Source organism: Thunnus thynnus, chromosome 3 (genome assembly GCF_963924715.1).
Source record: "Thunnus thynnus chromosome 3, fThuThy2.1, whole genome shotgun sequence".
NCBI classification, from domain to species: Eukaryota; Metazoa; Chordata; class Actinopteri; order Scombriformes; family Scombridae; genus Thunnus; species Thunnus thynnus.
Window position 1 is genome coordinate 31,794,301 of NC_089519.1, and position 71,816 is coordinate 31,866,116.

Consider the following 71,816-nt stretch of genomic DNA (forward strand, 5'->3'; position numbering starts at 1 on the left):
CACTGATATTCCCGTCAGCTTCAGCTGTTCTTTTAGTGCAGTAGTTTTGGTTTCTTGTTTAGTAAGTAGCAATTAGCATGCTAACATGCTAAACTAAAATGGTTAACATGGTACACCTGCTTAACAAGAGCATGTTAGCATTGTCATTGTGAGTATGTTAGCATGCTGACATTAACATTTAGCTCAAAGCATCGTCGCTGTGCCTAAGTACAGCCTCACAGATCTGCTGGCATGGCTGTAGACCCTTAAATCTCATTTATCTTGTTTAAACTTGATGTCAGAACTAAAGAATTAATTCCCATGAAAACTCCTCAACCATTTAGTGCCAGTTCAGTGGATTGATTTAAACTTTGTTGGGCAACTCCTCTAGCTTAATTTAAGGCTATACATCACAGAATAGACTGAGTCCGGACTCAAAGGCAGGGCCACAGACAGGGCTGGGCTCTTCTGATATGTCAGATGAGCCCAGCAAGACATATACTAATGGCCTGGACTCGCTGCCATTTTGTCGCTGTCATACCCAGCGAGCTTCAAAATGCCACCAACTGCGTGCATATAAATCATCAGAGAGAGAGAGAGACAGAGAAGAGATACAGTGTGCATTTTTCAGCTCAAATTATGCTGTTACAAATACAAGGAAATAAACAAAAGCATATTACACTGTCAGTTTTCTGTGATTTGATTTTAACTGTGCTATAAAGAGTGCAATTAATTCCGTCACCTTCATCTTCAGGGATAAGCAGACTTCAGGGTCAATAAAACATTGAACTGATAGAAGAGATTAAAATAAAGAAAGGAGGCAAGAGAGGTTAAGAGTGAGTCAACTGACAGGAAGATGAGAAAAAACAAGAGAGTGAGGAAAAGAGGAAACAGAGGAGCCACACTACCGCAACTTTAAATTCATGAGATTATTTGTGTCCCTACTCCTTTCTGTCTGTAAAAAACACTTGACTGATGCTCTTACATTACACATGCAGAGTGAGAGATGCTCTCTCATCCTCTCTGTCCTTTTGAAAACACACACACACACACACAGATAGACTTTAACCTCAATCAATTAGGTGTTGCCATACATGGCGTAACAGTTGTTATTAATAATAACTTTATTTATATATCACTTTTCAAAAACAGAGTTACAAAGTGCTGTACAGACATAAAATCAAGTAAAGTAATGAAAGTCATGGGCAAAAAAGTGTCAGTTAACAAAGCAAGGGGCAATATCAAATATGAATATAAAAACCAAAAAATGAATTAAGCAAACAGACAAAAAGTAAATAAATAAGTAAAAAATAAAAACAGAAATAAAAAATTCGGAATCAAGAATAAAAATCAGCTTTATACGAGTGCCCGGAGGCTCTAAGTGCAAATGCAGTCATCTTTAGTTCTTAGCTGTGACTTTGGAACGGATAACAGAGTTTTGCCTGAGGATCTTAGGCAGCGCGTTTGGTCATAAGGGGAGATGAGCTCAAAGATATAAGGAGGTGCCAAACCACAAAAGGCCTTAAAAGGGATTTAAAGTATTTTAAAATCAATTCTAAAAGACATTGGTAGCCAATGTAAAGACAGGTGTAACATGGTCACATTTTTTGGAACCAGTTAAGAGCAGAGATCCAGCATTTTATATGAGTTGGAAGCAATGGAGAGACTTTTTGGTAGAGACATGTGTACAGGGAGTTGCGGTAGTCGAGACGTGACGAGATAAACGCGTGAACGACCTTAATGTCGGCATCCAACTACAAAATTGGCATAGAGAAAAAGAAGATTTAGGGACCAGGGTGGGAGAGAATAGACAGCCGCTGTCTGCTGGATTGGTGTTGACAAATGAGCTCGGTAACGGGGCATTAGCCTTTTGCTGTCACAAGGGAAATCCGGTGCTGCAAAATTACATCAAACCCTGGTTGCTCGCCGACTGTCACATCGGCCTAACTGCTATCTGTCTCACTTAGGTTACCAAATTGGGTAGTGAATGTTTAGGCGTGAGGGAAGTCACTTCAAAGAGTTTTTGTTTTACAGTATTTCCACAAACTGACATTTTCTTTGTGATGGGAAGACTGTTGTGCTGCTGATTAAATATTAGTAGCGTAAGGCTCACTTCCCTCCAACCAGCTTGTGTATTTTTCAGGCTTTCAGCAACATGAAGAGCAAGAGAGGAATGATATTTGGTTAAAAGAAAAAATATACTTAGGCTATAAAAGTACAGCACTGATATCCACACCTGGAACACTTAGAACTAAACCCAGTAGTCATAATGGGCAGAAAAGTGGTGAACTGTTGCCACCTACTGGTCAAACATGCAACGACAAGCTGCAGACTGACAGGGATGCAGTGTTAAAATATTCCATTTTATTCTACTCCATTACATTTCAGTAGCAAAATGAACTTTTTACTCCCCTATATTCATTTAACAGCTACTTTTCAGGAAAGAAAACATACAATATGGCCAAAACTATGTGGACAACCAAACAGTACACCCATATGCAATAACTGAGTATCTAAAACCATTGCTGTTACAACAGCCGGCACTGTTTTGGAAAGGTTGTCAAGAGGATTTTGGAACCTGGCTGCAATGAGGTCAACCACTGATGTTGTGCAATAAGGCCAGGATTACAACCTATGTTCCAGTTCATCCCACAGGTGTTGGGTGGTGTTCAGGTCAGGGCTCTGTGCAGGCAAGTTATATTCTTCCACACCAAACTGGGGGAAAAAAAACCCACATTGTTTTATGGACCTTGAGCAAAGGGGCTGTCATGTTCAAACAGGAAAGGTCCATCCCCAAACTGTTGGGGACAGCTCTTCCTGTTTGAACATGACATTAAAAAGTTGTAAGCACATTATTGTCTGAAATGTAATTGTATCATGTGGTATCAAGATTCCCCTTAACTGGATCAAAGGGACCGAACCAAGTCCACGTATGAGGTATTTACAGAAGTGTCCCGGACTTTGAACCATAATGATTAATCAAACAAATATATTGCATCATTATAGATAACACTACCTGATAATAAAGTAATATGAAATATAATATCACTATCAAGGGACATTTTTCTTTTAAATTCGGGACTTTTACTTGTAATTGAGTATTTTTTTTACATACCTACATTTTTAGATTGCTACTTTAAGTAAAGGGTCTAAATACACACTTCTTACACCAAATCAGTTAACCCCTGTTACCAACTTAACAGGAGCTCATTTATCTTTTTCAGTTTGATATTAATCTAAAACTCATTGTCTCATGGGATAGTTCACATTGAATTGACCTGATCTGGGTTTAGTTACCCACATTTTCATTTGACACGCATGACATGCTACCTAAAGTCATGCGTTTTTATTGCTGATTGTTTCCTTTGTCCTCACAGGTATTTAGGCCTACACAACATGACTCATAAAATGAGGAATGACGCCGTCATGCAATGTGTGTATATTTACACCCACACCACATCCTGCCATTATGACTTCCTCTATAGTATCCTTATCTTAAAAAATAAAATAAAAATAAAATCTGAAACATCTCAACAGTAAATGTATAGTGTTAATTAATTAATCTAATTAATCTTTTTAAAAGGTCAGTCAATGATCAGACGGGCCTATTTTATTATTTGGCTCTCCAACATGCCCCTTGTTGTCCATCTGCATGCTGCACAGTTGGCGCCGGAACGACATGCATGTATCCTAACCTCGAATTATGCGGAAAAACAAGTCTGGACAACCCCTGCATTTCACTTCCTAGTGTAGGGTTTCATTCTCGTTCACGCTCACCCTCCGTACAGACAGACCCGAGACTGGTACGGTGTTCTGGCTCCAGACTTTGGCAGGACGCGCCTCACGGGCTACCTGAAGGGTGGCTTGCGCTTCTCCTTGACCGCAGCAAAACGGGAAAGATAATGGACGTTTCAGTGAAAACTTTATGAGAAGAACTTGATTTCCTTTTCACTCGTTGGCACACCTCGCCTCTACTGAGGGCGCATACCTGTGCGGACTTGCCTGCAGTCCGTTAGATAGATAGGACCCAAGTGGGGGAGCTTAAGGAGACACACCTTGTTGGCCTGCTGTGGCTCTACAGGGCTCTACAGGGACCCCACCCCACCCCTCTCTCTCTCTCTATCTGTGTGTGTTTGAAAGGAAGGAATAATCGATTTGCACACTGAAATGTCGGCAAATGAGAGAACAACTCGAGCTCTGAGGGAGATCCAACAAAAACCTGGAAATGACACCTGCGCAGATTGTGGCGCACCAGGTAAGATGAAAAATAAAAAAGTTTTAAGTACGTGTATAATTTCACGGAAGGGTCAAACCCAACTGCCCTGAGCGTATCTTGAGTTGCTGGGATGTGACGTGTAAGGGGCGCGGAACATTTACCTGTGTCAGCATAGTAAAGGTAATCATTAAGATATCTTACCCAACTCTTTTTATATCATTCAACCACTGCAGCCCAAAGTACGTTTTGATTTATAGCCTAAAACAAAATGTCCCAATCATTACTTTTTTAATGCATTTTCTTAGTCTGAGTTTAAGTATGTCACAAGGTGAGTTTTAGGACCTCAGAGGGAGGAGCTCTACTTCAGCTTTAACAGCTCTGTGATGTGGGGGGCTCAAGAGAGAAAACTTTCAGAGTTCAACAAGTCTTGACATGTAGAGTATAAGGCTTGCACACACCCTCATCCACTGCTTAAAGTCTAGCAGTCAGTTTGGAGGTCCTTTATACGCCCTCTTGTAGAAATTGAAGGTACATTCAGGAACTATAGGACCGCATTGTATTTCAGTGCATCACAATCACATCAAGGAATCAGTAAACGCAGCCCCCAGGACAACATATTGCTGTAGTTGAGCAATGCAACAAAGATAATATCAATACCAGGCCTTATCTCTTCATCTTTTAAATCTTTATTTATCCAAGGAAGCTTGACTGACTGCTCAGTACATACACTTTCTTCTGCTCCTGTTTAGAGTTGTACTGTCAAGGTTCAAGATTCAACCCCTCTGATCACATTGTGACATATATTCCTGTAATTTCTTTTGTTCCTCATGAGTGAAGACTAAAGAGAGACACTTTGGTGCCTTGGCATATGCGTGTGTGGGCTGGTTGCTTTTTAATTCAGCTCTCTACCCTGGCATTGTGAAATATTGACGGAGCAAAAATTAGGCATGAGAGTAAAGCAGCCAAACACATTGTATTCTAATCTACCGTATGGTTGGAAAATTAAAGGATGTCCTGTTCTCCCTGCTCAGACATCTGTGATCTGTAGTGATAACAGGAGGGCGGTAGTGTAAGTCGATCGACAGAAAATTAATCTGCAACTATTTTGATGATCAAATCATTTAATTTCTATGCAAATATGCTCAAATTTGCTGGATTTAGCTTCTCAAATGTGATGATTTTGTTGGTCATACACTATTGTAAACTGAGCATCTTTGGGTTTTGGACTGTTGTTCAGACAAAATAAGACGTGGGCGTCACCTTTGACTGTTGAAAATTAAAACAGGCATTATTACTAGTTTCTGACATGACAATATAATTGGAAGATTAATTGATAATTAAAATAATCATTACTTGGAGCCTTAGTTTTCGCAGTATAGGAATAAATGAATAACTGTGCAGTGGTTGACAGCTGTCTCACCATTCATTGTAAAGGTTTTGGGCAAAAATGCTTTGTTAGTTGTTCAATATGAGTTTTATTATCATTAGAATCCTTTGTGAATATGTATCAAATGGTTTGCTCTTTACCTAAAACATAATCAATATAAAAAAGCAAAACCATCCTCTGGATCCAGCTGAAATGTGAGGATTTGCTGCCTGATCTCTGATATCATTGATTACATATTTTGTGTTTTTGACTGTTGGTTGGACAAAACTAGCCAATCGAAGACTTCAGCCTTTTCCCCAGGAAACTGATTAGTGGAGGTAGTAAGTACACTTTTGCTGTGTGATGTGATGTGTGATGATGTTTTTCCTGAAGCATAAATATATTTTTGAAATATTTTTTTTGTAGAAATGAATGGAGGGGCTCTTCATGCAGCCTTAGTTCTTAACCGTACAAAGCGTGCATGTCTTGTCTCTCTGGACTTTATAGCTTATATTCATGCTTGTATGCATGTAAACATTAAGCATCCCTCACACTCAGTCTCTCCGTCTTTCAGTCCATCTCTCTTTGTCTCTCTGTCTTTCTTCTCTGTCATTTTTTCTCTCCATCTTCCTCTCTGCAGATCCCGTTTGGGGCTCCTGCTCCCTGGGGGTGTTCATCTGTCTGGCCTGCTCTGGGATCCACCGCAACATCCCTGACATCAGCAAGGTCAAGTCCCTGAGCCTCTCTCGCTGGGAGGACCACGAGGTGCAGGTGAGACCACAGAGCCTGCAGCAACCCCCTCACTGACCCCTCACTGTCCCATAAACTTACACAGAACACTGCGCTGTCATTTTTAAGTGATGTTGGCATGTTTTATATATAGGTTTGAGTTTAACATGATGTCTTTTTTAGCAACATTTCACTGTGTTGGAAGGGTCCCTACACTTTATGAAGCTTTGGTGGTAATTTGAAGAAGTTGTTTGCTTGATGAACAGTTTGTTTGCTGCCACTCATCAAAAGTAATGATGTGTACGTCACAAACTAAAAACTCTACACTGATTCATGATGATCACAGTAACCAACTTGTTTGCTGCTTTGTTGTCTTTGAAAAAATAAGGAGACAGTGTGAGTATGTCTTTATGATGTATGAAATTAGAAAGACATAATGGAAGAGGGAGACTTTGACAGTTATTTGTGTGGACATTGAGCCACTTTTGTCTTATGACAGTATGAAATATGGCCTAATTAATCCTGACACATAATAAGAAGAAGAAGTCGTCCAATACTAAACAATTCTAAACTGATTTTTCTCTTATTCTCTTGCCTTATGCATTTATGCTCTAGGTTCAAGGAAAAGTTTTATTCTCTTTAACGAAGCTGAGAGAAAACACATTTTTTTCCTAACAGTTTCTTGTCAGTTGGATCATTGATTAATCATTGATTAATCGCTATTTCTTTCTATTACTTGACAACATTTTACAGCTTAAAGACACATACTATAGATATGGTTGTAAGATCATTTCATGAACAGACCAAATCATCTTTAAATAGCTGGTTAATTTATTTCACTAGTATTTAGTTTATATGCAACATTTGAACATACCAGAGGTGATTTATAGAACATAGAACAAGAGTCACTGAAAAACCTGAAAAAGTTCAAATGTTTTCCAAATGTTTTAGATACTCTATCATATGACTCACCTCATAAAAGTGATTTATTTGCTACAGTGTATGATATTATTGGTCTGATGGCTGAGAGAGAGAGATTCCAGTTTTCATGTTTAAGCCTTTATGGGGACATAAATCAAGTGCAGATAAATTCCCTCAAATGTTTGAAAAATCATATTTTCCAGTAATTTTCCAGTCTTCCTGTGCAGAGGTTTCCCAGAAACCAGATGATAAATGATGATGTTTACCTTACACATATTTATTTTAAAAAGATTCCTGGTTATCATCATAAAGATTTATTCCACAAACTTTATTCCCCTGTTGAGCAGATGAAAAACTGTAACTGTAAAATTGTACAATGCTGTGCCAAAGAGTCATTCATCCTTAAAGGTGCAGTGTGTAGAATTTAGTGGCATCTAGCAGTTTTCATTACCTTAGAATGAGCACTTTATATCTACATAGAGAGCGGGTCCCCTTCCACGGAGGCCGCCATGTTGCACCGCCATGTTTCTACAGCAGCACAGAACGGACAAACCAAACACTGGCTTCTATTGAGGGCCTTTCACATCCTACACGCTTGGAAGGGGAGGGTGATGAGAGGGATATTCGTTTAGTTGCAATCTGCAACCTCACCGCCTGATGCCACTGAATTCTACACACTGACTGGATCTTTAAAAGACCTTTTCTCATTTCATATGTGTGTGTTTTGATAGTTCATGGCTGAGAACGGTAATGAGATGATGAAGAGTAAATATGAGGCTGCTGTTCCAGTGTACTACTACAAACCAACCCACAGAGACTGCCAGTGAGTAACCATGGCAACACACACACACACACACACACACAGACACACACACAGAAATCATACAAATATAAATCATGTGTGTTTCTGTTACAATATGTGTGTATTTTGTACAAGTGGCAATCTCCGGGGCTGAAAAATGAAGCCAACAAGGAAGTGCCAAAAACTGCAGTTCCTCGAATGGCCACTTGAGGGTGGCTCCAAAAGCGAGTCAATCCCCATAGACCCCCATGTTAAAATGCCTAACTTTACAGCAGAAATAAACATGTTTACAAAAATAGTTTTGGCCTCTATAGCTAATGTCCCCGTTCATGACAACTGTACAGGGGATGACTTTTTATACAACTCACTCATTTAAACTTTATTAAAGCTTAAATTTATGCATAATTAAGGGCGTGGACACTTTGAGTGACAGGTGGGTGCTGTCGCGGGCAAGTCGCTACCACAATGACAGCGTTGGTTAGGTAATGTAACTATGGTGCAACCCCAGATTTACAGAGTGTAGGTGAAGCTGTAGCCATCGCTATTTCAGTGTGTTTTCTATTCATGAGAGTTAATTGTAACATTTTAGTTGCCTTAAATAGTCTTGTTCAGTGTTTGGTTGTTCTAAAAGACCCTCTAAGGAGTCAAATGTTTTTGTTTTAATGGTTTTAAGCCTGTTCCTCACTAGCTAAAATTCACATTATCACAGTTAACCGTAGATTGTAAATGTCACAGTTGCTACACCTGTTATTTTTTTGTCTATGCTTTTGTCCTACATTTGCATGTACTGTTTATTCCGTTGGGTGGTGCTCAGTGTGTGATCATGTGTATCCATGCATGTGGTTTCATGTTTGTGTTAATACATGTGCATGCACGTGTGTGTTTGCATGCATGACAAAAATAAATCCTTCAGTTTTTTATTATTCCTTTGACATTATTACCTGATTTTAGTTTTAAAAACCTCTATCTTATGAGGTGTTCACCATCTGCCGTCTTCTAGATTATATTTAAGTGTGAAGCAGGGAAGGAGAAGCCACTCATATGCTGTTTTCACTTGGCAGGAAATAAAGGAAAACACTCTTTCCATTCCTCTTATTAGTCCTGCATAGATACTGATCTGCATTTGTTTGGTACTTTTTAAGTTTGAGTAAAACATGATTTATATAAGCTTTCAAAAGTTTCTACCAAAGTGCTTCGGGATTATGATAGACAGTTACAATACAATTTAATACATAGATAAATAATAAGTATCATATATTCACACACCAGAGCCTTTACAAAATTATAATTTCTCATTTATCTTTGAAGCTGGTGTTTTACTTTGAAGATGTGTCTGAAATAATACCTGCTGGGTTGAAAGCTCTGGACAGTCACACCCAGCAATTAGTAGGACCTACAGTACAGTAAAACCTTCAGTCCCCTTTGCACTACTTGTGAAATATTTCGGTGGAGAAATAAAGAAATATAAAATGTTCAACCCCTTTTGACAGCAGTCTGCAGGAGCAACTTTGGCAGTGATTCATATGTTCTTGGATATGTCTCTATTTTATTTGATTTGCTCATGCTGGGTCAAGTTGTAGAGGGAGTGTCTTTGAAAAGTTTGTTTCTTCAAATCATTCCACGGATTATAAATGTGATTCAAGTCTGGGCTTTGACTGTGCCAGTCTAGAAATGTTTATGTTTTATCTCTAAAACAAGTCCAGAATAATGACAGAGTGATGGAAGGAATTATAATCCTGATCACTCTGCTGAATATAGTGATAACAGTCATCATCATGAGTATGTATTCATGTGTCAATATTACTGTTTTGCTTATTTTTTTCAATTTAAGCCAAACATGTGAGTGTTGATTATACTTTATTATGCTCAGTATTACTGCAATCACAACATAAATTGACATTTCAGGTAGATCTCCAACTGATTATTTTAATTTATTTGCTTAGTTTTTGATGAATCATTTAATCAATGAAATGTCATAAATAATTCTGAGAGCTCAAGACAAAATCTTCAAATTGCTTCTTATGTTCAACCGTCCAAAACCCAAACATGTTCACATCAAGGCAATATAAAACAAAAAAGCAGCAAAAAATGTACCTTAAATTGGAGAAGCTGAATCTTTAAAACAACAATTTGCCGTTTTATGGGGGGATTATGTGCTATATTTTGGCCACAGCCAGTAACTTCCTGAAGTCTTTGCTGGTTGCAATAGTTTGAAATACTTTGAGGCAAATAGAAATAGTTTAACACATATCAATTCAGTCAGCAGTCTTACACTGCCCCAAAATATGATTGTTAAGGTGAATGTACAGTAAGACGAGGAAAAAAGAGAAGAACAGCAGGATTGTTTTGGCACATCATGATTTTTATTCACCTCCAGTTTAAGGATCTTAAATTTCTGCTATGAATTAAATATTCTTGACACAGAACATGCTTTTGTTCCCAGCAAACACAAACCATTTCTCATTAGAAATCTTAGCCTTCTCCACCCCTGTAGTTTTTCTTCTAGTCTCCAACAACTGTCTATGTTTTAAATGTCTGATGTTTCATATTTTAATTCAGTGATTCTTTCCTTCAGTTGAGTATGGTCTCTGGAATTACATGAACCGATTGTTACATCTTACAATAAAAACAGAGATCTGTGCATGCAAAGTGAGAGAAATACATTTCCCCACCGTTAAATTATAGCCAGCATGGCTGTGCAGATATGACATCAAAAGAGTGCGACTGTATATAAGGATGCTGTGTCCTGGATGGTTAATGGTGAATAATTCTGACACTTAAATTAGTTTCAAATGCTAAGTCATTGTTGTGCTCTGAGTGAAGTTTTAATGACAAACTGAGTAGCATTCCTCCATTTATCTTAAAATTGCAATGCTTAAGCTTTCCTTCGGTAACTATTTTGTTTGTATTACTTCTAAATGAGTTGTCCCTGAATGTCAGCCTTCTGGCAGTGTTAATTCAGTACCAGTCTTTGCAACTTGTAAGGACATGACTCTTTAAAACAACATTTCAGTAGTGCATTCGATTAATAGGGGCAATTAGAGTAGCTGTTAATTCATCAACAAACAATAGACAACTTTATTACAGACAATAACTACTAAATAGCTCTATGTAAATTGTACAACTCCTCAGTATTCAGCACTAAAGGTTTTGCAACATTTACAATCCATAAATGGCTACTCAGTCTGCTCTTTAGAAATTTGGAGGAATAACTATGTATTATCTTTACGTTATTGTTTCATTCAACGGCACCCAACACAATTTTTGAAACTGTTTCTGAAGGTTTTTTTTTTTCCTCCCTCAGTCAGTGGTGAGCCTCCAGTAAAGAGAGGCAGCATGACTGTCTCTTCACTGTCTCGGTGTGCGTGACTGTGGCTGCACCAGACAGCTCACAGCCAAGAATGTGTGGAATTGTATGAATGTGAAGCAGGGGGATTTTTTAGAAAAGAGCAATCCTCCTCAGGTTGGATAAAATGAAAAGGTGTTTTAATTGGAGTAGATCACTGCTGTACCTGTTGAAAATATTCGCCTGAGGACAGCGTGAATCTCTGCAGCTTTCTCTGTCTCTATCACACACACGTTTACACACACGTTTACCATTGTGTAGCTCTGATTCTTCAGAAAAGCTTCAAATCCTCACGTTTAAAAAGCTGCAACCAGCAAATGTTTGGCATTTTTGCTCAAAAATGACGATGATGTCATTGAAGCTCTGTTTACCGAGAACTTATGAAAGTCCATTTTTGCTGCTCACACGAGGATGAACAAGTGAAAGTGAACTGCACAGGATTTTCCTTCACAGTTTTTTTGGGATGATTTTCAGGTTTGCTGTCTGATAGTCAGAGTATTAAATAAATCGATTACTATTGATGTCATATATCAGGTTCACCAGAATGAATTAAGACCTGAGAATTTCTCCAAAACTGACTGAATTAAAGCAAGTAGACTTATATGTGACACAGTTGGAGAAAATATATATTTTTTGTGCAGTTTTAGGGTCAGCTTTATACATTTTGGGCAATTAATTTTACTCCTGAAGTTCTGTGATACAGTTGTAGCTATTTTTCTCTTCTTCTATTGCTACGTTGTTAGCTTTGCTAGCTAGCTAATCGAACAGCTAGCAAAAAATGTTGAAAAATAAGGATATTTTCCATATTTTGCAGGCATACTAAATATTTCCAAACATACATTTCTGAATTGTGTGGTTCAAATAGTTTTGCTGTCTTAGCTATTTTAATTATAACCAGACAAATGGTAAACAGAAGTCTCTCAACCTATGTAGATTGAAAGGATTATAGCCATATTGTAGAGTTGTGTTTATGTTCAATTGCTTTTACAGTTATTTTATGCACTGATGAAATGTATAGAAATCTATATACCTTCGCTGAAGTAGGTAGTAAATTTGCTTGAGGGAATTTAAAGTCTCCGTCCACTCAATCATGTTTTTCTGCTTGTTCCTACAGTTTGATGTTTGAGTTTCGCTGTGCAGGATGATGTAGAGGGCTGTTTTCACATTCATCTGCTGAAAGTGGAAAGTTTCTCTGTGCTCACCTATTATCTGATTAACGGCTGGGCCTGTGAGCATAATTTGTGACATTATAACTAGTTTGGAGCCGATCCTGGTCCAGTATTCAATTTACACAAGTGTGATGTAGAAACTTGAAGCCTCCAGTGCACACACACTAAGAATGGACTTTATAGTGAGGTAAAGACATCTTGTGTCCAGAAGGAAAATATTTGCATATTCATAGACTCTGGAATTTTTAATAAGGGAGAAGGAGTAGATGACATTTTAAGAATTTTAAAGTGGTAATTACATTTTTTGTGGAAAAACACACTTCAGACACACATTATTGCTCCAAACAGAGTTTTTTTTTACATGTCCGTAAGGGATATGTAAGTAAATTAACGATGAATCTACTTGAGCAGAATAATTAGAGCTCTTCCCTGTCTTGGTTTCTGCTTTACTGAATCAGCATTCTATGCACTTTGACATTAGCCTCTTTCTCTTCTTCCACAGAGCACACAAGACGTCTATTAGTCTGCTTTCAGCTATTTTACACGCTAGCTGTGTTGACGTGTCTTCTGTTTGTGTGTTCAGGGTGTTGAGGGAGCAGTGGATAAGAGCAAAGTACGAAAGGAAAGAATTCTCTGAGCCCGGGAGGAACTTTACGTATGAGCAAGGTAAGTGCAATGCACACACTCACACGTGCAGGAACACATACATGCCACTGAATGACCTTTGCTGGTTTCCCGCAGGAACTAGAGATGGCATAATGATGAAGAGGGGGCGGGACAACGGGCAGTTCCTCAGCAGGCGATTTGTCCTGTCAGAGAGAGAGGGGACTCTGAAGTATTTCACCAAATATGACGTAAGCAGCAGATTTTAATGAGACTTTTATTAGCGACATGCAGCTACGCACTTAACCTACGCACTGCCTACACATAACCATGTCTGCAAGGCACCAGTAACCTAATTAGACAGCATCCTAGTTAGTGTAGTTTGAACACTTCCAGCACATGTGCAAGACTCAAACATACATGCAACCGCAACATGAATACCTTAATTACAGAGCACTTTTAAGACATGAAATATACTGCGGACAACACCCCCACATTATGTGCTGCAGTATCTTTACACACATACACACAGTTAACTTTATAATCACACAAAAGTGTCTCCGTACCTGCTCCCTGCTCTGCATCTGAGCGTGCTCAGACAAGCTTAACCAGCAGTCTGTCTTCTCTGTCAGTGTGGCTGATTCACTAAGCTGTACACCACCCAAACTAATTAGAGCTGGAAGCACTGGGAGCACTTTGTTTGTCACACTAAACCAGCTCTGGGAAGTTGGAATAATATATTTAAAAAGACTATAAAAAAAGACTTTTACTTTGTTTTTTTTAAACATGGATTATCACTTTGTTTTAGCACGTGTCTCGGCATATAAATGTCTTTTTATTGTGATTTTTTTTCCTTTTCTTCAGCACTGTTTTCACTGCGAAACATTTCACTGTTGCTTCGTATTCTCCTGCTGACTCTCCTATAGTGTACAATAAAACAAAAACATCCTCCCTCAGTCACAGCGGTGACAAAAATGAAAGCGGTGCTGTATAAATCCAGTGCGCTAGAGAGCCTCGAGGTGTGTAAAATATTCAGGTACAAGTGACAGTCTGACTTAGTCCGACTGACTGCTCCCAAGCCAATTTGTCTCACTTTCACAATCTGTTTTATCATACCGGTAGAGTCAACACTCACAATGACAGAAAAGTATAAAATGTAATCAATTGTCAAATCTGTTCTTATAGGAAGGTATAGCTGTTTCTGTTTTCTGTCAAAGTCAAGGGCAGAAGATACACACACAAAGATTTTGTGTTCATAGTTTCCTATTTAAATTCAAGTCAGGGCAGATTAAAGCGCAGCATCCACAAACAGGTTTCCTGGGATTTGTGTTGGTGTTAGACATGATTGTTATCAGTGATGCAGACTGAGATAAATGTTCCAGATATTATTTTCATGGTTAGAAAGAGCACAAAATATGGCTTTAAGCCTTGATACCAAACACACAGTTTGACATTTTCTTTATAGGCAAGAAGTGGCAGCAACAAAAACATGAGTTTTTCATAAAAAAGTGTATTATTATTATAATGCCCATCAAAAACAATGGAATCAGGAAGAGATTTAAGAATTGGTCCCAGTCCATTGAATTCTAAATTTATGTGTACATTATTTTACTTTAATTTAACCTCAATGTTCTGTTTAGAGACCTTGGGCCCTCTTAAAAAGCTCAAAAAACCATACTTAACATTACTTCATCACCTTGATGTTTGACAAGTTCATTAGTATGACTTTGAACTGATGTTGTTCAGTTCAAAGTCATGTTTCAGAGGTCCACTACAGAAAATGACACTTTACAATAAGGTGTCATTTTCTGTAAGGTCCTTACTCCCCCTAGAAATGTTCATCTCTTGTTTTTTGTAGTCACAGAATATTATTCTTACACAGATTATGACAGTTTGCTGTCTCGCAAAGTGAATGTATTAACTTCTTCAAAAGTACCTTGTAAAAATAGTATGAAATAGTATAGTATAGTATAGCAGATTACTGTAAATCTGCAGGAAATTTTAGATCAAGCGAGCATGTAGTTAAGTGGGCTCCATGTTGTTGGTCGCAATGTTCTACTCCTCTTTTCCTCCTCTCCTGCAGGCTAAGGAGCCTAAAGCAGTTCTCAAGGTGGACACCATGAACGCAACCTTCCAACCAGAGAAGATAGGAAACCCAAACGGCCTCCAGATTACCTACCTCAAGGATTACAGCACCCGCAACATCTTTGTGTACCACGACAGTGGCAAGGTCTGTCTGAACTCTCTGTCTGTACAAGAAAACCTCAAAAATGTATATGAAATAATGATTACTTTTCTCTTTACAATGATGCAGTGGAGGACTGTATTTAAGGCTGGCTGGACAAGAATTATAGCCTTTCAGTAAATATAAAGCATTTTTGATAAAAGAGAAGTGCTAGTAGAATTTCCTTTTTCCTTTTCTTTTTTACCGGTTAAGTAATTTAATATACATCATAAGGTGGCATTCACATGGGATTTTTGTCATCTGTCACATTAAGGAACAGACATGAGTTGAAACTACCTGGATTGTGTTGTTGTGGGCGAGTCTCCAAACCTTTTCAAACCATCTGTGTCAATTTTCATGACTGATGGAATCCATTAGCTGATGACATTCAAGCACCGCATCCATCATTCTGTGTCATTTATGAACACACATTGAAATACATGGAATTCAGTGTTGTCATCAGCTTGAAAATATATTTGTGGTGGTTGGGACGCCTGAGACTTGAGAGCTGGTGCAAAACTGCCTCAAATTCAGGAACTAATTTTGGATTTTCATCGAGAGGTTAATTCTTGACCTTAAAAACAGCAGTTTGACAAAAAAAAGTTCTCGACACATGATCCAACTTACTAGTTTCTTCCAAAGCTGCTAACCATATCTTGTAAAATCGTATATAACCCCTATACAACAAACTGTTACCAAAATTCCCTATGTGGTCATGTGGTAACAACTAAAGCATCTCCATGACATCTGAGCAAACTCCATCCGCTAAAGAAGGCCACAAAATTTGGTTGAATGCTTTGGAAACAACAAGTAAGTTGGACCTTGCATTGACCTTGTGGTTTGTTTTTTGTCAAGCATAATGATAATGATTTCCAGCACAGTTTCACCCTTGTAAACAATCACAAAAACATCATAAATGCAAGTAATATTTGTTTGGAGCTTTAACTCTACAAAATATTTACAATAAAATACAGCAGTAGTAATTTGGTAATGATTTGTAAATAATTTGTGATGACTGTGATTATCAACCATGGGATAATATTTTGAGTGGTATTCTCAGAGACGTCACACAGACCTCCGCTGTGGTTTTTGCTTCCTAACTGATAGACTAAGGTCTGCAAACACCCGTAAAAACGCAACAATATGGACAGTGCAAACATGCCTGTGAAGGTGATGGCACGCACGTTTCCGCAGGGAGCATGCTGACAGCTTAATGGAAGACTTACTTACTCTCTCTCTCTCTCTCTCTCTCTCTCTCTTAGGAGATTGTAGACTGGTTTAATTCAATCCGGGCAGTTCAGCTTCACTATCTAAAGGTGGCCTTCCCTGGAGCGACGGATGCCGAGGTGAGCACACACATATACACTGGAAGACACACAAAGTTATCCACACACACACGCACACATGCAGATTAGATTTGTGGTTAATGATTGTTGAGATTAAAATGGTATTGCCATTTTTATGTCTGTGCTTGTAAGATAACTCCAAAACTGTACATTTTATACCTACTAGGGATGTCAACAGCTAACCGTTAATCTGTTAATTAATCTTTCACATGCCAGTCTATAGGTTGATTTGCATACACACTCTGCTAACGGCTAGACAATTACATGTTCACAACATCAGATATTCTTTTTGAATTGATACAGTATCCGTGTAAAACCTATTTCTACATAGAGTGTTGCATTATGGGTTGTTTGTAGCATTAATGTCACTAGGCTAGGGAATGTCTTAAAGTCTGTTCATAGTGAGTGTGTTAAAGTCAGTCGGCCCCAAAAGTGTTTTGTTAGTTCAGTTTGACCCGCGGGAGTTTCTGAAGGGTTGTGTAACGTGTTTTTCTGCCATGGAGGAAATAAATTCATGATGAGTGAAAACAAGTCCACAGTATCTTCCGGCGTCTCTACTGCAGAAACAGAATATGTCAAGCTGCCAAATACCACTGTCACAGATGATAAGGAGCTCAAAAAGACAAAGAGGCCGTCGTATAAACACTAACTGCCAGAGAAAATCATTTTTGACCACTTCCGAGAGCCTGGTAGGAGAGTGTGTGAGTATGTAGCTATACTAGGATGTAAGGTATATTCAAAAAGTATTTTTCCAAAAACAGCTGTTGGAAAAGGGGGGGGGGGGGGTCGTCTTACAATCAGGGTCGCCTTATATTTGTAATGTGATATATATTCGTACCTCGACCCTGAGTATGTTATGCCATTGAGAGCCACTGTGACTAAACGTACTGAGGATAAGAAGGATGAGCTAAAAGTCAAGCTAGCTCTGATCACCTACTGCTGGACAGCTCTCACAAAGAAAAGTTACGTCACAGCTTCTCTTAAAAATTAACCAGTTAGTTATCAGTTAATTGGTGTCGGTCTGTCGAAAGCGAAATTAACCAAAAACTGACATCCCTAATACCTACTGTGCATGTTAGGTAGCATTATCTCTGAATATAGCACTGACTGAAAACTTTGTATCCTCATGATTTTGTTTTTTATTCCTCTGTTGTTCTTTTGCTTGATGCTTTCAGCTCGTACCCAAACTTACCCGGAACTTTCTGAAGGAAGGATATATGGAGAAGACAGGCCCAAGGGCAAGTTAACACACACACATAGATTCATACACAATGTAAATCTTTATTTCACCATGTGTATCTATACTTTTACTCCCCCTCTTTGCTAAATATCCCCCCTTTGCATTTGCTCTCATGTTTCCCATGGCACTCAACCTGTCAGGTCATGCTAGACAAGGGAAACCTGTCCCCTGTATTGTTGCACAGACCTATCAGTGAATACAAACTTGTCCGTGTACCATACTGTATGCTCAAGTTCATAATGATCTCAAACACTAGTTGTCACTCTGACTAGGTTGAAGCCCTGATTGTGTAAAACATTATTCATATTTCATGTCAGCAGAAAAAAACTTGAAGACAGAAATGTGCTGTGTTTATACATTTCATTTTGTGTTTACTCAGCTGTTTAATCACGCCAATACTTAAGACTTAATCAAAATATGTCAGTCATAATACTACTCCTGCAATGAATCAAACTACTTTTTATTTCAACTATGATTTAATTTTGCTGTGTGATTTATTTTTCTTATTCTAGATGTGCTTTGTATATTTTGTTTCCTTTTATTAAAATTGAGACAGTTCTGGACATTTGTAGAGAGCGCTCTATAGAAAATATTTTTGGCGAGTAAAATTTTAAGTTAAGCTGTGCCAAATTGGAATGTGACAGATCTTAAATCTTATATATATTAATATTATACATCTGTGTACACATCACCAGTGAAGTCATTGTCCTGTCCATGTGGGTTTACTTCATAATTAGGTCCCTGCATAATGCTGGTCACTTTTCCATGATCGGCATCGTCATGTGGCAAATCATCTGCTCCGATTTAAAGATAAAATATGTAAAAACAGAAAATGAATGATTAAAGTATAAATCACACATTATCACATTGACATTAACAATGGAAAAGACTCACTACAATGACTTAAACATGACAGAGAACCATCTAAACCAGGTTTGGATCTGAATTCGATTTCAAAGTAAATTTCTATCTAACAAGTTGGACACAGTTTCCTCCTCAAACCTCCTCCTGTGATACCACCTCCCACTCTCCCTGCTTTAATTGAATAGGGTTGGGCTAAGAGGCTAACTAGCCCAGCTGTCAGTGCAGCTGCTTTCCACTGCTGCCTGACAGGCTGACCGACAGCAGAGAGTTCTTACCTGCCTGCCTCACTGTCCGTCTGTCTGAGAGGGAACGAAAGGCTTCCAGCTGAGGATCGGCTTAATCCTCGAGTGTCAAACCCACAAATACACACACAAAACATGGACATATGTTTGGATTAAGCAAATACATAAAGAGACATTTGTATATAGTATGCATGCAGTCATGCACACTTGCACTGATACATTCATATTAGGATATGTGCACACAGGCAAGTGCTTTCACACATAATATTAGAACTGAAGAGCCTACACAGACAACACCAAGCAATCTGATCCTCAGTGACACAACCGGTTCTGTATTCAGACACACAGACTCTCAGTTTAATCTCTGTCTGTCAGGCTGAGAGATGAAAGGACTCGCTAACTTGCTGCGCTGGGCTGATTTGCTAAATGGATGTCATAATTCATTTCCCTCACATGCATGTGAGACATATTTGTGGAAAGGAGTCACTGGCGAAATGTGAAGGGAACAGTTAGTTGTGCAGGCTTATGCTCAAGGAGAATATCAAACACTTTTATGAGTACAGTTTGGCAGCAGTCGGGCACCTGAGCATCCTCATTATTTGAAGCTTGGCATTCTGAAAAGAGCTCAAGCTGCTCGTGCACTTCAGTAAACTCTCCACAGGTGCTGTGCTTTGTACTCTTCGATAGCTGCTTTCAGTGTGGATTTGGAACTGCTGCGCTGATGTAAACTTTCAACTGTGACAACAAGTGTTGCTTTTCATATTCAGTATCAGTGTTATGAAGGTTGCACAGTAAACATTCAGACGGAGGCTGCCAGGAGGAAAACCAGTTGACAGCGTGAAGCACTGACAGAAAACCAAACAAATTAAGGAAGAATGCTGATAATCTCGTAGGAGCTCTTAAAGCCTAAGATGCTGCTGGGACTATACAGTTTCCCTCTCTCTCACTGTTTTTCTCTGTCCCCACTGGCCACACGTCTGACTTTGTCTTTGTTCCTTTTTGCAGCAAACAGAGGGCTTCAAGAAACGCTGGTTCACTCTGGATCATAGGCGACTCATGTACTTTAAAGATCCCCTGGTATGGCAGCAATACACACACCCACACACACCTACACACATGGAAAAGACAGTCTTTTTTTCATTTTAGGCTTTTACTTGATGCTTGAATGACTGTGGTTCATTTTCTTGATCACAAACTACTAAGTATAGAGGTGCAGCCATGCCGTGATGGTATTCTTATGCTGTGAAAAGATGGGAGGAGTGGGAGGAGTTTTATGCTACACTGGATGCACAGACAACACTATGTGCAAACTTTTCCTAAATTTATTTGATATCAGCACTTGGAAAGGTTGTGAAAGTGAGATTCAGAGCAATTGAAGGATTAGAGGGGAGTTTTTATTGCAGCGGTTATAACAGAAACTGAGAGGGGGCGGCTCAGATTGCCCAACACTTGGCTAAATACACATCAGATAGCCAAGGCAGATTAGCTCAGTATTGTTGCTGATGTAATAGTTCAATGGAGAGGTGCAATAATTATAGGTGCTAAGTGACTGAAATGTCCGACTTCTCCTGAGAGTGTTCATCAAGAAAAACGGGTAGATGAAAGGACGAGGAAGTGCAGTGAAGTTTAATGTGGACTGGGGATATGGGGAGGATGCTCAAAGAAAGCGTAATTTGATCACTTGGACAATGAGGAAACTATGCATGTTAGATCTACAATGGTGCTTTGTGTTCATAAGTGTTGTTTGTTCATGCTCTCTTACGACAGACAGTGAGATTTATTTACCGTAACATGATAGTGGCACCTTACAGTTACAGCAGAGCAAAATTTCTGATAAAGAAATCAACTTTATGTTGCAACAGGTACTTCATGCATAAGGCAGGGCAGTAGGGTCCATCTTTGAGCAAGCTGCATTGATGAATGCTGGTCTGTTTTTGGCCCTAAACTCTGACATCTTCTGTAAAGGGAGAAAAAAAAATGTATACAAGGAAATACCCATGTAAAAGTGCATTGTGGAAATTTATAGGGCAGTGGCTCTGAAACTTTGTTACACCATGGCACCCCTTCATAGTGATTTTTCTGTCATGGTACCCACATCAGCAACACATACACATGTACCCTTTCCCACTAGAAATCACACCATGGATACCTATTATAAGACATACAGTATATATTATAAAAAGTTCACAAATTCAACAACCTAGCAAAACAAATACAGGAACAGTGATGTAAAGCATATGACATATACTGTATACTGAAATAGTGGGCCTGTACTCAATCACACAGGAAAAAAAGAAGTCAGCTGGTTTACACTATGCTGCTGTGCAGATTTGCAGATCAATATATTTCTAAAACAACAAATGAAAATTATGTATGCTAATATGCTAATTTGTTTTATTCCATTCAAAAGATAAAATTTGCTTTCATTTCAGATTTTCAGGCATAAACCTGCATGCTGAATCTAATATTTAATTTCTTCAAGTTGCTTGTATTCAGTATGTAAATATTCAATAAAATACTGTTAAAAATGGAAATTAATCTTGCAGCACCCTTTGCCCATCCTTTATGCACCCACTTTGGTAACTACTGTTGACAATGAGAGACCCTATAAATTACCAGAATGTGGCATAATAGACACTGTGAACACATCTGATTTGCTCACAAGCTGACTAGAAGTTTAGTATTAGTAGTGGATCTCATGGATACATCAGTTTTATTAGCCAGCTCTCACTACTTAGCAAACAAACACAACAACAGCTGTTTGGAACATTAGAGTAGCACTTAACTGCTGACTGTTTATTTTTTTAGTTCCATAATTCAGAAATTTGTTTAGCTTATTGTACTTCTCACATTTGCTTTTACCCTCTCACACAGTTTATCTTATGTTCTGCCTAATAGTCATTAAACCAGTATGGTGTCATTGGTGTCCTCGGTTAATGGATAAATTAGTAGAATAAACCACTTCATTTGTCATGTATCAGTTCAGTTGTTCAATCTATTCAGCCTTTAGCAGACATTTGGAACAGTAACATAATTGATTTACTCATTAAATATAATAAATTTATAGGAATTCAACATGCTAACATACAGCAGTAACACTGAATGTCATGATACACTCTATAGTTTAACCCTCATTCTTTCATTTTCCCTCCGTCATGAAGGACGCCTTCGCTAAAGGCGAAGTGTTCTTGGGGAACAAGGACCACGGTTACAGCGCCTCCCCCGGCTTGCCCGCTGGCACCCATTGCAACGGCGCCTGGCAATACGGTATCACCATAGTAACACCTGACCGTTGCTTCCTGTTTACTTGCGAGGCAGAGAGCGAACAACAGGATTGGCTGAAACACTTCAATGATGTCATAAGTGCTCCGATGTCCCCTCAGGAGTATACAAGTAAGAATTCAGAACTTTTGAATGTTATTAAATATGTATTAGCCATTAGCCTTTATAATGAGCTACTGATTGCTACTTTTTTAAGTGGCTGAGCTGCTGATTACTTCTTTTGTAGTAGTGGCTGCTATTATTTTGAAAGCTTCGCATCAAATAGCTGCTCTGGCCCACAGGGACACCATGGAATAAATAATAAGAAATTTCAGTAGCTATATTAACAATTGTTTTTTAAAGAAAGCTTTGCATGCCCTTTCAGCATCTTTCATGAGTCACAGACATTTACTCTTGTTAATTTCCAAACCAAACTATTCATTACTGACCAGTGAGCTGCTCCAGTAACTAATAATTCTGGAGGACAAGCTCTTGTTTGCATAAAGCTAACAGGATCATAATTCACTTTTATTTCTATACCAAGTTACATTGTTGTAAAACACAGGTACTTGTAAATGTAATCTAACATAACCACGCTGGTGGCTCTGTGAGGTCATATATGTAAAGAAAACCCAGTTGTAAGGTGGATAAAAGCTGAGGTCCATAGTTTGTTTTTGATAATTAGCAGTTGTGATTAAGTAAATCTAAAAATGATAGTGGTTGTCAGGCTAAAACTGTTTAGCATGTTAGCATGCTAACTTTTAGTGACATGCAAATGACCTCTGAACACAAAGTACCGCTGAGGCTGATGGAAATATCATTAGTTTTGGAGAAATTTGGTTATAAACTGAACAAATTTACCTGATAATGGCACTAGATAAAAAGTCAGGGTATTAAGAGTCATTGCAATTCATAAGGGGAGCGTGAATACCTGTATTAAATTTAATGGCAGTCCTGCAAATAGTTGTCAAGATTTCACTGTGTTGCAAAAATGTCAACCGCCCGCTGGCGCAAGAAGATATACCAGGGTATCACCAGAGTCAGTAGGATTCTCTGAAGATAAATGTCTGCATAAACTTTTATGGTAATATACATCTAATAGTTGTTGAAACATTTCACCCTGAAACAAAGTTGCTGACTGATCAACTGACTGAACCCACATTGTCATCCTTAAAGCCATGCCACTATGGCATGGCCAAAAGTCTAAAACTTTTGCTGTAAAATTAATTAAATTGTAGATCATTTTACTTTTGCATCTTGTGTTAGAGAGAAGTGTACTCCTGCAGATACATTTCTTATATACTGTGATGACCACACTTCTGTAATAAAAAGAGTCATAAATATGAATGTTAGAAGAGAAAAGCTTAAGGAAAATGCAGGTTGTATTGAGGTAGTCTTACAAAATCATTTGCATTGGTAAAAGAGCCACTAACTTTGGACTTTCATGTGTTTTCAAGTGGAAGCCTTGTTCAAGCACAGGCATTGATGGACCAGCGGCCTGTGGGATCATCTCATCTCCTCTCAGTCCTTCTCCAATCTGACACAGGAAACCAACAGCTCCATCACCGCCTCCTTCAGTGCTTTTGTTAAAGATGCAGGCAAAGGAATGCGATTTGACCATCATCACTAAAATGGTCAGACTGGAACTTTTTTGCTAATTATCCAAAATAGGGACTGGAATGTGCTGTCTGATAATGAATGCGGACCAAAGCCACAATCACTGGTAAATACAAAAAAATATCTGTGGAAAAAAATACTAAAATGTGACAATGATAATCAGTAAGTTTTTTTATTATCATGTTGTTTTTTTTGTTTTTTTAAATTGGTGACATATAATCCTTGTCACCTAACTAAGGAAATGTAGAAACATAATCCTTCCTGTGTGATAATTGGTTTAAATGTGGCCAGAATTTCTGTAATTATGAAATATTCAATGCAAGATTTAAGAGTTATTTGTGAGAAAGTGAGAAGTGCCTTGTATCAAGTATTTTATTTCCAAGACTGGTTAACACTAATGAGGTGACAGCTACAGATAATCAACAGGATAGAAAACAATTGTATATGTGATAGATTCATACTTTTAAACTACTTTCATGACAAAAAAACATTTATATTCAGTGAGATTATTGCAGTCGAGTTCCTGGGCTACAGCTGTAACCTGCTGTTTATTGTGCTGTTTCAATCCAAAAGTTCAAAAAGAGAGTTTGCTTTACTTTTAATTTCCAAAGTAATATCTTCAGACACACTACCTGTACAGTTATATCATGAATTCAACATATCATTTATGATTTTGTGTTTATTTTAAGGGACATGCAGATGTTGATTTTGTATGTAGTTTTTGAGATATGTTAGGCTGTACTTGAAAGACAATAGAGGAGATGTGTAAATGCGTTGAGATAAAAAAAATCTGGACACACTGCAAGCCATCAGATGGTGCAACAGTGCCTCCTTGTGAAACAAATACACAGCACATATACCAAGTCTGTTGAAAACAAACAATAATTCTAATGATAAGTTAGTTTTTTCTCATTTTTACAGATAGTTGACAAATTGATACATTTTAGTAGCATTTTTTTGTTTTTTCTTTTTCTCTTTTTTTGTGGTTAAAGAGGTACTCACGTTTTATTTTGGTTTGGTATCATACATTTTTTTTAAAAAGCATGTCTGTGTTTGTCCATGGCTGAATGATAGCACATGAATCAGTGATCACAAATAAAAATATTTCTTCTGAATGTTGATTCTCTGTACAAATGAGTGTGTGTGAATTCATTGGTATTAAATCATACTAAAAGTTGCTGTTTATATTATCACCCTCTTCAAATATAAAACTGAAAGAGAGTTATTAAAACAGAAAGTGTCATCCTGAGCCCATAAAGTGCATTTCCAAAAAAAAAAAACTTTAATAACTTTAATAACATAACATCAGATTTCCTAAACTATCAACTTAAATTCTGTAGCAATGAGCTGCCAACTTGGAATTATTGCAGAGGCAGAAAGCATAAAAAAACTAGTAAGAAGCTTTAGAGAACAATGTGAAATGTGTGAAGGGTAAAATTAATCAGAAACTGATGCTGAAATACGCCTTATAATTCATGCAGAAAGCAGATTAATCCATTTTGTTTTTGAAAGTATTGAAGATTTAAATAACTTCTGAAAAAGGAAGAGATTACGTGCAGAATGAATAAATATACACCTTTTTCCAGCAATAATCACACATTGCTCGTGCATATGTATGGTGTGTTTGGTTGTTATACATGTCTTTGTCTGTGTGGTTGTGAACATGTCCATGCCAACGATTTCTTGGTGTCTAAAACTACACCTTGGTGCTTAGAGATAGCAGGTTGAGGTCGAGAGGAATACCTCATAAATCTATAGGCCCATGCTAGTTTTTCACCCTGGTGAGAAAGAGGGAGGACATTGAGAGAACAGGAGGGAAAGGACTGTGACCAGGAACAGATACAACAGTCTCGTAATCAAAACTGAGACAAATGGATGCTGAAGATCCAATGAGGAAACTAAAGGTCTACCTGCAAATCTGTGTCTGCAGGGAAGCATCAACATGGATGATTTGAAGACAACAAAAGATCTGTACCTTAATACTGCGAGTGCCTTCAACCAGGTAGAAACGTAGACGAAAGGATACAGAGCAGCTGTTGATTCAGCCCTACAACATATACTCAAGACACCATGCTGATGGAGAAAGGTAGACTGGATTTTGACCCTGTCATGTATTTAAAGGGACATTATAAATGTCTCATCTTTACAGCGAGACTCTCTGGAGATACCAGCGACTGAAGGGTTGCTCAAGTACACCTTGGCACTGTAGGAGCTGGCGATCACAGATTTTGAACACAGCTTGTCGAATTGAGAGGCAGTGTCCTGACTCGCTGTGATACCCTGCTGCTCCCAAATGACCCGTGTCAGATCTGCTTCAGCCCTAAGCCCAACAGAGAAATCCCTGTACTCTGTAACTGAGAACATCTCTCATGCCTGAGGTTTCTTGATGGCTTAAATCTTTGCTGAGGTCTGTTCTGCTGTGTCGACTTTGGAGAAATATGGGATCATGGCTCAGTGGAGGACCATATATTTGGGAATAAGCACCGCAAACCACAAGGAGCTCTTTAATCACTGACACTGCTGTTGTTGTTGTCATTCCTGCTCTTTCAACCAATGACATTTTCTGTTTTTTTTAGCTTGAACAATTTACGAGTTCCTTCAAAATCTGGATCATGTGAGATGTGCAAAAATGTTTGACTGTCTATACATGCACTTTCCATCTTCATTTAATGCTTCCTTTCACTAGCTGACAGTGTGAAATGCTTCTACCAATTTAATGCAAGACAACCGTCAAAAACCTTTGTGTAAATTGGCTCTCAAACACTGGAGCCTGACCTATGACCTTTGATCTGTGAACCTGAAATGAACTGCACTCCTAATGCCACCATCGGTCCACAGCTGGGACTTGTCCTGAGCCCAGGGGCTGGAGATGGAGCATCCCAAGAGAGTGGTGGTGGTGGTGGTGGAAGCAGTGGGGGCCTTTGGGTGACATCCCTGCTTGGTGCCACACTAATGATAATGTGTGCCTTGGGTGTGGCTGGAAACACATACACCCTCGTGATTACACGCTCAGCCGCTCTGCGCCGAACAGGCTCCATGTACGTATATATCATTAATTTGGCTCTGGCTGACCTGCTCTACCTTTCCACCATCCCCTTTGTGGTTTGCACCTACTTCGCCCATGACTGGCTGTTTGGCGAGGCTGGCTGTCGCATCCTGCTAAGTCTCGACCTCCTCACAATGCACGCCAGTGTCTTCATTTTGGTTGCTATGAGCCTGGAACGCTACCGCGCCGTGGCCAGGCCCTTCAGCGCACGCAGGTCCTCGTCCCGCAAACGAAAGCTAGTTGCAGGGATTATCTGGGGGTTAGCATTTGTGCTGACGCTTCCCATGATGGTGATGATCCGACTAAGGGAGGGAAAACCCACTGCGGCTGGTTTGGTTAAGAGAATCTGCTTCCCTACCTGGACCCCTGAGGCCTTTAAGGCTTATATCACCGTCCTGTTTCTAACAAGTGTTTTAGCTCCTGGATTGGTCATCGTTGGGCTATATGCGGGGCTAGCCAGGCGCTACTGGGCTGCACAGGCCAGTTTAGGAGGTAGCAGCCGCTCTGTCCGGAAGAGAGGACTTAAACAAAAAGTCGTATCGATGATCTTTAGCATCGTAGTGGCCTACTGGGCTTGTTTCTTACCTTTCTGGGGATGGCAGCTAGCCAAACTATTCTCTCCAGACTCTCTCAAGGCTCTGTCTCCTGCTGCTCACAATTACGTGAATTTCTTCGTCACATGTCTGACCTATGGGAACAGCTGTATCAATCCATTTCTTTACACTCTTCTGACCCGGAACTATAAAGATTACTTGGCCCAGAAAGGTCAGTCCGTGGGGTCAAGCAGGGCTGACCCCGGGTCTGCTGTAAGCACGCCCCTGCACGACCTGTAGAGGATTAATAAATGATTATTGAACAGACACATTTGGATAAGAAAATGTTGTTGACTCATCAACCTGGAAGAGGATTTTTTTTGTTATAGTAATTTTATACAAAACTGAAAAATGTCATATTTGTGAGACACTTGTAATCTGAAGTAGCACTTACTGCAAACTACGTATGTATATGCTGCAAATGTACAGTATGTTGTGTGATGTTAGACCTTTCCTGCTCAGAGCAGGGTAGCCAGAGTTTTAAAGTATTCGGAGAAATTCTGCACTGCAGGTGAATGTTTGCTAACATGATCATGATCATATTTGATCTGTGTTCTTGATATAATTTAACATTTATCCCCACATGTAAAAGATCTGCCTGTCTAACAGTCTCCGGTTCTGCCCTCCTGACACTGATGATATCATTTTGATATATTTGTATCAAATATTATATAATCATATCAAATACATGTTTAATAGAATGTTTAAACTACTGATATCGGGGTTCAAGGGAAAGAAATACTGATCACAAGAATTCAACACAGCAATCAATGTCTTTGCAAAAAAACCTGAATCAGACATTAAACTGTTGCAATATTAAAACAAAAACTGTTTCAGCCACTTGTACAAATGTCACATTTTCATTCTAATAGTTGGACAAAGGAATCAAATGTAAAAAAAAAAAAACTGCTTCAATTTTTGCCTATTTGCCACATACACACACACACGTAAAGAATATTTCATCTCCTTACAGGGAATGTGGTTGCATCGTGCCACATTCCTCAGCCTCAGGCCACAGCTTTTTTGAGTCCTCCTGTAAATTGTCTCCGTAAGAACGTACTTCATCTCAACTCTGTCGTATATTGTCCCTCCTTCTCCATTATCCTGTTTTTTTTTTTATCCTCTATTATCTGCTCTATCATGACAGTCCGGTTGATGCCAAGTTCACTCTGAAACATAATTCTGATTTGCAGCTCGGTTCTCTTTTTTTTTCTTTCCTTATTTCTTTCGTTTTGTTAATTATATTTTCCTGTGTGGCCAGTGTCTCATACCAATTGTAACAAGTCACCCTAATGAAAAGACTTGTGTATGAAAATAAACAATACCACAGACACCCAGATTGCTTATGTAGAATGAAGTGGACTATATTTATAGCACTTTTATCCAAAGTACTTTACATTTTGCATCTCATTCACACACACACACACACACACACACACGCAGAAGGCAGCAAGCCATCATGCAAGGGACCGGCCTAACCATAGGGAGCGCTCAGGCACTCCAGCATATGGAAAGAGGGAGCTGGATTGAATCACTGATCCGCGGACAACCTGCCCTACCTGCTGCTAATAGAGGCTACGTTAATTAAGTCATCATCTGCTGTCATCTTTAGTGGCTCACAGCTGACTTTATCGTATAAAATGTGCTATCTTGCCATGAAAAAGACACACTATCTAACTGTAACTACTTCATTAATGGTAGTTTTAATCCTCCTAAATGTTTATCTCTTTCCACATGCTTTTAAACAGGCATTTTTTTCATTACTTTATGTTTTGCTCACAATGAATTTTGAATGAACATTGCTCACTATCCTCCCTGAACACCTCAACTGAAGGTGCACCAGAATCCTGATTTATAAGCTGAGGTGAGCCGAATTAAAAGTGACAGAAAAAGACATTTGCACACACAAATACACATATTATAACTGATAAAGACACAAATATAGATAGTAGCTGTGTTTAATTCCCTCGTATGTCATGTCTGTGTCTCATGAATGTTGCACAGAGTTAAACAAACATAAAGCAATGGTCAAATAAGACTTGGACATAAATTGGAGATTGTGAATGGTGCGTTGTATCTATGTATGTCAGAGAGTGAGGGATGAAAATAGAGAGAAGCAGACAGAGAGGTATTTAAATCCATTGCATAACAACAAAAGGAGTCCACTTTTATGAGGAAAAGAGACTTTATTTTTTCACAGTATTCATGAAACCCAGTGACTGATGAGATGTTAAAACAGTACAGTGAGATAAGATGAGCTGTGGCTCCCTCTTTAGGCCAATTCCTCACACTACAACATCAATACTAAATGTTTGGTTCTATTTTTCACAAGCTTTGGGTGGAGCAAAGATGCATAATCAGTCCTGGGTTCAGTAGTGTAAAATGGACCACCTTATAGCAAAAACAAAAAGTGGACAGATCAAGGGTCGAGAAGCGGTGGGCCTCTACTTGATCTTGATGCCGACGACCTTTGCGTCACCGCTGATTTCAAAGAATTTGTACTTGACATCCGCTAGTCGGTTGGGGAAGTTCATCATGGAGCCGTCAGGAAGCTTGATGTAAAACTGCTCATTGTTGAAGTTGATGTAAAACTGAGGGAAGACAAAAAAAAAGAAGGAGAAGGAGAAAAGAAACAATTTAACAAGTTTGTTAACATCATATTATAGTGACAACAGTAGAGGAGAATATGTACACAGAACTACTGTATGCTCCAGTGTTATCTAGGTGAGGTGACTCTATCTTTCTTAGTGTTTATTACATTTTATGAGCCTATAAACCCTTTCATGACTGTAAAGCTCAGTGTCTGTTGACCCAACAGTGTTACAGCACAGATGCTAATCCCACTAATAACTTACGTATGGTGAAATCTGAGCTTGAGCCGAATGACTGTGATAAATACTGCAAAAGTACTTTGCCAAGGGTCTGTAAAAACGGCAGGTAGTGTGTGAACTATATAATAACACCCAAAAGCAGCTTTGAGCATTTGATGTCTAAACAAATGAATGAAATCATTAAAACTGTGAAATTATGTGTTTGCATTTAAGAATTTGCTGAGTGTGATGTAAATCCTTACAGGCATGTGAGGATGCATTATATATTTTGCCACAGTTATCTTTATTATCTACATTTCTGGAATATTGAGACATGATGATTGTGTGTATTTTCATTTTCTCTTGAATTAAGCAAAGCAAACTGGGTTTAGAGTGAGACTTTATGACAGTTTAAGAGAACAAATAACACATTCTTCCTCTTACAAGTTAAAAGTTGAAATGATAATCAATAAGACACACCCTGCCTCAATTCAGTATACTCAGCTGTTTTGCTGATACAACCTTTCTTGGTCTGGTATGGTGGATCAGAAGTTTATGGTTTTAGATTTTGCTGCTTCTTGCACTTCTGTTTTAGTATTTTGTCTCATTATAAAGTAAAAACCATGGAGTGTTTGTATAAAAGTCTCAAGATCTACATCATCTAAACTAGATTTGTATCTAAATATTCATGACTTCTCCACTCATGAGACTAAAAACAAATGCACACCTTGCATTCATCCCCACGTGAGAAAGGGAAGTTCTCCTCACGGTGCTCTTCACCCCAGCATCCCCCAGACATGGCGTTGCAGACGATGACGTTGCTGTCATTGCCGTAGTCGAAACGAGGGTTGAAGTGCAGCGCGATGTTCTCTGAATCATGACCAATGTTGACGGCGAAGCTACAGTCGAGGCAGATAGAGAGGCCGAAAAGAGTACAGTGAAAAAAGGGAACAAGTGGATAAAACATTAACTTATCTCTCAGTATGCTACGCCGACTTCCTCTTGATTAAGTGTAATGGAATTTGCATCAATAATCTAAACTTGAAAGTACTTCAGCACTCGATAACCGATTTGCATTATGATGAGGACTTACGCGGCACAGTCGTCCTTGGGCTTGATGCGGATCTTGAAATCATGCCCCTCCTTGAATGACATGTTTGTGACTCTCTGTAAAGGACGAAGAGGAATAAGAGAACGAATTTGAATGGATGAATGAGTCTTAACTAAAAGAACCAAACTCAGAACTTCACAGCGGTAACTTAACTTCACACAGAATAGAAGTCACTCAAGTCAGTTACAGCTTTTATATGAGAAAACGTGTAGTGATTAAGTATTAAGAAAACTTAATACGGAAAAACTTAATACTATTTTGTTGGTGACATTGGGGCGCAAAGGCACGTATCGATTTCAAACGGAAGATTATTCAATTCAGAGCACATTTGAAACAAATGAAGCCCTGTAGTTAGAGAATCGATGATGAAGAGGTGTTCTTATCTTCGCTGTTTATAATCAACCAGGTTGGAACAGTGTACCCATGGTTGTAAAAGTACTGAAACAGGAAGGCGCTACATTTGTTCATCGACATGTGGTCATGTGGAGACAGTAAAACCATAAAGAGGCCCCCCATCAGGGACTTTCTGCTTTCACCACACCTTACTACAGCATGTATGTCTCCCTGCTTATATCAGAATTACAGAGAAAAAATGACTAACAAGCATAATAACACACTTAAGATTGATTTCAAATGTTTGCACTTCTTGCTGTGGTATATCAAGAATTTCCTTCAAAAGCCAGTGACTCTGTTTCCCTAATCAAAAAAGCGATAAATTCCATTCATTATTGTCCTTCCTATCAATATGCTAACAGCTACCTGATAGTTATTCATGAACTTCAGCATCCTATATACCACCCTTATAGATACCTCATGCTATGAATGCATCCTTTAAAGTCAAACCCCCTATATCAGATCAGCACTGGTTTATGATTGACTGCACAGATCTAGGTGTTGGATAATAATTAAGTTCAGTTTTACCATTAATCCCTTTGGGGATTAGAGTCATCCGAACTATTTAGGAGCAATGGGAAGCATCTAAGAAATCCCCCTCAGTTCAGGGGCCAGAAGAATCTACAATCTCAACACAAAGAGACTCTGGACATTTTATTATAAGGTGACCGAGTTAACTACTGAGTCTTTTTGAGCGCGTTGAAAGGTTCATGTAAATGAGAATGACACATTTCCTAACCAAGCTTAGATACACAGAAATTTTAGATTTTTTGCTCAGCTTTGGTTGTTGTCTACATACCTCTACCAAATAACTGTAGATGATAAAAAGCTCAGTAAAAGAAACTACATCTACAAAAATAGATCTTAATGCTTTCAAGCTATTTCTCACCTTTCCATTGACGTTAATGACGTTAAGGCACCATAACCTTTACAAAAACTGCTCCATCACTGTTAATCACTCTGTTAAAAATTCTCCAAAAGTTCTAAACAAAAATCCCAATCCAACAAAAATCCAGTCTCTAAAATATGAAATGTGTATATAATTGTTTTAAGATGATGAAAAGTCCATAAACCTGACATAAAGATAATTCTCACAAATGCATGTGTTACATTACATATTAAAAGGACATCATAACTATAAAAGTTAGATAAAAGGGGTAAAAACATTCTTGGTCTTAGGTTTGTTTAGTGACACAACTATGATAAGGAGTTATAAGATAAGGAATTCCTTTCTGTGACAGTGGAACAGGTCATCATTATTAGAGAAAACAAACTCAATCAATCAAACAATGAATCATGTAGAGACATGTAGAGAAAAAGAAATGTCCTGAGCTTTTTATACCACTTACCATCTTGGCTGTCTTTAGTGGGTTGCGCCTCAGGTGAGAAAGCTCTGCAGGCAGGTTGTGAAGGGTTTATATAACGGTGGTGACGCTGGGGGCAGGAAGTAACCAACAGGGAAAAGGTTGGAAAAAAAAAAAGACCAATCACATATGATGATATTTGCCCCTCACTGAAGTTAGTCACTGCTCTGCTTCAAGTTACAGGATGTTTGCTTCAGTTTTGAGCAGAAACTTCCTATAATGAAAAGAGATATTTAAAAACAGGGAAATCAGAACTGTTACTGTACAGAGTATAATGTTGCAAACTGTCCATATTGTTGCTTGGCAGACTTTAACAAAATATTTTTAAAAAATGGTTCTCCTTTATACAGAAACTGACATCAGAGTAAACTACAATAATTGTCTCTTCATTTGTGACAACTTTGTCAGTGTCACTGATATTTTGGCACTACTTTAAATAAATATCTAAATTTCTTGAATACATTTATTCCATAAAAATGTTAAAAAGCTCCATAAATGTGTGTCTAAGATGTTTTTTTTCTACCTTGTCGCTCTTTTTGCCTCATTGCCATATCTTACTTATGTGTGTGACTGTTTTTTTAGTGTACTTTTACTTTTTTCCTATTTTCTAAATATTTTTTTCAGTGTGGAGCTGCACAGTACATTGCAGTTATATACTGTTGTACCACCTGATGAAAGCTAATAAAATAAATAAATACATCTACTATATGCAACAATGTGAAACAAATTTGCCATGTATAGTGTATGTATATGAGATATTACGTGGCAGATAGGCTACAAGACTTTGGAACTTGGAAGTTGTACAACTGTACCATGCAGCGCACATAAAATGACATATTGTGCAGATTGTAAAAAGTAGTTTGTTGGTTGTTAGAATTGTGAAGCATGTCACTTTTATGTAGAGTACTGATAATATGTATGTTATAACATGCTTCACAACATATTACATAAAAACAAATAGGGGAAGAAAAGAAGAAGAAATGGGAAAAAAAACACCTAATAAACAGAAATATGACATTATATCACCATATAACAGCATATATTCACAAAAAAGTATAGTTTTGTTTTTGTTTTTAATAGTTTTTCCCCACTTACTAAATGCACCTAAATGCAACTTAAAAACTGCAATTCCACATTTATCCAACAGTCTGATACATTTTATTATTTTTTAGTATTAATCTCTTGTTTTGTAAAAACCTATTTGTTGGCCATAGCTGCATTTTCTTCAGGCAAGTGTTGTATTACGTAACGTTGACGCGCGCGCGTGTGTGCGTGCGTGCTTGATCCTGGAAGTAGGTCAATGGTTTCAGGGTTCCACACGCGCATGCTGACGTAGTGTTGTACTTCACCATAGTGGGCGGGACTTTGAGTTCAGTAGCCAATCCTGTGCCCTCTTTTTTATGACGATTCCATACAATCAGCGCACATAAACTGAAGCTAACACGAATAAACAACCAAGTTAGCTTGTCAGGTAGCTAGTAGTAGCTTATGGTATGTTTTTTTTTTTTATTTTATAAGCAATTTAATCATATTTTATTCGGCTTTATTAACCACTATGCTAGATATCAAAAAAAAGTTTTTAAAATTTTGTTGACATGTTACGGCTATGGTGAATGACCACAATGTTTTTACTTTATAAGAGTGTTAGTTACATGTTATAGCAGCAAGTTCACTGTTTGGTTAGCATTAGCTAGCTGGCTTCGGAAAATCAACCTAATTTTGTCGCTTTGCTAATGGCTAAAGGTTAGCTAGTGCAGCTAAGCAAATGAGATAAGTTTATTTACTTTGTGGCGTTTGCATGTTTTTTTTTTCTCTTTAGAAATGGCGTCGTTAACGGCGACAGAACCAGTGGTATGCCCGGCTGCAATACCAACAGCTGAGTCTATAGTGCCCGCTTGTATGTTTGCACCGGACCGGGGATGTGAGGACGACCCATCCGGCGGAGAAGGCTTCGAGGACGGCGAAGGCACAAACGGCGAGTCCGCGGATCATTTAGACTTAAGCAACAAGGTGGGCCTCGCTTTTAAACTGCATCTAGTAACGTCAAGTTTCAAGTTGCTCCAGGTTTTTTGTTTTGATTCGGTAAAGGAATGCTGTGTTGTAACGTTACAAATCCCCTTTGCATGCAAGTTGCACACAGGGTATTTTGTTGTGCTTGCTGTGAAACACAAGAAAGTGACACGTATAAGTTGCACTACGTGTGTAACTGCATCCAGCTGCCAAGTAACTCACCCCTGGGGGTATCTACTGAATGTGCAAACTCTGCAGTTGTTTGTATGTTGTTAAAAGAAACAGCCTCAAGCACCAGATTGACATAACAAAATAAAACCTTATTGACTGATTGGCAGAACACATAGCCTTAAAAAAACTATGATTTCTGATTTCTCGTTGAGGTTGTGACTCAGTGACACACTCAAAGACTTTTTTTTTTTTAATCTTTCCAAGTCGTCGTGTTGGCTCTTACACAGTGTTTTGCTTTTCAGCTGGTCCTAGTGAGTCCAACAGGGGAACAGTATGATTCATTACTACGGCATCTGAGGGAGCGAATAGATGAGGGCTGTGGAGAGACCATCTATGTGGTTGGAATGGGTTCAGGTAAGGGAAACTAACCCTCTTGGAAGTTTAGGATAACATCCTCAGTTTAGCCTATTTCACATCCACTGAACAGCACATATACTTTTCAAACTTGCCTTAATATTCTTTCTTTTATTTACACAAACCACTTTTTCCCAATGAAGAAAACTAGACATTATTGAGATAAAATTTGTCTTAAAAAACAAAAAATGTGACTACATGTCTTCATAATATTGTTATATATAAAAGATTAGCTGAAGTGATGGCAGTTGATTGAACAATAAAACATTTTTTGTATCGTTAAGACTAAAATGTTCAGGTAAGGCATTGATTTAAAACAGCTGGGGGCCAAAAACAAAACATAACATGGGGATATACTATATTAAAATAGCCAAAAACAGCTTTTAGCTTACTGTGTTGTGTCTTATACAGCCATCAGCTATGTTTTGTGTCGACCGTTCATTCATGATTCTACCCAGTGACTCAGTGTTTACTTCTGCTTGAAGTAACGTTATCGATACTTGGCTGTTCTTGCTGCTGAGCTTTCCAACCATTACGTCTATGTTTCCAACCGAGCCACACCACTATAACTGTAGTTTAAAAAACATCTGAAAAATACATTTTACGCTAAGACCCAGCGGGCTGCCAGGTTTGCAATAGACTGGAGGAAACCCTGCTAAACATGACTCAGGGTTTGACTTAAACTTGGCCAAGAAAGGAATGTTTCTAGTTATCTGATGTTTGTTGTGAACAGATAGGCAGATTGAAGATAGTTCAGATTGAACTACACATGCATTTATACACATACGAACAAAAGCGATGGGATATATTGTCTTATATCCATATCAATTGTTAGTGAGAGTATATTTAGTTTGGTGTATTTAGGGAAAAGGCCACCAGTGTGCACTAGCGGAGCTATCACTCCTGTCAGCTGTGTCCCCGTGTGTCCTCACTGATAACCACATTTGTTTGCTGTTTTTAGTTTTCATTCTGAAACCGTCCGGCTACACACACAAACACGAGGGCCTTTGTTGGCAACCAGAGTTATTTTTTGCCTGTTACAGCAACATGTCTGACCTATTCGTCCTGTTGAGGGAGGGGGGGGGTGGGGGTCAAAGTGCATGTGTGAAAGGGTGTCATTTTTCCCTGCTCAGCACAGGGACTGTCACTAGTTCAACAGTTCATGTCGGTGATCCTGGTTGTCTAACTGGCTGGACGAGCTGCTCGCTGACTGGCCCGCTACTAGCCAGTCTGGTCTGACTAGACTTAGTGGCCAGTTAGTAATGGTTTGTTAGTGGTGTTTATGATGAAGCAGGTGGCAGTAAGCTACTTTTTTAATTTTCTATGGAAATTTACATTTGAATAAGAAAGATACGTCTTTCTATAATAACATACGACAAAGTTTTACAAGTTTGCTGTACATGGATTGCATCTGAAGCTAACTGGTCCCTTTAGGAGATGTTGTAGTTACAGTAAATGTGGTTTTCTCATCTTGACAGTACACCCACTCCCGTCTCTCACATAAACCACCTGTTTACACTTTCCTCCACAAAGTCTGCCCTCAGTGTGTTATTTGTCAAGCTGGTCACCACCCTGTCCTAAAGGTAGTTATTGACATTTACAGGGCGAGGCTTTACATTAGCCCAGATATGTGCCACACATGCTAGGAAAGTATATACTCGTTGTACTGTAAGGTGTTCAAGCTCACATCAGATATTAGATGTGTAATGTTACATTTCTCATTTTTCATCCTGTATCAAAGAAACTCTCCTGTCTTCCTCCCTTTGCCCCCTCTTTCTCCCTCCTCCTTCATCTTTTTTTTTTTAGACGGAGGCGACTACGGTTTAGATGAGAAGGATATGGAGGCGTCGGTAGCCACGGTCCGGTCGCTGTGTGAACAGATCGAGGCTGATCTAATCCTGCTGAGAGAGAGGGCAGACACCGGCGGAAAGATTCGGGACTACCTCATCCGCCGGCGCGTGGGTGAGCAGGATTTCCTGGAAGTCAGGTAAAAAAAACGAGAGAAAAGCTTCTGAGAAGGGAAAATACATATGTTATAGGTGCGTCTAACCCCAGCAGCTTACCCCTGCTTCAAAACGCCCTTGAGCATGACACTTAAACCTCAGCTGTGGTCTCAAAAACACCCATCTCAACAGCGGAGACAGCTGCAGAACTGCGGCTATACTGAGCTGTGATTTGGTGCTATATAAATAATAATAACATATATTTAACATCTGCATTCCTTCGTCTGGTCTCCAGAGTGGCAGTGGTGGGGAACGTGGATGCCGGGAAGAGCACGCTGCTGGGGGTTCTGACCCACGGCGAGCTGGACAACGGCAGAGGCTTCGCTCGCCAGAAGCTCTTCAGACACAAACATGAGATGGAGAGCGGCAGGACCAGCAGCGTGGGCAACGACATCCTGGGTTTTGATCAGGAGGGACAGGTGAGCCTCCGCCGATCTGCAGGACGTGATATAGCTGATTCTCGCAGCCTTAATTGGAGATAATTAACCCGTTGAAACTTTGATAATATGTGGGAGGAAAGTGCAGCGAGTGAGGGCTCCGTTACACAAGCTACATTAATTAATCCCTCAGCATCATCAGGGAGCATAAATATATTTATTGTCATGTTGTGGTAAGCCTTCACAAAAACAAATGGAAAGTTAGTGGGTAATTGTTTGGCTTTCGGCCACAAATTAACTTTTAACTTGTCATCTACAGCTGTCCGATTCCTTTCTCCTCACTGATGAGATTTAAACTAATTATCACTATTAACAACAACAGCTTTGACTATAAGGAGTTGTAAGGAAACAAAACTTAAATTAACTTTGTTGGGCAGTCTGTATCTTTCTCTCTTTCTTTGTTTAGCTTCCGGTGTTCTCGACTTATTTGGTTTTCATGTCTCACACTCTGTAACTCATCTTTTATTCTCTCTGTTCATTCTCTGTTCTTTTTAGGTGGTGAACAAGCCAGACAGCCACGGCGGCGGCCTAGACTGGACCAAGATCTGTGAGAAATCCTCAAAGGTCATCACCTTCATCGACCTGGCGGGCCACGAGAAGTATCTCAAGACTACAGTCTTCGGCATGACCGGACACCTGCCTGATTTTTGCATGCTCATGGTGAGAGGAGGAGACGGGGAATAGAACTATGCGGTTTCTTGCTTAGATTGATCGACTTCTCGTAAGATTTCACAGGCAACCTAAACTATATTATTAATGACCACCCTCTCTCTCTCTCTCTCTCTCTCTCTCCTCTCAGGTTGGCAGTAATGCTGGCATTGTTGGCATGACCAAAGAGCATCTGGGTCTGGCGCTGGCCTTAAACGTGCCGGTGTTTGTAGTGGTTACTAAGATAGACATGTGCCCAGCCAACATCCTGCAAGGTAAAGGAACATGCTACCATGACGACACATTCACAGCAATAATTGCATCAGTATAATGCTATACCACCGTACTGCACTGACCGTTACTGTTACTGGGTTTCTCTGATTTCTTCTACACTACTACAAAACTTACTCATAATAAAACCTCTCAGGGAAGAAAAGGAGTTAGGGATGCACCAATCTGACTTTTTCAGTCCTGATACTGATATCTAGGCTTAAGGTATCAGCTGATACCGAGTACCGATTCGATACCAGTGTTTGATTAATAAGCTGTATGCCTCACTGAGGCAAAATCAGGCTTAAACATTGCTTTCCTAACTTTGTACAACAAAATGTAATAAATACATAGATGCACATATACTGATTTGTTATTTATTAAAATAATGGTATCCAGTACCAGCTATTTGAGTCAGTATCAGACCAATATCCGATATCAGTATCGGTGTATCTCTAACAGGAATTATACCCCCTGGACTGCTGAAAGGAAAAAGAGTTGAGTTGCATAAACAGCAAAGTGCTGCAAGAGCAAATTAACAGCATATGGTAGCAATTTAGAAAATGGGGGGGTTTCTTTTGCTAGAATATGATTAAATATGCTTTCAAAAATGAGCGAGTCAGAAATAAAAAGGCTATCTCTAATACAGTCCTGCTTCTTTTTTCCAGTTTGCTCATTGTAAAGTACGTACTCGTTGTGAAGCGTCTCAACGTCCGATATATTTACAGCCTGTTCAGTCGCACGGTGTGTGTCCAGACTTTGTGACAGCCGGTGTTTCTTGTTGTGAGAGTCGCTCATCTGGTGTGTTTTGTGTGTGTGTGTGTGTATGTATCTGCAGAGACACTAAAGTTATTACAGAGGCTATTAAAGTCACCAGGCTGCCGAAAAATCCCCGTGTTGGTCCAGAACAAGGATGATGTCATCGTCACGGCCTCCAACTTCAGCTCTGAGAGGTACGAGAACAACAAATACGAGAAATAAAAAAAAAAAATCAGACTGACAGAGAAATAGGCAGGAAGATGATGTGACGGAAAGCAGCAAAGAAAATAGGTGGACAAATTACACACACAACATATTTTCATTTCTCATTAAGTACTTTAAAAATGACGGACATAAGACAGGTCACATCTTTCCTAAAAACTCTAGTATTAAGTCTTTAATTTGGGTAAATATTAATGTGCTGGTTTAAGAGCGCAATGTGTCAGGGTTGACTAAGCAATGGCTTGTAGCACTTTAAAGTCTTGCTCAAGCATCCTTGACAAGTCCAAAGTCATCATTTCTGTATTGTATACAGTGCAGCCTGTTGCTCCGATATCTAAATGATTTGCTCTGTTTTTGTCTTGTGCACTTTTCATATGATTGTCGTGTGAAGCAGATTAGAGAGTAATTTAAAAACTGTCACACCTTTCTCTTCCGTCTCCTTCTCCCTTCTCCGCAGGATGTGTCCAATTTTCCAGATTTCAAATGTGACGGGGGAGAACATGGACCTGCTGAAGATGTTCCTGAACCTCCTCTCCTCTAGGACCAATTTTAGCAACGACGAACCCGCCGAATTCCAGATAGACGACACATACTCAGTACCGGTACGAGACAAAACACAAGTCAAAGATAGCTTTTTTTTCCCATTGGCTCAGTCCTCTTTTCTCAACACAAAGTGGTTATCAGCAGGGGCAACTAGACCAAACAGAATAGCTGACAGTGGTCCAAAGACCCTGAAGGGAGACAACAGTTTGAGAGGCTGTTGCAGGCTGTACCATCACATAAATCAATGTGTCTGTCAGAATGTCTTTAAGCAAAACACTGAACTAAATCTGTGTGTTTATTGTTAAATATCTAACCTGTGAATGTGCTCAAGGACTATCTGTGTAGATGAGCAGAACACCGACATAACATGACCTCGTGTCGCTCTTCTCTCGGCAGGGTGTTGGTACCGTAGTTTCAGGAACTACGTTACGTGGAATGATCCGTCTCAACGACACGCTGCTCCTAGGCCCGGACCCGCTGGGCACCTTCATCCCCATCGCCGTTAAATCCATCCACCGCAAGAGGATGCCTGTCAGAGAGGTTCGCGGTGGACAGACGGCGTCCTTCGCCCTCAAAAAGGTTTGTGGGAGGATTATCATGGTGTAGCTGGAATAACAGTATCTCAGAACATTTTCACCAGTATGAAGAGCAGCTGACACAAAGTAAAGTTTCTAAGAACTTCTGTGAAAGATAATTATTCAGAAACTTTTGGATGTAACATGCATATAGTTTCCTAACTTTATAATCAGCTTTATAATGCATGCAAATCCCAACGTGTGGGAGAAGGTAGTGTTCTGTCTCTAATTCTGGTTTGGCTTCACAACTCCCTCCCCCCTCCTCCCGCTCCTCCTCCTCCTCCCGCTTCCCTTTTTCACTTTTGTTCCTGCTGTCTTTTTGTTCTTTATTTCTGTACTTTCCTCTATTTTCTCAGATCAAGCGCTCATCTATAAGGAAAGGCATGGTGATGGTCTCCCCAAAGCTGATGCCTCAGGCCACATGGGAGTTCGAGGCCGAGATTTTGGTGCTGCACCACCCGACCACGATATCCCCGAGATACCAGGCCATGGGTTAGTGACAGTCATATCCATTTAATTACTGATATGTGCCAGGTTATATAGCTTCTACGTTTCTTTAGTTCCATCGAGCTAGCGTTCGGTACATTAAAGGTGTAACACTCTCTCTCTCCGTCACACCAGTCCACTGCGGCAGCATCAGACAGACAGCCACCATCCTGACGATGAACAAAGACTGTCTGCGGACGGGGGACAAGGCAACAGTCCACTTCCGCTTCATTAAGACTCCAGAGTACCTGCACTGTGACCAGAAACTGGTGTTCAGGGAAGGACGCACCAAAGCTGTGGGCACCATCACCAAGGTACCGGAGCTTATGGTCTATAGTTCAGTTTAGCTGCCGTGTAACTTTCCTATCTTGTTTTGTTTTTGTATTTTTCTAAGTACATTAAGCAATAAACTGAGAAATTGAGGGATTAGAATAATTATGATGAATTACTTTGGCTTGATAAATTATTCATGGGACTCTGAAAGCTGTGTTGTCGGGGTCGACAGCTCCTGATAGGGTCTCCCATTGCAAATTGGTCCTAGGTGAGGGGCCGGAGTATGAGCAATTTAAAAACCGCTGTGGTGGCCAGTAGAAGTGATACAGTGGGACCCCATTTGGTATTAGCCAAAACCAATGAGCTAAAACATGCTAAAAATGTAGCCATTTGATTCAAATTTAAGTTTGCAAACTCTGAGTAACGCAGGTTTAATAAACACCAGCTGTGTTTTCAGCTACTTCAATCAGCAAACACCCAGGCAGCTAAGGCCCAGCAGTCCAAAATGCAGGCCATCAAGAAGACCTCTAAGGACAGCACAGCAGCCAATGAGGAGGCCGGTTCAACAGCACGACCGCCTAGTCCCAACACAGCACAGCTACCAGTAAGTAAACCTTTACTCTCTCAGAGAGCTGTTGTAAGAGAGTGACACAAAGCAAAACACTGACTAACACAGAAAACTCTCAACAAGGGGAACACAAGTGTGACTCGGGTCAGAAACCTGTTTGAACTTTTTCCTGGTTGTTTTTCCATGTTTTGTGTGTTCACTGATGTAATTAAAAGTAATGCAAACAGTGTTGGACTTATGCATCCATTTGTTTGGAAAGCAAAGCAATAGGATACATCTGGAGTCACAAAGTAACTAAACCAAGGTTAACACATCCTACATCGCCTCTTTTATGCTTTAAAAATGCACAATAGAACTTGTTAAATCTAGAAAGCTAAAACTTTATGTTGCTGTTTCCACTAATGACTTGAAAACAAACAGCAATATTATGAAATAAAGCATATTAATTACACTAATTTCAGCAGAGTATCATTGATTTCTAATTAATCTAGAATCTTAGAATTCAGTACAATGAAAAAAATCTATATTTTTTGTCATAAGAGAAGTTTTCCTTACTTGATTTATCACATTAATAACAACATTTAAAACAACACACTCTGAATGATTGGTGAAGCTGAATGTTCAAGTTGCGATTTAAAATGCTTCCTTTTCTTCTTGCTTTTGACTCTCTTTGAATTTTCCAGTAAATTTCTCTTCCACTGTCCCTCTCTCACCCGTTTTATTTCCTTCCTAAATTATATGACTTTTCTTCTTCCCACTACTCACCTCCTCTCCATCTGATCCTCACCCCTCCTCTCTTGTGTTTTTTTTTTTCCTACCCTTCTTGCACTTTCTCTTAACTTTTCTGTTATCATCTCTCCTCCTTCCCTCCCTGTCTTGGCATGCTGCGTCAGACAGTGGCAGAGGAGGAGGCGCTATGTAAAGATGGCAACAAAGAAAACAAGGTAAAGAAGTTTCTCCAGACTGTGGGACTCATGAGGATGTCCTTGTCTTCTAAAAACTTTGGATGTTGTTTTTCTTCATTTTCTTAACTTTTTCTTACAACCCATTGTTTTCCGAGCATGCATATTCTTTTTTTTCCAGTACAGTCCTACTTTATATGCACAGTTTATCACATTCACACCTGGAGGCTGCTCAGAATTACCACAACGTTTTACTGCTAGCCACTGAGCTGCTTCAGTTTTTTTTTTTTTTTAGCAATTAAGTGCTTAATTGCTGATGAAATTCCTGAACCGGACCCGAGTGGGTTTTGATTTAGAAACAGTCACGGTACTGTGCTTAAAAGAGAAAAATTAATAGCTTGTGCTGTGTGTTATTTTTCTCCCCTTTTCACCATATTACTCTTGTGCACATTTACTTACATGTGAAGTTCTTGTATTTGTAACAATTTTAGGGTTGTCCCTGGTAGTAGAACTTAATAATTGCAACAATAACAGATGTTATTGTGAGTACAACTTATCCAAAGGTTTGAAAAACTTCATTTGCTGTTTTTAAAACAACTTGTGTAATTGCAGCGTTTCTCTCAGGGTGTAACAATGGAGGCATCATTTGAAATAAAGATCATTCTGCTTAATGTCAGAAGAAATTATTTTAAAAAATATCAGAAAAATGTCTTTCTGAAATATAACAATCTTTTAGAAAAGAGGAGCAGAACACTGTACTGTACAACTATAGCTGCATATATAATTAATGAGGCAGTTGTGGGGGTGCTTACTGCCTCTACTAACAGATTTCCTGTGAGAAACCTTGAACTGTTGTGTCTCAGGCTGCATTCACACCAAATCAGGCGGTGCGGCGAAAAACGCCAGTCGTCCCATTCATTTCAATGGGGGTAATGCGGTCCCGCTGTGGCTGTTTTGGTCCGGACTGCGGCCGGAAAGTTGAGCCAGAGTCAACTTTTAGAGAAACGCAACCCAACGTCACTGCGGCTGAAGGCTGCGGTGGCCAATCACAGACTGACAAGAGTTGTAAACTCTGCCATGAGGGAGGACAAAGACGTTACTAGGACGAGAGGAGGACATTTCTCTTTGCTTGATAACGTTAGTAAAGTTAGACTTTGCCGTCGGCTTCCTGACTCATTTTAAAAAAAGACGAGAGAAAAAGAGAGAGGGAGAGCTGGTAGAGAGAAAGCTGGTGAATCAGATCAATAAAACATTATTTTTCTGATTGTGTCACAGCGGTTACATTGTAGAGCACAAATAAACACACCCACAAACCCCACACACCTCCGCTCGACCCTGCGACTGAACGCCACACCGCCGGATGTGGTGTGAATGCAGCCTTAATTCTCCTTTTTTTTTCATTTTGGATCTCTATTTCTCAGAAACACATCTTTACGGACCAACCGGTTTTAATCTGCTGACTTCTCATCTAATTTAATCAGCTGACTCACATGTGTGTTTTCTTTTTACTTTTCTGTCCGCAGCTCAAGTCTGGAGGCGGAGGACGCAGGAGAGGAGGTCAGAGACATCGAGGGAAAGGCCTGAACGCTGCAACAATCTCCACAGCGGTGCCCGCAGGAGCAGCAGGCACCGCCTAAAAAAGCACAACCTTTCATTTCTCCTGATCTCCTCTACAGGGAGGGAAAGTGACTGCGTGGCCCTCTGGTGGTTGCATTCAAAGACTGACTGCATATGTTCCTTGAATATATAAAATGACTATTCAACAATCTCGAATTATAAAAGGGTGAATTATTTTCCACTTAAAGTCAATTTAAAAGCTTTATTGGTGTAATTACTTGAAGGTTGCTGAAGATGAGTTTTATTTAGTTTGAGTTTTACCGTAGTTAACTGCAATTCGTAGGTTACATTTTGTATTTTAATGCAAAGGTTTCGGGGGGTGTTCATCTTATTTGTAGTTAATCAGAACTTTTATTATAGCATTAACTGTTTTTTTTTTTTTTTTCCCAGCCAGCAGAGGCACCTGTCACTTTCCCTGCCTACCTCCACCATCCAGATGTCTTTCTTTTCTGTCGCATTTCTTTCCTTCATCATTTCTTACAACCTCCACCTAACTTTCATTAACGCACCTTTTCAGACTGTACCGGTTGGAGTCTGTTTACTGTCAGTAATTCAGTAATTGGAGGATGAAAATCGCGTTCAAGTAGTTGGAAAAACTAGTTCTCGTCATCGAGACCGGAGTTTGAATTGGATTTGATTGAAACTGAAAGGGAACTGATGCCAAACTTTTTTGGGAAATGTATTAATGTCTGTATCACACAGAGGAGGACAAGTTGCCTGGAGGCAGGAAGGAAAATCACACCAGGTAAATGTTTGTTAAACTTTATAGTTGATATGTTAAAAAAAAAAAAAATAGTCCTCTGGGAATCCAGCTTTGAAGACGTGTTTGGTAAATTGTGTGGGCAGTTCAAACGTTTTCTTCCCTTTGCCCTGGAGTTGTAGCTGCTATTGTACTGTTCACCAGCCATTAAAAAATTTCCTCATAGATGAAATCCATTTGATGTCATCAGGCCGCAGTTTAATCCTGCAATAGAAAGGTCATTTTATCAATTTTGAGCCAGTGTTTGCAGGTTTACTAGATCCAGTCCAGGCAGCCAAGAGAGAAAAGGTCTGAAATGCTCTCGCGTTTTTTTCCCCAAAAGTAATGTCAAGTGTCAAAGCGGCTTCGTCGTGTGTTAACCAGGCACAAGTCCGAGTGAAGTCATCTACTTGATTTACTGGGAAATAACTTCAGAGAACAATATAAGCACAATATCCTTCCATTTTGGTCCAGTATGACCACGGAAAAAAATCCTAAAGGTAATGCACACATGCACAAAATTACAAGTATTTTTACTACTTCACACCCTATATGTCAAAAGCCAAGTAAGAACATATTCAAACCACTAAAAATGTTTCTAATGTGACTTAAATGCACATTATCTCTTTATACTCCATGTGAATAAGAAACAATCAGCTGCATTTATTGGCCCACGATAGTTTGGACAGTATGACCAATCACATGCTGTACCAATAATTTACAGATATTTCTATGTGATTCAGTTTTGATACTACTAGGGCTGCAACTTGCAATTTTATTAATTATCAATCAGTCTGCTGATTATTTTCTCCATTAATCAATCAGTTGTTTAGACTATAAAAACAAAAGGATAACAGTGAAAATCGCAGTTTCCTTAATGTTACATAATGTTCAAATGTTACGTTTTATCCGACCGACAGTCCGAACCTCAAAGACGTTCAGTTTACTATACAGTTAAGAACACACATTTGAGAAGCTGAAACCGGAGAATTTTTTGGATTATTTTGTTTAAACCAGTGATCAAAATTGTTCCAAATTAGTTTTTTGTTGATTGACTAATCAACTAATCGATTGAACTAAACTCTACTTGAGTTATTTAGCTTGATAAACAATGAAGCGGAAACTGTTTGCTCATGGTCTAAACACAACAACCCAACATGCTAACAAAGTATTATCACAGATACCCTCTAATAACCCAACAAATCATTGATTACATGCTACATTTTATTGCCGCAGACAACTACAAATTGTTGTTTCCTGCACATGTTTTCCACTGGTTTTATCCTGTTGTTTAATGGTCCTGGTTCCTGTTCTTGAATTTTATATTGGGAAGGATTCTTGCTCATCAAAGTTTTGGGGGGGCTTGTTTCTTCTAATCCACCTTCTCTCTCATATGCATATTATAATTTGGGGCTGGTCAGTCTTTGAGGTTACTGAAGTGCTCTTTATATGATGATCAAGCATACTGTACTGCCAGAATATTTCCCCCCCTTTTTTTTTCTTTTGACTTCTTTTCATTTTTTAAAGACCTTACTGAAATGTGTGGATTTTTTTTTTTTTTGAAGAGACACAGGGTTTGTGTGTATGTATGTACAAAAATACAAATTGTGCAGAAGAACTGAGGGGTAATGCCATTTAAATTAAGTGGTGCCAGTTTGTGTTGTAAATCCTTTTAAATAAAGATGTTATAGAAAACTGACATGTTGAAGATAATTTTTTTTTTTTTTACAGGCATTAGCTGATGCCGCTAGACAGATCGTAGCAAATTGAGTTGAACGGGAGCGAGCTGATAACAGGCTGTTGGTGAAATTTAGCTTCATTTTCCAGATTACATAATTGCTTTGGATGTTAACTTTCCATCGGCACTCGTTTAGACTAAATAAGATGTCTTCACCTCGTAGATGCCGAAAATGAGAAATGCAAAAGTGTGTTGTGACAGTCCATGGAGGAAATTCATGGGTCAAACATGTTAGCATACTTTGGTTTGTTTACATTGGAAGTAAACAGCTCATCAAATGATAATGTACTACATGGTCAATTCTGCTGTTCAGCTGTGTATATATCTGTTAATACAGAAAACGGTAGCTTTATAGTTGTGGAAATTGTTACATGAATTAGTTTGGGATTGTAAAAACCAAGCTAATTTGGCCTCTGCTGCTTTGTGTGTATTCTTTCTCAAGTGAGGATGCTTAAATACAGGAAATTAAACACATTGGTAGGGCTATCTAGTAAGAGAAACCTTTATAAAGGGTTTATAAGTTGTAACTAATGGTTAAAATCCCTTTGGTGTCAACCCTTTGCAAGTTTTCTCGACATTAAAACCATTTATGATGAAAACCCTTGATGACTGTTAGTAAACTCATTGTAGATTATGTTGCTTTAAAAATCTGTAATAGATTTTAGTAGATGCTCTGCAGCATTGATCCAGAAGGTAAGTGGGAACTTCCTAGATAAGCAACTATAAAGACAGACAAGTAAATTATGCTGGAGGAGGATCAAAACCAGGCGAACCAAATGTTTTTATTAATGGCTTAAAACAGATCTATGAAACCATGAGTTACAACTTTAAATCTTTTATATTTGCTGTCTTTCTAGAAAGTGGTCAAAAAAAGGAAAAAGATAAGGGATAAGGGGTAGAGGACAATCAAAAACTCTCCAACACTTAATAATCTAGTTCAATCAAGTTTTTCAATGGACAAAATTGCAAAGAATACGTTGTTAAAACATAAACATACCAGTAGGGGTGTGCCGGAATACAAATACATTATTCGGCAAAACACAAATAGTGGGTTTTGTACGAATATTTGTTTCATACAAATATTTTAAAAATCATTTGTTGAGGGTGTTCCCCAGAGATAAATCTGAGCTACTGACACATGCAAAGTGCTTCCAAGGGACTCTCCATAACCTGTTGTTCCACTTCTCCTTTCAATGAAGTTAGATTGTAAAAAATAGGCAATAACTGAAAAGTGCAAAGCAATAATCATCTTTGAAGTTCCTACATCTTACACGGTGTGCTGTCTCTGTGTTATGGGTGTATAAATAGGTAGAGGTCTGTCTGCAATGAGGTGATGAGTAAACTTTTATCTCAGTAGTCAGTGCAGTCGTCTATGATCTGAGACTCCAGTTCAAGACCTGATGTGGAGACCTCCTTTGTAAGGTAGTTTATTCATGAACACTTATTGTAACACTTTAATTTTATAAAATTAAAAGTGTAATAAAAACAAAAACAGGACTTTTAAGCTTATTTCCACTTTTATTCAAATACAAATACAGATACAAATAATTTTGCTGCCTCAACAAATACAGATACAAATACAAATACCGGGCTCTCTGCACATCCCTACATACCAGTATGTACTGAATAATTGTGTGACCCAAATACATCATAGATAGAAAATGTGGATTTATTTCCCACAAATGACAGATCCTAAAATCATTTCTATATGTCTAAAGGGATTTCCTCTTGTTCACCACTATGCCTCCAATGAGAAGCATAACTTGGACAGTTGGGTGGATCGTCACCAACAGGAAGTTTGTGTAAGTAAGTGAGATTTTAAATTTCTTTTACAAAAAACACTTTGACAAGCAACTTTTTTTTTATGGCTTTGGGACACTTTGCATGGCAGCCTGCTGTTTATGCAGAGGGCTTTCAATCAGATCTGTTCAATAGTTCAGAAAGAGTCAGCCTTCCAGCCATAATTATTTTCAAACACCCCAGGGCTTAATATGCTAGTCTGTAACAACTGATTGCTTTGGTAGCATTTCAATCAAAGTCTCCCTCCCTGAACCTGTCAACACAGGTGGTGTTCACCCAGATGGTATGAAAATAGAAAATAAGAAAGGTCTTTGATGCAGAGCTGGAGATCAATGAATGACTCGATGAATGTAGGTGAGGACATTTCAAGGTCACACTCCAACAGTTTATGAAAGTATTTAAAACAACCCTTTGCACCATGTCTCTCAGTTTGTTTCTGTTCTCCCTTTTGTGTATTTATCCGGACTGCTTTTTCAAACGTGTCTCCCCTGATAGAATCAAACACCGATAACAGTTTTTCACCGTATTGGCTTATACTCCATGCGGTGCGAGGGAAGTCTGTGGGGCCGAACGGGCTAGGTCGCTTTCAAAATATGCAAAGCCACTGTGCCGTTTTAAGCATGATATGAAGAGACTTAATTATTTCTTTACTGGAGTTTTTGGAAGGGCAAAGATGAATTCAGTGTGATAAAACCCAACCTCACACACACATATTCACCTCTCACACACAAACCAAGACTGTGCAGTCAGCATCTTCAGTGTCCTTAGTTAATCTATAGTTCTGGATGTTATATTTCATGTACACACAAGATCTATTTTCTGTCTTACCGTCCTGGAGGAGGGATCCCTGAGGTTTCTTAAAGGGTTGTTTAATTTGGAGGACTTGTTGATCTGTTCCCAAAGGCATCCTTAGTGTTGCACCCATTTGTACAACTGAAAAATGACATTTTAGTACTTGTGTGAGGAATGAAAAACTGCAAATTTTACTTACTTTCTCACCTCTACACACCTGGACAGTTGCTGTGATGTGAAAAAATAATTGTGCCTGTTTGTTGGATTCTCTGTTTTTTTGAAAGACGATGCTACAAAACCACTGCCAGTTAACATGATTACAAATTCTGATCTTGATTGATAATGTCTTAAATTAAATGGCTTGTAGTTTTTCTGTTTAACAAGTAAATAGTTCAGATAATTGTTTAACCTTTGCTATTGGTGAAGTGTGCTGGATCTGAGGTTTTTCCTATATCAAATTTTCCTTAAACATATAAGTTTTTCTAGCTTTGTCCTCAATTAACCATCATGGTCACAGATATAGTATGTCTTTTTGTGCTGAAATAGACTGTTTGTCCTCTGTGGATGCACCAACTCTGGATATAGTGAGTCAGCATTATTTGAAGTGCTGATTGACACTTCAAGTACACGCTTGTATACTATTTCCATCTACTTTTACTTTCAATGTCACCTTGGAGGTTTTAATAAACCTAGGTCCCTGCAGGATCAGTAGAAGCTGCCATTGGAATAATGCTGTCCATCGCCACCTGTACCCTGCTACTCATTTAGCAGTATTTCTCCTCCACAAGATTGCTTCTTGTAGATCTCCCTCAAACCTGCTCAGCAATCTGGCAACTCACGGACCTCTGTGTGCCTTAGCGAACCAGCATGCATTCATCCCCATCTACCAGCTGGATAATGTGTATGTGTGTCTGTTTGCTCTCTCAAGTATAAATGAACCTGTCCATCCCCACCCACACTCCATATGCTAGCTTAATAGGATGGATTAGTTCCCAGGAATTTGGCCGAGGCATTGTTTGTTTATCTCCGACTACAACATGGTGGCCCCTGGAGGCCTCTGACCCACCGACAACAAAGAGAAGTTAGCACTATTATTCATGAAAAACACCAATTACTTCATCAACAGCGTTGCCTGCAGAGAGAAAGTGGTGGGTAAGTACCTCCTCTCCCCTCCAGAAAAGAGATTTCTCAACTTTCTTGGAAGGAATGGTTTTGTAAAAAAAATGGTAAACACTTAGGCCATAATAACAGCTCAATACAGAAGGAAAAAAGGGTCAGTCGGGGCTTTTGTTTTGTCTGTTGACGTGTAATGAATAAGGAGTTATTTGAATAGAGCCCTCTTGCAGCAGAAAAAACGTCATTTTAATGCATTCAACACCCAAATCCGAGTGAATACCCGTTTAAAGCTATCAACTTTCTTTTTTTTATTTGGGTACTTTGGGGTATAATTAGTAAAAGCCCCAAAATAATGAGCGTCAGGGGTAATCCAGCGCATTCTAGAGACCAAGTATGACTAAGCACCAGCATTACCATAAGTGGCTCATGCTGGGGCCAGTGTGACAGAAAGCATGGTGTAAAAATCATTCTCATAAACCTAATGTGAGCATGCAGGATGTTTTAGGGAGAATTTTTAGTGTTTCTTTTCAAAGGCACTATATTTCCTGCATAGTGAAAGTTTTGCCTCTTTTTGCATAGAGCTGATGTAGGCACTTGTGTAGTTGCCCGAACCGTATCTACTGTACATGCTAGGAACAGCATTCTGACCTTTTGTCTTTGTAAGTCCTCTTTGCTGCATGCATTCATTTTCCATTAATGTAATAATACCAAGGAGAGTATTTAAAATGGAATAAAGATGTCATATATTTCCCATGTGGACTGTATAATTCTTGAGCATAGTAGTATTGGTTTTTGCTCTCTGTGTTTTTGCAACAACTGAATTAAATATGATTTTGTGTTTTAGCTGCAGGAAATAGATACTCCTTTTTGGCAACTCTTAAATTTATTAGTTTTTTAACACAGATTTGTTTTATACTTAGCTTTTTACTATTGACTGGTCAGAAGAAGTTTTAAGTTCTTTTCTGGTGTATAAAGTCTAACCTAGAAACTGTGCATGTACCTTAGTAAGCACAAGGCTACACAAGGCTATGCTCCCTGTATATATATAACAATTAGGCCTAACAAAGATATGAGGACAGTTAATAGGTAGAACTCCATCATACTATATTACTGAATAAGGACACGAAGCAGAAGTCACGTTGTGTCTCATTTATTCACTGTTAAATGTCAGTAATTGTGATAAGTTAAATGGGGAATAAAGCCCATTAAATTGCTCTTAGCGCATGACTTAAAGAGCTTTTCATTTTTATTTTGACAGGAGCATGTTCTGGAAAGGAGATGCCAACTTCTTTAATTAGTCTAAGCAGTGTCTGTGCTCAAACGGTGGCTTTTTGTACAAGAATGAATCCAATCAGTTATAAACCAACTGGCAGTGTTCAGTGCCAGCCTGAGTACTCATCCTTTTCTTTTTTGAATTAGGTTCTGAAGTGCAAAATATTCAAATATAAGATTCCAAATTCCTTTGTGTTTTTACAAAATATATTTTTTGTAAGTCTTGTTTCAATCGTATGAAACCATTTGCACAGTTCCACTTCATACAGAATACATATTTGACACAAAACATGCTTATATTCCAGTATTGTATATATATATATATATATATATATATATATATATATGGACTATCTGTACTATCTGGATGTACACAGTTTATGTTTCACCCAAACCTCACAATTTAATTCCTCATTTACTCCTCACATCATCCACTTTTGCTTTAGGTTGAAGCCAGTTTGGGATCCCATATCTTGTGGCCAGTAATGAGGTTCCATCATAAAAAACATCCAAACTCAGACTGTAATAAGTGATGACTGGAAAAAAAACACAAACACTACAATTCTCTGTAGAAACACAAAGTAAATATTTTTGTGTCAGGGTCTCAATCGCTAATTACCCCTCTAAAGTATGCCTCAGTAGCAATTATCCTTCCATTAAAGGGGACATGTCCTTTGTGATTTTCTGTTATTTTTATACCGTTATAATGTCGGATGTCAGATGTTACAGATGCAGAATAGGGGTTTCTGGACCTGGCAACGTGCATACCCTTTAAGTAAAAATTAAGCACTAAAGGTTGCCGCCTTGTGTTGACCATGTACAGTGTAAAACATATATGTAAACATATGATGTACTGCACCAAAGTTAGCTTAAAGCTAATTTTCATCTGCAGTCCCTTACAATTAAAACATATAACAGCACAATAACAAACAGTACAAAGCAAAAAAACACACAGGACACATTATACAAAACACAAAGCTACACACAATAACAGATCACATACACCAACAATGTCAATTAGAAATGAATAATGTACATTAAGTAAATTAGTTATGTATATATTACCATATATTAGTATTATACTGTATATTATATTAATAAATTCAGATCCTCTGGCTGCAACAACAACTGACAAAATACCAGAGCAAACAGAGCTTCAAAATGCTTGTTTATTGTCACAGCATTTGCCTTCACTCTGTTAAAATTCACAAAGCAGTCTCATTCCACAGCGTCTTCATTCATCCAATATTCATGTTCACTCGTGCGCCTTTGGCCTTCCCCAATGGACTGCAACACTCCGGAGAGACCTTGCACAGATTAACATGTTTTTTTTTTTCTCTCTCTCTCTCTCCACTCTTGCTGTGCAATGATTAATCTAGTGTCTTCAAATTAAAATTTTATTCTTCAAAGTGCTCACATTATTTTGACTTTGCCCTGTATATGTAATCATAGTATGCATCCACATACCCACACATACTGTAGTGAAAAGCATTTGTCTTCTGTCCCTCGCAGACATCGAGGGCTACACACAATCACTCACATTGACAGAGTCACTCTGCTGGGTATTGATCGGCACTGTGTGTTTTGTGCCATCATCGAGTCACCTGTGGGTAGCTTTAGCAAAAAAGCCTGACACTTTATGTACAATGAAAAAATTCAGTTGTCTGTTACACATAAATCACAACACGTTTTTTTGTGTTTTTGTAAAGTCTTTTGAGATTTGCTTATGACAAAGGGCTAAATGCAGTAAATATAGTTGAATGTGCAGGCACATGATCAAATATTTGTTTTCTGGGTACTTGTCTTTCACTTTGTGGGTAATTAAAACACTAGACCTGCTTTGTATGTCAAGTGTTGTACAGTAAATGTAAAAACAAAAATCAGGGCTGTAAACAGAGAGGATTATCTCTGTAATTGTGATGTTGACTCACTGTATTTGCAGAGATTAAATTCTGCTTGTCTAAGTCAGTTCATCAAATTTCCCTACTAAATTTGCCAGATCAATTGTAAGTGTTGTTATTGTGAGTGGGCCACAAAAATGGTTAACACCCTAAGTTAACACTCAGTATGAGCTCCAAATTGCCTTGGATAGCAACGTCATAAGAACTGTTTGTCAGGAGCTCCATGATGTGTGTCTGTATGGCCAGGAAACAGCACGCAAGTCTATCACCATGTAGTACAGTGTCGGTTGCAGCCGGACAGTGCAGCTGAAGAAACATGCAGTCTGGAGTGATGAATCATGCTTCACTGTCTTGCAGTCTGACGGATGGATCTGGGATTATAGTTTTTTTCTAAAGTACAGATGAAACGGCATTTCAAGAGTATCTCACTTGCATACCGTGACGTATTTATGAGTGAAACAGGATAGACAGGCGGGACATAATGTTGGAAGGAATTTGATTTGAATGTTGACACCCATCAACCCATTGGATGATGAGTATGATGTTATTAGTTGAAATTGGTTGGTTCAAGCCTTTGTAAGCATACATCATATTTTGTTTTACAGGAAGAAAATATTATTGGATTTGATTTAAGAATACAAAGATATTGATTTTTTGTATTTTTTTGGCATATAATTTTAAATTGGTGCAAGATATGACTGGGGATGTGATTGTTTGTTTTTCTGTTCTTTTATTATGTGCCACCCAATAGTTTCCTAATATGTATTTATTATTTGTCAGGACTGTCATGAAAATGAGATGATGCATATCAAGAGGCTTATCTTGTAAACAATAAACTCTTTTCAAAAGTGGATGTGTCTATAGCAGTAGATGCATGCTCGTGGTTTTTGAATGAGATGCTGAAGAATCTCATATGGTTGTGATGTTTGGATGACCAGACACTCGTGGCCATGTACTGTATTTGTAGTGCTTTGTTAAAAAAGTGAAACCAAATATAAACAAGTTGTGTAGGCAAATAGCTGTATCCATAGAGTTAAAACTGGATTTTATTTACACCGAACTCCCAGCTTTGCAGTCATTTAGGCACAAGCTGCAGACACTTGACACTAGTTCTTATCACCAGCTGGGAGGCAGCCATCATAAACTCCTACTTGTGATTTCAACTAGACTTTCCCTACTCAAATTTACAGTTTGTACAAAATAACACAATATTCAACTTGAAAGGTCTGCTCAGCTAATAGCCAGTAACTTGAAATACATTATGAATAAACTGTTTTTTTCTCCAGTTTAGTTCCAGCATTCCTGTTACCCTTTGTCTTTTCCAGTGGGCTTCAGTCCACTGATACTTCACACTTCACTTAATGTACTTCACATGATCCAATGAGGTTTATTCCAACTGATATGATGATTTTTTGGCTCTAAAGAAACTCTGCTTGCAATAAGTGTTTGTGTGACAAACATCCCAATCTGCCGGAGAAGAGCAACAGGAATGGAAGACGAGTAAGCCAACCGCGGTATATACTGTACAGAGAGGAGGAAGAAACAGACTGATAGACAGATGGAGAGAAATAGGCTGGCAGCAAAACACGAAGAGGGAATAGTGTGTTGATTTAAAACTTGGGTGGGTGAAGAGAGAGACAGTGAGAAAGAGAATGGATTAGAAAAAAAAGAACATTGGAGAGCTATGTGATTGTAAAAAAAAAAAGTCTAAGTACATTAAACAGTATGATTGGAGATATGAGGATAAATCCGAGGTGTGAAAAATAGAATGAGAAGAAACATACTTTCATTTTGAGAAGCGCTTGCTTTCTTACTGAGAACAAAATTGGGTGATCAATATCAAATTCATCTCATTATTCAGTAGAGATTGGATCAGGGACGTGTTTAGCCTATTTTAGCACAGACACTGGAAGCAAGGGGGGATGCTATTTCTTGTCAACATCCATTAGATGTTTCAGAGACTATTAATGGAGCTTGATACAGTGCAGGGAGTCAGCACTGATGCCACTCAGTGTCAGTGGTCAACTATGGTATTGCAACAACAAATGGCCTGCAACTTTAAAAGCATTTTTCATTTAGACCGCTATTGTAGATGATACCAACAATTACATCTTTGTATCATTAATTTTCAAAGCAGAATGATGTGCACAATGTTGTTTTTATTTTGTATTATTTTTATGTGTCTGATATCAAATAGGTTAAAGGAAACAGATGCTAATGTATGTCTGGTGGACTGCCCAACGTGGAGGCAAACCAGGAAGAGAGAAAACACTTTTTTATGTGTTGGGTGAACAAGCTTTATTGGAATGAATGGGTGCTATCTTGGAGTCCAATAGCCAGGATGACCTGACTTCCTAGTTCATATCATAGACTGCATATAAAGATAATAATAACTTTATTTATATAGCACCTTTGAAACAAAGACAAAAGCAAAAGACAAAAACAAAGTTACAATGTGCCACACAATAAAAACAACTAATACAAGTAAATTATATCAAAAACATGATTTGCCCCAGGGGTTTCATGTGTTCAGTGAATAAGAGGGAATACAAAATAGACCCCTGGGACACCTCAGAAAAAAGAGGAGGACACATCTCCAAGCATTACAGAGAAGGACCTGTTTGACAGACAGGAGATGAACCAATCCAGAACCACATCACTGAATGCCAACATAGTTCTTCAGACACCTGATGAAGATATTATGGTCTACTGTGTCAAAAGCTGAGCTGAGGTCAAGGAGAATTAAAATGGAGTTCAGGCCTTCAAGTAGCAAGTCATTGGTGACCTTGACCAGAGCAGTCTCAGTGCAGGGAACAGAAACCAGATTGAATTTTTTTTTTTTTTTTGATTCGACAGCAGCACAGTAGTCCAAAATCATGCCCTGATCAGTCTGCAGTCCCACAGTCAATTGCCACAGAAGAGAGGAAACGTAACTTCTGCACAACAAAAAAGGTCTATAAAAGTGTTGACTGATAGTTTTTAATGGTTATAATGAAACCTACCATTCAAAAATAGTGTTGCGTTATTCACTTTAAATACAATTAATAGAAATAATTATGGCTCTTGTTTTAGATAACATGAGATCATAATATGGTGTGATTGTGACTGTACTTTCTCTATAAATGAATAGTGTCAAACCTCAAGAAAATACTCTCTCTGCTCTCTGAAACATTAACGAAGGATGAATCACCCATTTATTAATAACTGATAAGATACCTATGGAAAATACATTTGTGGTTCAAAATTTAGTATAGGGACTAATTATAAAAGGGATAGTTGAGCCGGGTTAAAAATGACCCCCGCCATACTATGAAGGGTCAGAAAATGAACAGTATGTAAGGGTTAAGCATTATTCTGTGATAAAATCACTGAATTGTCAGCTAGTGGAGTGACATTGCCTCAGAAACAGACGTAGTTCTGAGACATCTATTCTCAGCAAAGCAACTCTAACAACTTGCTTTGCACTGCTTCATCTGAATAAACCCCCCCCCACCTGTTTGTTCCTCTCCTCCCACCTGTGCACTGTGCGTGCTGCGCTTGGCACCGAAATACACAGACAGGCAAAACAAATTCAGGAAACAGTCGGAGCGCTGCTTACGTTGGTCGTTATAATCAGTAGGAACTAGAGGCTTCTGTCTCTCCCACTTGGTCTCTCAGCTGTCTCTCTCGCTTGCTTGCTCTCTCAACAAAATAACCTGTTAGCTATGCCATCCAAATAACAATCAGCAAGCCAAGTAATTTACAAAAAACCTTCAGCATAATATTTCCAGAATCATTTCAGGGAGGCTTAGCCTTCCCTAGCCTCTTATTAGCGCTGCCAATGACAGAGAGTTTTCACTGAAACGGGTTAATGTTGAAGGTGGGCAGGAGTCAACATCGAGTGCTTCCGAATCTCCACTATTTAGTTAAAAAAGTGATTAAGAAATTCTTCACATCTCTCTGGGGAAGATTCAGAGGGGGACCAATCACAGAATTCACGTTTTTAAAAAGGACTCTGGGATCATGACCCTGTTTAGCGACCAGGTGTGTTCCTTCTTTGATTTTACACTGATACAGTAAGTGAAAATTAGATCTTTTAGAAAAGCAAAGGAGACACTGAGTTTAACCTCTTCCATTTCCGCTCTGCCTTCCTGTATTGTCTCTTTGAAATCTTTAATTCTTCATTCAACCATGGTAGAGAAAAAAGCTTTTTATATCTGACTGGAGCTACAGAATCTAAAATATTTGTGCAGGAACTGTTAAAAACACTGACTAAGCTCCTCTTATAGTGAGGCCATGTTGTTCACTGGTATAACAAAATGCATGTGTGGTAGTGAAAGCCTGACAGAAGTGAGGAACAGAGAGTGAATTTTTGGGGTGGGAACAAAATCAGGAGTTGAACCTGGAAGAGCGCTGCGTTGTGATCAGAGACGGCAAAATCAACAAAGTTCACATCATCCACACAGGAAGCATGGGAGAGTACAAAGCCAAGTGTGTGCCCTTTGTCATGGCTGGGGTGCTTCACATATTGAGACAAGTTAAAAGTAAGTTTGATAAAATCAGGAGCAAATGAAGAGGGAGAACAGCAACAAACATGGAAACTAAAATCACCAAGAACAAGAGCTCTGTCATACTGAAACGTAATGACTGATAAAAGAAAATTCCTGAATAAAACCAGAAGTAAGTTTAGGGGGTCTGTACATTAAAACACATAAAATGGGCAATTTATTTTATATAAAACTAAGACTCTGAAGGTGGAGAAATAGGCAAGCAAGACTCAAGAACAACTAAAATAATTTCTGTGGATTACGGCAAAACCACCCCCTCAGCCTTGATGGACGTAGCAAGGTGTGACGTCACTCATTGGTTTGGACTGGAGCCGGTTTAAAGCCCAGACTGTCAGTTTATGGTCAGCGCCATCTTTTCTGTTTGGGGTCAGGACCTTTCATGTGTTGCCTTTCATGCTCTGGAAACACACTCTGCTACCTCGGACCAAAGTAACATTAGCCTCAAGTTGTGAGTTGCCGCTTGGTTCCTATTGGTCTTACTGTATTTACTGAACCTGGAAGCAAACAGTTATAATCCCTCAATTATTATTATATTTCAGGATTCAGGTGCATGTTTCACCACAAGTTGTGCTGATAATTTAATATGGCGTGTAGCGATATCATCATGTTCCCAATTTCAGCAACTGACTTGAATAACATGTTACCATAGCTGATTGGAATATAGCCCAAACTATAAAAATAAGACCCAGATTATAATAATAATTTAAAAAAAAGAATTCAAACTAAAGCCTTATACAACAATGTTTCTCACTTCAGTTAAATTACACATTGAGTTAGTTTCATGACCATTCAGCACTTGGAAATCAATAAAATCTCATTATCATTCCTAAAATGTCAAGCATCAGATGAGTACACAGTAAGAACTCTTTCCTTTGTTCTAAAAGAGGCTTTTTTTTCCAGGTGTGTGTGCCAGATAATAGTGATAAGACACTGGGGATAATGGGTTTCAATCTCTGAGAACCTGAGAAATATTTCCTTTAATGTTAAGCCGGTGCGTCGCACGAGTCAATAAAGCTAAATTTGCTGATTTGAGAGGAATGGTCGATGAGAGGGATAAAGGCTGGTGAAATGAGCCGCTCAGCACAAAAAGCTGGTTGGAGTCACATTCACACAGTCAAGGACAGAGACTTAGTTCTTTCACTGAGAAGGATTTCACAACCGTTTATTCACTTAAGCTCTCTATACTTAAAGCAGATTTATTATCAAGTCACGATTTTGGGGTGAAATTTCATTAGTTTGGGTTTCACTTAGTGTCCCATTAAAGTGAAAATCTATCTTTTAACACCATTTTGCACCCTGAGATGAATTGAAATTGTAGGGAAATTTTAAAGTTTTGGATCAAATTATCAAAAGCTTCCAAACAAAACAAAACCTCAGAGCATCAAGGTAACAGACTCTTCCTTTCTGCCCCTTTTGCAGGGGCAGAAAGGAAGTGAAATCATAAATGACCAATCAAATATTACTTAAGAACTCTCCTGTCTTTTCTCTCAATCAGTCCATCTGGTTTTTATTTCCATACCATACCCTGTCACTTTGCAACAGACTTGTTTTATTCTTTAAAAGCCTAAAACATGTGGTTCGCTGGACTTTAAATAATTCATGCTGCTCAGAGCTCTTGGCTTGACTGGTTGACAGCTAACACAGACATCCTCATCATTGTCCTTATGAACTCTGCTGGGCTACGTCTATCTCTGCTGTATATAGAAGAGTTAACAGTTATGGTCCATTTTTACATTTTGGTTCAGATTCCAGAGTCAGACGTTAGCTGTGAGGATAATTTGTTAAAGCCACTGGAAACTCAAATCCACAATAGTCTTCTAAATATGTAATTTAGGGTCTTATGTGCATAATAGTAAGAATCTAAAAAGTATTAGAAATTAGCTTCTATTCACATTCGAAATAACGTCATTTATGTTTTTGTAAAGTTTCCTGATGTTGGGTTTGAACTGGGCGTGGTAATGATCAGATACTTATTATGTAAATTCTGCAAGAAATTCCACAAACCAATCATAAACGTTGTGATGTGCTGCGGTGTTTCATTTCTGTTTGCCAGAGTTTCTGTGTCATTGGTAGTCTTTCTGCATCTCAACCCAGTTCATTTTGCTATATTCATCATTACTGTAGCTAACTACCTGCTGTACGTTTAAACTTACACTAGTAGATCTCTCTCCTTCTTTTAGTGACTTCCTTGCTAATCAAACAGTTGTTTACATGCTTTTCAGATCTGCTAGTTACTTTAGCTTAGCAGCTAGCGATGGCTTCCCACTCTCCCTCTTGCTCTCCTGCTCTCTCTTGCTCGGTGTGTATTATGTTAAGCTGCCTCCTTTAGTGATAATGGTACATGGTATAAATGTAGTATATTTACTGTGTTGGAAGTGAGGCTCAGTGAGTTAGAAGTGCAGCTCTGCACCATGGAAACTCAGTTGTTAGCTACTGTAGTTAGCTAGCCTCCAGTAGTCGGTGTGAGTGTCAATCAAAACATGAACTAGGTTTTCTAATAGTTATGAACGTTTATTTTCACTCAGATTTTTGTGGCTGTTTAATGAGGCTTTCAACTTTGATATCATACATGCATTTTTACTATTTCAAGACAAATTTCTAGAGGCTTTACTACCGGATTATCTGTCTTGCAATATCTTGAAAGATTCTCACACCGGGGCTTCATGGTTTCTTCATTTGCAACCATTTTAGACTTCAGCATTGTAAATGAGGTTCAGACATTTTGAATTAGGCAAGAGGGTTCAAGATTAATTAGTCAGGAGCTGCAGTAGTAAACATGATGGGATAAGATCATGGGGTGATTCAGAATTGCTAGAGCACAAAATAATCCTGTTAATAAATAAAGATTAGGTTTTTTTTTTCATAACAGTGTAACTGGAATGCATCCTCTGTATCCTCCAATTAGAGAACTCAATGAAGACTTAACTTAATGTATTATCAAACCTCATTTATTCTTGTTCTTTTCTCTGATTTATTAAGTTCTTTGATCTCCTGACCATGTATGCAAAACTAAACTGTAATTCTCCTGTAAATCAGGTCTCAGTAGGCCAGCAGGTGTCATTGTTGTGTAAGAATTTATTCAAATGCAGCTGCAGTGCCAGTCACAGGCCATTAATGTTTGCGGGTATGTTTGAGGCACCAGTCTGGCATGTTTCCATGGAATAGTATTATCCCAGTAAAGCTGATACTGTAAAGGCAGCTATTGAATATAGAATTTTGTAAATGTGTGTGTGTGTGTGTGAGTGTGTGTGTGTGTGTGTGAGAGAGAGAGAGAGAGAGAGAGAGAAAGACAGAGAGAGTGCTTTTTCCACAACAGTTGGCAGAGAAAGACATAAAGGAGAAAGAAAGACAGAAAGGGAAGTTGTCCGTTGCATTCACGGTGCTTCATTAGGTGAGGATGGCTCCCACTTTTGGCTCAATTTCTCCCTGATTCAGCTGTTATCATCTCTGCCGGCTTCTCACACACACAGAGAGAGACACACACACTCTCTCTACGCTGTATTTCTCCTCCAGCCTGCTGTCTGCTTCTTCTCGTCCAGCTCCATGGGAGCATCCAGAGACAGCGAGGACAAGAGGAGCTTGTCATACCAGCCAAGAATCTTTGACTCTGCATCCGGTCCTCAGTATGTCCAAGCCAAAGTCAAAATGTCTTACTTTATATCTCTTGTGTTCCTGCATCTGACACTTTGTTTGTCTTCTTCTTCATCCAAGACGTCTCTCTCTCTCTCTATATATATATATTTTTTAAGATTTGATCTTCAGCTGTCTTCCAGGACCACTGCACTACAAAACATTTCCATAAACAAGTCCACTAGTTAAATTAGTTGAGAGACAGAATTTCCTGTTTGTTGGTCTGGTTCCACTTTGGTCCACACTGAAATATCTCAGCAACTATTGCGTGGATTGCCGTGAAATCTGGTATAAAGACATTCATGCTCCCCTTAGGCTAATTGCACGTTCATCAGGAGAGGTGTGTCAGAGGCTGATCAAGTCACTAAGGCAAGGGTGAAAATTGTCCATGCTAGTCGCCAAGAGCAATATTTCTTTTGCATTTTGCAACGAGTTCAGCAAAAGTGTTGCCAACATGTTTCCTGACTCAGCAATAGCTCGGAAATACTCATCAGTAGCAACCAAGTCATCACAATTCGTTAAAGGTAAGATCCATGATTTTTCTTTTGACCTCATCATTGCGGGGTAGCTATATTCATCTACATAATTGCTAGATGGAAAATATGCTATTTTGAACTTTATGAACCCATTGCAAATTGAAATATATTAGGTTAGAAATTGTTTTACTCCAGTTATTATTAACAAGGTAAACAAATCTTTTACAGCCACAAAATGCAGCAAATACAATGAAATACTCATGTGCCTGTTGTGAGTGTTATTGCTTGTATCAAGAGCTCAGTCAACATGTCTCCGATCTTACTGAACTGAAGGAGCCATAGCTGTGAAACTGGATGACGATGTTAACAAAGACCTGCCAGCCCTTTGCACTGCTTTGAATCCAACAACATAAAAAAAACGAAAAAAGAACTTGTAATTTTAGCAAGAGTCCATGATGATGCCCTTATGCAGGTGGCCACCAAGTTCACCGACGTGCCATACTGCAATATGGGCACTGCTAAGAACCTTTATGAAAAGCAGCTTTGAAGTGAGTGCAATGGCTACTAGGTCACCACAAAGGAGAGGAAGTTTTAACACACACACTCACTCACTCACACTCTCTCTCTCACAATATTTGCACTTTATATTTTTTGCGGTGTAAATTTTAGATGTTGACGTGATCATTTTTTGTACATTTTGCATGTTGTTTTTTTGTATTTATTCTGTTAGTCTGTGGTGAAGGGTTATATGGGGCGGGGGTGTTGAGGGTAGGTACCCCAGAAAGTCTCCCTCTTTTTTACAGCCTAATGTTGGCAAGAATGCTAATTCCAGCAGAAAGTTAATCTGCATCAAGAACAAAGGGAATCATCTCCTTGGCGGAAATGTTTACCTCTTTCAAGAAAAATAAAAAGAGTTAATCAGTGATTAAATGACTTGTAAAGATAAGCTTTTTGTTCGAGTGGTGGCAGCTGTTGAAATTTGCCTCTGAATTAAAGTTCAGTTATTGACGTGTTTTTTAGTTTGTAATTGAGACATATTGTTGCAGTCAGAATGTGTTATGTCTTTGACTCAGCTCCACCAACTAAATACAGACCACAACCTTTTGACTTTGAGATCTTCTCAGAGCGTGGTCTGCTTTAAGTCCAAAAGATCAATCAGAGCACTTATGACAACATCATACCAACACAGCACATAGTCAGTTTTCCTCTCCTGTACAAGATATCCTTATGAAAGGTACCTTCCCCTTTTTCTCAGTATCTTCCTGCTGCATTTGCAATCTAGTATCTACTAAGACAAGTTGGAAGGGGACTTTGCTAAGTAGTGCTCAGTTTTATAGACCAAAAATGTAGCTCTCATCAACTTCATTTCCAGGGGCAACAGGTAGCTTTTTTCAGTAAAAAGCTCTGATAAACCCACTTTACGCTACTTGCTCAGCACAGTGTACAACGTTATCAACTCATTACCAACTTATCAGCTGGTAATGAGATTTGAACATTGAGAGTCTAAAGACCCAGATATTGGTGGGAATGTTGATTTTCCTCAACCATCAGTCACAACTGACATATTTTTCCCACCAATGTCATTTTCAGTCATCGTCAAAAGCTGGTGGCAGTCGCTAAGAGCAGTCGGTGTTTTTAACGATCACAGAAATCTGTCACACCCTGCCTGGACTTTGTGTGTTTTTTGGTCTCCTTGTGTTTTTGTGTTCTGTGGGGTTTCCTGGTTTGCACTTCTGTTTAGTCCTTCTGGTCATATGGGTTTTCTTGTTATATTTGGGTGGTGGGTTTGGACTGCCTTTTGTTGTTTAGCCTGGCGTGTTGTATACTTGGGTTTAGGTTCATGGTGGTTCTTGGACGGATTGGTGTGGGGTGTATTTAGAGTATTGTGTTTTCTGGGTTTTGGTTGTGTTTCCCTTGTGTGTTCATATGCTCCTCCTCTCACCTGCCCTGCATTACCCTCGTTAGCCCGGCCCTGCGCTGTGTCTTCCCCACACCTGCCCTGTGTTAGCCTCATCAGCCCTGCCCTGCTCCCTGTGTTTTCCCAGCCAATCGGCTCCCTGTCTGTTCACTCCCCTCTCCTGAGTTCTCCACCCATCTCCCCACCTGCACCTCATCTCCTCGTCAGTTCAGTTACTTTATAAGTCCTGGTTTTCTGTTCGGTCCTTGTTTGATCGTTTGTTCTGTTCGGTGTTCTGTTTCACCCCGTGCTGTCCTGACCTTTGCATTATTAAAAGAAGATTTCTGTCATTCTGGTCTTTGCCTTTGGGTCCATTCCTGCTAAACCCCCTGACAAAATCAACTTACAGAGGCTTCCCACAAAACAGCACGATCTTTAACAGGCTTGTTTATTTATGGATGTAGCTAGTTAACTAGCAAGCCATGTAGCTACCTACAAAGCTGTGATTGAGTCTTTCTTCAACTGGTGGAAACGGTCTTCAGTGAGCACAACAAAAGACCTCCCAGTTAATGCTGTGGAATAAAAAATAGCATTAATTTAGCAGAGGCACCTTGAGAGTCTGCCAATTTGATTCTCATATTTTCAGTTTGTTTAATTTAGTACAAGGGTCGTTTCTCAGATCCCCTCCACTGTTATGAGTGGAGATTTTTTTTTAATTTTACCTGTCGTCTTTTTATCTCCTCCAAACCATTATCCTAATCCTTGTCATCCTCATTATCAACTCCTTCTTGTTTTAATCCTTAATCATCTCCACTGATTTTCTCCTGACTTCATTTATCCGCTTCTATCTCAGCAGCATCCACACCCAATCAGTCTTTCCACCCTTCTCTCTCTCTCTGTCATTTTCTTGCTCATTCACTCAAAACTGTACCTGAAAACTTTTTAAAAGTTTGGAAATATTCATAAGTTATATTTCACCACCCTAATTTCTTTCCACAGCAGTGTTTCATTCAGTTGTTTCACAGAGATAAGGCACGAAGATCTGTATTAGGTACCGCAAATACAAATTAGCCAATGCAAATTTTTAAAAGTAATCTACAGTAGCACAGGACAGTTAATAATTCAGTTTCTTCTCTTAGATCAGAATGTGGGTGTAGAAGCAACGTGCTGCCATACGGAGCACACAATGCTCGTGGGGGGTTAGCAACAAACTCTAACAAAGGCTGTGTTCACACTGCTGCTGAGAGTGTCTCGAATCAGATATATTTTTTCCTTGCGGCAATGTAGACCTGATGTTTTTAATCAGAAAGAACAGCAAAAAGGCGTATGAGGTCTCATTAGTTCAATTATTATCTGCACTATGTGGATATGTCATCCAAAATCAAATCCTGGGGCTTGTATCGTGACTATTCAAATCTGATAGTCTACAGTGAATGACAGTAGGTAACTACATCACAATTTTAATAATCTCATTTTGTTTCCTGTAGCAATTTGGCTGCATAGAGGAAAATTAGATAAAACAATGAGGGGGGAAAAAAAAAAAGAGATGGCTCATAAGATGGCCTGCAGCGTGCTCGCAAATCTGCAGATGTACCTTTGTAGATATGCTCAGTATGAACATGCTGATACATTCAACGTGAATCTGCAACCTGTTTCTGGTGGTCAGGCAACTAATCCCTTAATGTTTAGTGCAGGAGAAGCATTTTGCATTTTTACTCACTATATTTGTTAGTTCTGTTTGCATAATGTTTGTATCCTGTTGCTGATAAATTAGTTTTTATCAAGTTATTAAATCTCTGAAGAGGACACATTGATGCCTAAACATCAGTTTGTGGAATTAAATATGTGCTGCATGTCCATCACTCTAAAAAAAACTTCCTATTCAAGTTATACATGTCATGTTTTACTGTGGATCTACAAAATCTGTAGAACATGAACACACTGAATATGCTTTTTATGTTATGTATGAGTACACTAAGTGTTAGAAAAACTTCTCATTAATGCAGTACAATACAGCAGCATCACAGCCTCTGAAATTATCGAGCTGAATCAACTCCTCACTTAAACAGTTTCAGCAATACTGAATATTATAACCTTCACAGAGGTAGGATTTATCGCATTATTGACAAAAATAACAATAAAAACATCAATACTTTCTCAGATTTAAGAAGAGGACAGTAGGAGCTGGACTTTGTTGAAAAGGTTAACAGTTCAGACTAGTCTCAAATTCCTCAATTAATTTGATAATGTCAGAAAATAGTTGATTCTCACTCCTTTTTATTGGTCACAACTATTGATCTGTTTTGATCTCTGCCTTAAAGTAAATGTCACTCTGGTCCAGCACAGGACAGAAGGTCTGTGTGTGTCACTGTCAGAAGGTGTGTGGATGGGTTGTAGATATATTCAGTGTCTTCCAAAAGACAATTGTTGTTTATAACCAACAGATTACAGAATTGCAATTACGAAGAAATGTACTGCATGCCACTTACTGGAAAGGTGATTTGTTTAAATTACATTTGGCATTTCTGAACTGACCTTAGCATGTTGGTTTATTGTATGATGGTGCAGGTAAGAGCTGTTAAAGTGGTGAATAGTCTATAAGTAGTAGATATTTTTAGTTAAATTGGATATTAGTTGGATTTAATGAAGTCTAATTCAATCACAATTATTGTCATATTTAATTAAAACAATCAACCGGCTAACTGCTCCATCAATCACTCGCGACTGACTAAACGGCAATGAATCATCAGCACAAGAGTTATTATATAGGTATTGTATCCGTGTAAATATAAATGAGTGGATAAAAGCCCTGAGTAAATAGCAAACGCATTCTTTTCTGTGACGTGTAGAAACTGCTGACTGGGACAAGCTCTTCAGGAGTCATTAATAATAATATTAATACAGTCGACTCTGCTGACAATAGTAAATGTTTGCTGCAGTTTGTCTCTGGTTGATTTGAGATGAGTAAATAAACAAATTTTTTGGAGGCATGATCTTGTTGCTTCTTCCACAGTGAGATGAATAGGGTATGAGCCATTTGTTACTCAAGAGTTGCGTGTCAAAGCCAGTTTGGCGGAGGTTAGCGCCCCTATCCCCCCTCCCCACCACCCACACACACTATCTTGAAGTCCCTCTCTCCCCAGAGTCATGAGACCCATATTGCGTGATGTCAGTATGGTGTACCAGCCTCATCCTCTTACTAAAAATATACCTCAAATAATTTTGATAGTTGTTTTTGTTGTTATCTTCCAAAACTGTTACAAATCAGTGCTGAAAAAGTCAGTTTTATGATGTGATAACACTGTGGTTAAGGTTTTGTTGGGTTTAAGCACAAATACAACTTGGTGAGGGTTAGAAAAACATCTTGGTTTGAATTAAAATTACTATTTAATTAAGGTTAGGGAACCTTCATCTTTTCCCTTGAGCCCCTGGGCGTCTGTCTCTTGCCTCATGATTAATGATGTGTTGGAGCACTTAGGCTCCTTCTGTGAAATAGAGGATTCAAATTTCTTCAGACATCACATCTGGACCACTCCAGAAAGAAATAATCTGGTAACAATTTTAAGACTATGCAGAAGTGAGGATAATTATTAGTTTGATTTACCTTGTGTGCTTGGATGTACCCTTGGGCAAAGCACTGCACCACCACCCTAGTGACGTCGTCCAGTAAGCAAAAACTGTATGAACATGAAACACTGTGTTGCTTAAAAAAAAAAGTGCTCATCCAGCATCCAACCTTTTTATCCCCTTCAGGTGTATGTGTGGTTTTGTGTTTACCAGCTAGGAGTAAGTGTCTGAGGATGGAGAGGAAGCCCCAGGACACCGCCTCCTACCTGGGTGACAAGCACTGCCTGAGGGGCCTGGAGAACCTCTCAGGCTCTGTGGACACACAGGAGACGTGAGCGAGCCAGCAAGCTCGCTGAGACCTGCTTTGGCAAAACACTTCGCCAGGTGTCTGTCATTAATGCCTCGGGGGCCTCTTGGCAATAAGCAGTGGAAACATCTGCATCATCTCCAGCCTCACACTTGATCAGACAGGATGATTTTTAATATTTACAATTTGTGTGACTGGTGTTTTGGTTGCCTTTCATGAGCACTGGCGACGAGTTTTGTGTTGCTTGGAATCGATTGGTGCAAAATACAGTTAAGTCACTCTTGGCTCAATAAAATATATCCTTTTTTTTGTTCCTTTTCTTCTTCGTTTCCTTTTTTATCTCATACTTTCCTCTCAAGGTCACACTGCTGACTTTCTTAGCTGATACCCTGGAGAATCCCGTCATATTTCTCTCATTATAAATGAACATTTTATTCCATTCGTTTAGAGCAGGGAAGCTCTGTCATCATTGTACATGGTCAACATGCTTTTGCTGGAAAAAGTTGCCTAAGGCTGAACATTTTGTGGTCATTGTCCATCAACACCAAATCCGATTTTTGTGCTTGTTCCTGCACTGATGTGATTTTGTTTTTATGAACACTGGTGTTGAAGAAATGGACAAAAGGTTCATTTCAGGCTCCCAAAGCTTCTCACTCATCAACTAGAATAAAAGTCCCCCAAAACATTATTGGAGACTGGTTTGGTAAACTCTGAAGTAATTTTATTGACTGTATACTGTATGTCTATTTTTTTTTTTACCTGATTTGGACTTTTGTGTTAGTTATGTTAACTTATGAAATGTTAAAGAAAAGCAAAGCAGTGAATAATACATGCAGTAGCAGTTAATTAACTACTAGTGGTAGGCTGCTGGCCCTAAAGGTTAATGAATGTAATTAACTTTAATTTAAACATGGGGGAAAGAATGAGAAAAACAGACACAAAGAGCCTGTAATTCTTTATTTCAACAACTCTTACACGGTGTACTGTAGCTAGCTCAATGTTTCACATACAGTATATTGACTGTTGAAAGTGGAACTTTACAGATTTAACCCATTTACTCAGTCAAACAGTGATGGAGTACGTTGTTTGTCATTGCCTTTGGAAACAACCCAATGATTTTTTTTTTTTCCATTTGGTGCCCCTATTGTCAAGGTGCCATTGTTATGTGGGCAGTGGCGTATAGCGTTTGAAAGACAGAGCGTTTTCATTTTGTAATTGCTCTATCGAGTTACATTATGAAATGTGTAGCAAATGTAGCATTCTTGGAGCAGGACCCATAGGGGCTAGAAGCCAGTTTATCCCAGCTTCTGCTGTGTGTATTGACATTATTTAATGATTTATTTTACAATGACATAGAGTTCTCTAGAATAGAGTTCTCTTTTTAAAGATTTTTAAGGATTAATGCATATTAATAGTTAAATTTGAACTACAGTTGACTCTGGTCATAATTGTATCTGAAGTCATCAGCTCATCAAATTGAGACAAATATTTGTACAGGATCCCTCTAAGGAGGCTATGATCAGGGCTGGCAGCACATTTAACTGCCTTACAGTGAAAAGCTTCATGTGTCTTTAAAAAAAAAAGAAAAAATCTGTCTCCAAAAGCCATCTCTTTCTAATTTGGCAGACTTATCCAGCGTTTGAGCTTCAGTGTCCTTCTCAAGGACACTTCAACAAGAAATCTCGTAGCTGTTTTTGTACTCATTAGTCTCTTCAGGGGATCAAACCTTTGCCCTGATCATTACAGAATCGTCTCTCTATCCTGATCCACCCATATAGGTTTAGTCTTTGTCAGCCAGTGTTTATACTTTGACAGCAGTCCCATTATCTGAAAGACAAATTATGCCTCAACGTTTTTTTTAAGAATAAATTATACCTTTCCACTGCATTTCGAGGACATCGCTTCTATTCGGTATTGACTGGATGCATCACATAAAGTTACATGGAGCAGCAGAATTATATATGATTCAAAAGCAGCCTTTTTATCCTCAGCTCTCTAACCATGTGTATTGATTTTTTTTTCCCTGTCTGTTTAATTAAAACAACAAACAGCAACTCAACATTTAGACCATCAATTAAATGTTTCCATAAATCTTTTTTCCCCGCTGTTTATCAGATGTGGGTTTCAGGCTGCTTAATAGGTTGAATCTGGAGGTGATGGGGCAGCTTTACAAACTCATTGTTACTAGGATACAAAACTTTTACCAGGTTTTGATATACTTTGGGTTTGCTTCGTCTTGTACCACTCACCAGTATCAACCTGTTTAACATTTACTTTGCAGCTGTTTGACTTTTTTGAAAATTACAGTCATCCATATTTTAAAATGAGAGTTTCAGCTTTCAGAATACATTTGGCAACAATACTGAATATGTCTGGGCATCAATATTGAATGCATCCTTTTGCAGTACTGTATCTGAATAGAGTTGAAATTCAGGTTATCATGTCACAGTGGGTTTTAATGTTTCCACAGCAAGCACTTAGATCATGTTTACTGATCAACAGTAAAGTTTTGCTTATTTTTGATGACCCAAATGGACGAGTTTTCACTCAAGAGAACTTTTTTCGCTTTTTACTTTATTCGCCGTTGGGACAACAACTGAAATGTGTGACAGAAGATCTATTTAGCCTCCATGCGAGATAAAAGAACATTACAAACATTCCTTACTTCCTTTCAATCAGCTCCCAAAAGAGATTTTTGCGGATAACAAGTTGAGTACACCTTTTTGTTTGTCTGCTTCCTGCATAAGAAGTGTATTGGGACTCAAACTTTCCATAGCACAGGAGAGCCCGCATCAGAGAGAGCCCTGTTGTGGGGAGTAGCTCCCGGTTGTCAGTGTATTAACTTAGTTTGAAGCAAGAAATTGTTGAAAAAGATATAGATACAGATATCTGCA

General features: G+C 38.8%; 4 protein-coding genes and 1 long non-coding RNA gene across 8 annotated transcripts; 3 read left to right on the forward strand and 2 right to left on the reverse strand.

Moving 5' to 3' along the window:
- Positions 1-2,323: 2,323 nt before the first annotated feature.
- On the reverse strand, positions 2,324-3,870 carry LOC137180157 (uncharacterized). Its single transcript, XR_010927917.1, has 2 exons — positions 3,757-3,870; positions 2,324-2,694 (listed from the first exon to the last, which is right to left on the reverse strand). It is a non-coding gene; the product is annotated as an uncharacterized lncRNA (long non-coding RNA).
- Positions 3,684-25,044, forward strand: zgc:92360 (uncharacterized protein LOC436988 homolog). Its single transcript, XM_067585425.1, has 11 exons — positions 3,684-4,234; positions 6,202-6,332; positions 7,943-8,034; positions 13,112-13,194; positions 13,270-13,382; positions 15,215-15,361; positions 16,618-16,701; positions 17,877-17,939; positions 20,053-20,124; positions 22,209-22,440; positions 23,766-25,044. Exons 1-11 carry the CDS (start codon positions 4,147-4,149, stop codon positions 23,792-23,794), a joined length of 1,134 nt encoding a protein of 377 aa, XP_067441526.1. The 5' UTR covers positions 3,684-4,146; the 3' UTR covers positions 23,795-25,044.
- A 1,232-nt stretch (positions 25,045-26,276) lies between these two features.
- Positions 26,277-29,575, forward strand: uts2r4 (urotensin-2 receptor 4). Its single transcript, XM_067585426.1, has one exon. The coding sequence runs from the start codon at positions 26,728-26,730 to the stop codon at positions 27,802-27,804; it is 1,077 nt and encodes a 358-aa protein (XP_067441527.1). The 5' UTR covers positions 26,277-26,727; the 3' UTR covers positions 27,805-29,575.
- Positions 29,576-29,730: 155 nt separating this feature from the next.
- Positions 29,731-33,336, reverse strand: lgals2b (lectin, galactoside-binding, soluble, 2b). Its single transcript, XM_067585427.1, has 4 exons — positions 33,228-33,336; positions 31,468-31,541; positions 31,102-31,273; positions 29,731-30,155 (listed from the first exon to the last, which is right to left on the reverse strand). The coding sequence occupies exons 1-4, from the start codon at positions 33,228-33,230 to the stop codon at positions 30,009-30,011; spliced, it is 396 nt and encodes a 131-aa protein (XP_067441528.1). The 5' UTR covers positions 33,231-33,336; the 3' UTR covers positions 29,731-30,008.
- Positions 33,337-34,618: 1,282 nt separating this feature from the next.
- gtpbp1l (GTP binding protein 1, like) lies at positions 34,619-47,578 on the forward strand. 4 transcript variants are annotated; one of them, XR_010927916.1, is made up of 16 exons: positions 34,628-34,733; positions 35,062-35,252; positions 35,726-35,837; positions 37,644-37,824; positions 38,076-38,259; positions 38,773-38,937; positions 39,077-39,200; positions 40,034-40,148; positions 40,634-40,778; positions 41,116-41,298; positions 41,651-41,786; positions 41,916-42,094; positions 42,511-42,657; positions 43,515-43,565; positions 45,047-45,306; positions 45,531-47,578. XR_010927916.1 is itself a non-coding variant. In XM_067585423.1 (15 exons), the coding sequence occupies exons 2-15, from the start codon at positions 35,064-35,066 to the stop codon at positions 45,158-45,160; spliced, it is 2,025 nt and encodes a 674-aa protein (XP_067441524.1). In that variant the 5' UTR covers positions 34,619-34,713; positions 35,062-35,063; the 3' UTR covers positions 45,161-47,578. The 4 variants fall into 4 exon arrangements, 3 of the variants coding, with proteins under 3 accessions (XP_067441524.1, XP_067441523.1, XP_067441525.1); XM_067585423.1 differs by having other exon boundaries at positions 34,619-34,713; positions 45,047-47,578; XM_067585422.1 differs by having other exon boundaries at positions 45,047-47,578.
- The last annotated feature ends 24,238 nt before the right edge of the window (positions 47,579-71,816 follow it).

Bases quoted from the DNA above. Each gene is read 5' to 3' on its own strand.
- uts2r4 (XM_067585426.1), top strand. From the start codon at position 26,728: ATGAACTGCACTCCTAATGCCACCATCGGTCCACAGCTGGGACTTGTC.
- lgals2b (XM_067585427.1), bottom strand. The intron at 31,274-31,467 runs GTAAGTCCTCAT...CCTCGACTGTAG, and splicing joins CCCAAGGACGACTGTGCCGC to CTTCGCCGTCAACATTGGTC. The intron at 30,156-31,101 runs GTGTGCATTTGT...GTCTTCCCTCAG, and splicing joins CACGTGGGGATGAATGCAAG to TTTTACATCAACTTCAACAA.
- gtpbp1l (XM_067585423.1), top strand. From the start codon at position 35,064: ATGGCGTCGTTAACGGCGACAGAACCAGTGGTATGCCCGGCTGCAATA. The intron at 40,149-40,633 runs GTACGAGAACAA...CCTTCTCCGCAG, and splicing joins TCCAACTTCAGCTCTGAGAG to GATGTGTCCAATTTTCCAGA. The intron at 42,095-42,510 runs GTACCGGAGCTT...CTGTGTTTTCAG, and splicing joins CTGTGGGCACCATCACCAAG to CTACTTCAATCAGCAAACAC.
- zgc:92360 (XM_067585425.1), top strand. From the start codon at position 4,147: ATGTCGGCAAATGAGAGAACAACTCGAGCTCTGAGGGAGATCCAACAA. The intron at 4,235-6,201 runs GTAAGATGAAAA...TCCTCTCTGCAG, and splicing joins CGCAGATTGTGGCGCACCAG to ATCCCGTTTGGGGCTCCTGC. The intron at 13,383-15,214 runs GTAAGCAGCAGA...CCTCTCCTGCAG, and splicing joins AGTATTTCACCAAATATGAC to GCTAAGGAGCCTAAAGCAGT.